This window comes from Akebia trifoliata, chromosome 1 (assembly GCF_017979445.1).
Source record: "Akebia trifoliata isolate Shusen 1 chromosome 1, ASM1797944v1, whole genome shotgun sequence".
Taxonomy (NCBI): domain Eukaryota; kingdom Viridiplantae; phylum Streptophyta; class Magnoliopsida; order Ranunculales; family Lardizabalaceae; genus Akebia; species Akebia trifoliata.
In genome coordinates, this window is record NC_141375.1 from 21,724,389 (window position 1) to 21,784,174 (window position 59,786).

General features: G+C 33.7%; 2 protein-coding genes and 1 non-coding gene across 5 annotated transcripts; 2 read left to right on the forward strand and 1 right to left on the reverse strand.

The window, feature by feature from the left end:
* The first annotated feature begins 21,831 nt into the window (after positions 1-21,831).
* Positions 21,832-32,347, forward strand: LOC147410933 (HISTIDINE TRIAD NUCLEOTIDE-BINDING 2). Of its 2 annotated transcripts, none has more exons than XM_086441715.1 (6): positions 21,832-21,984; positions 22,086-22,190; positions 28,311-28,397; positions 28,479-28,626; positions 31,459-31,576; positions 32,033-32,347. In XM_086441715.1, exons 1-6 carry the CDS (start codon positions 21,920-21,922, stop codon positions 32,098-32,100), a joined length of 591 nt encoding a protein of 196 aa, XP_086297841.1. In that variant the 5' UTR covers positions 21,832-21,919; the 3' UTR covers positions 32,101-32,347. The 2 variants fall into 2 exon arrangements, with proteins under 2 accessions (XP_086297841.1, XP_086297849.1); XM_086441723.1 differs by having other exon boundaries at positions 21,867-21,984; positions 22,097-22,190.
* Positions 32,348-34,701: 2,354 nt separating this feature from the next.
* Positions 34,702-41,809, reverse strand: LOC147410934 (putative arabinosyltransferase ARAD1). Of its 2 annotated transcripts, none has more exons than XM_086441704.1 (3): positions 40,766-41,809; positions 37,758-38,123; positions 34,702-34,731 (listed from the first exon to the last, which is right to left on the reverse strand). In XM_086441704.1, exons 1-3 carry the CDS (start codon positions 41,693-41,695, stop codon positions 34,717-34,719), a joined length of 1,311 nt encoding a protein of 436 aa, XP_086297830.1. In that variant the 5' UTR covers positions 41,696-41,809; the 3' UTR covers positions 34,702-34,716. The 2 variants fall into 2 exon arrangements, with proteins under 2 accessions (XP_086297830.1, XP_086297822.1); XM_086441696.1 differs by lacking the exon at positions 34,702-34,731 and adding an exon at positions 35,490-36,002 and having other exon boundaries at positions 40,766-41,807.
* Positions 41,810-42,692: 883 nt separating this feature from the next.
* On the forward strand, positions 42,693-42,801 carry LOC147410935 (small nucleolar RNA Z279/snoR105/snoR108). Its single transcript, XR_015182851.1, has one exon. It is a non-coding gene; the product is annotated as a small nucleolar RNA Z279/snoR105/snoR108 (small nucleolar RNA).
* The last annotated feature ends 16,985 nt before the right edge of the window (positions 42,802-59,786 follow it).

Below are 59,786 nucleotides of genomic sequence, written 5' to 3' on the forward strand. Positions count from 1 at the left end.
AAATTATCGATAAAAAACAATGAAATAAACTAAAATAAGAATCACACCAGATGAATTTTCTTTTTTCCATGCTAGATTGCTTAATTGATGAGACACAATTGATTTTTTATGAACTTTTCTTTATATAATTATGATTTTAGAACAATATCTCATAAAGTATATCAAGATTGTTAAATAGATTCTTTCATCATTATTTTTAAGTGTCTGTAAAAAGAAAATCATCCTTGTGAGCATTGAAATTTTAAAAGGGACTACAACTTTCCAAATTATCAAGAAAGTCGATAAAAAATCAAAATCGTGCTTTCATAAATTCGAAACACGAATTGAGGTAGGCCTATCATGGTTTGGGTTTGGGCTTTCACATATAAAGCTCGTGATCCAACCAAATTCAAGTGATCTGCATTAAGTATTGGGCTCATACACCCAACAAACGGGTTAGCCCATAGTTAAGTCCAAAATCCACTAAAATGGGTTAAATCAATAACCCAATACCATTTAAAATGATTATGTAAAATCCGATCAAGTTGGGGGGCATAATAGGAAAGTTAAATTATCCTTAAGTCTATAAATATCAAATCCTACCTCATCTGAATGGGGAAAATCAAGGATCACTTTCTCTCAAAAGATAAAAGTTCTCAAGCTCTTCTCCAAAGATAAAGTAAAGCTCTTCAGAGATCCGGACTCTAATTAAAGAGAAGATCAAGTATAAAGTCCTTCTCAGAAAGTCAAGAAAACATTCTTAGTTAACAAAACGTGAAGTCCGAAGAGAAGAAAATCTACATAAGCCTCTACAGAAGATCAAGCACAAACAAAGTTGTCGTCAAAATAACTTTCTCAATCAATAAAGTGCAAAGCTCGAGGAGAAAAAAAGCTACATATGTCATTATTTTGTATTTGACTATTAATCAGATGAAAATACTGAGATTTGTACTCTCGTTTTCATCAAAATAAATAAAATAATTTGCGAGACCTACCATAGGGATCTGTTACCTCGTTTTATGTTCAATAACTGCAAGCAATGACCATTGATACCATTCATGCTCAGTATGGGGGCATGCCACAATTTTTATTGGTCTATTCCAAATTCTACACTCAACGCATTGAACAAATGTATCTTTGGGCGGGATATCAACCACCAAAATTCCAATAGTTTGAAGAAAAAAAACAATCCAAAGTAGCACATTACTCACTTCATCGAAACCTATAACAATGCTGGTGCATATAGCGACTTCATGGTGAAATAGTTCGTTTGTTCCCTCCATAGTAATGTGCTCGATTGGTACACCGACTTGGAACCTAACTCGATAGACAGTTAGGACCAACTCGAAAGAAAGCTCCTCACCCGCTTCTATAGTATTAGAAGGACACTAAGCATGGTGGAATTTGCCACTATCAAACAGATAAAGGATGTGATAGTTATTGAGTACATCGAGTGTTGGAGGAGTTTATCTCTTAACTACATAAATCGTCTTTTTCAGACATCCACCATCGAGATGTGCATCTATGGGATGCATTGGGGACTTCTGTACATCTTAAAAATGATCAAGCCCCACACCTTCAAGAAATTAGTAACACGAACCCATGATATGGAGCAAAGTATCTCTACACATGAGGATCTAAAATCAAGCACAACTTAAAAATCTAAGTTAAAAAAAAAACATCATCTCAAGAAGAAGAGGTTATATTTACCTCATCCACAAAAATGTCAACAAAGAAAATGAGCAAAAAGCCCAAAGTTGATAAGTTTCAATACATGTGGACTATTTTGTTAACCTTAAAAGAGTTTGAGGTAAAGGAATACTCTTTCCTCGAGTCTAATATCCCTAGCATGTTATATGACTTGCTAAAGTTGGATCTGATTGAGTTGCCCCCTTCTAACAGACAGGAAGAAATAAAACACAATGATCATCTAAGGTATTGTCGTTACCATCGAGTGATTAGTCACCCGCTTGAAAAGTGTTGTACTCTGAAAAAAGAGACCATGAATTTAATATGTCAAGAAAAGATTGAATTCAAATCTGATAATAATCTAACTGCTACGTACATGACAAAAATTACATTCGAGTTTAAAGATCTAGCACCTTTGACAAACTCGTTTGCAGTATTGACTTCATTCTTTAAAGATAAATGAGTATTGCATCTATTAAAACAACACACATTCGATTTTGTTGACCCATGTGATCATCCACCAACACTGGGCGCATCATCAAACTGGGAGCAAATCATTCCCTCTTTACCTTTATGACAACAACACTCTTCAAATAGAAGACCATTCTCGTCAACGTTACAACCTACACATGCATAGTTATGGTCTAGGCATCAATTGTTACAGCATGGTCACATTAGAAACAAAGTTTTGATGATTAAATCATGTCAAAGAAAGGAAGATCCTCACCTTTCAATATCACTTTCTGCAAGACCAACGTCAAATAAAAAAAAGACTATACCAAAAGTTAAGTCAAAAGAAAAAGACGAATTTTTTTTTATATTAGGTTATACCAATGTGTGCAATAAAATCAAAGTCAATGCATCGCAAGAAAATGATGATGTGTCTATCAACCACTCTATTACTTTAAATCATGATGCACAACAATTTAAAGAAGGAAGTGTTGTTTCAAAAGATGTACTATTACGATTGAACATTTACAAAACATTTCAACAAGTGAAGAAAGATTTATCATTTATTGTTTTTGTTGAAAATCTCCAATTTGGTATTCGTATTTGAAGCTATCAAAAAAATGTTGAACTATGTCTCAACTTGATCCCACATTAGGTACGTAGGTGTAAACACCCCATTTTTACATCTGCCTAATTTGATAATTTTTTTATTGGTTGCGGTGAATTCCTAATGATGAATATAAAGAACTCGAAGGCTTATGAGTATTGTTCCTGGTTTTTCTCGTTTCTAATCCTTCCATCTCTCTTATTCGTTATAACTCGACATAGAAAATTACACACGCTCAGGATCGCCACACCTTACACTCGATTTAACAAATACGTACGCTTAGATTCGCTACACATTTCAATAATTTAGAGATCTCGTGATGTTAGAAAAATGTGACCTCAAGACTTAAAAATAATCACGTAGGGACTAAAAGAAATCTCACGCCAAAATTTGTAAAAATCTAAAAAATCAATAAAATGACGAAAATACCCCACATGAATTTTTGACCTTTGAAAATTCTTGAAAGGACCTTCATTACATTCAGAATATGATTTCGAGTCTAATGGGATCCAAATCGATGAAAATTGAGAAATTTATAAGAAATCACAAGAATGACTGAAATGCCCCTCAATGTCCAACTTTGACCTAGAGACCTTGATTCTTAGGAAAACAAGATAAAAAATTATCAATAGGATTACAGGCATAGAAAATCTAAATAATAAAACTTAATCAAAATTCAATTAAAATTAAAATTAAAAATTAATCGATCAATCGAATTAAAATTTATTCAATCAATCGAATTCAAATTAAAATCCAATCAACCAATCAAATCTAAAATTTAAATTTAATCAAAATCACATTAAAATTAATTGAACAATTCAAATTAAAATTTTATCGAAACCCAATTAAAAATTCAAGTTAAAAATCAATTAAATAAATTTTGAATTAAAATTCAAAATCAAATTGAAATTAAATATAAAGTTAATCAACCAACTAAAAGTCAAATTAAAATCAATTAACCCATAAAATTTCAATTAAAATCAAAACAATCATTAAAAATAAAAAGATCAACCAATTAAAGCTTAATCGATAGAGGACTATCAAGATATGAGTAACGTTGGATCATCACTCCCATTCTCTTAAAAGAAAAGAGGGAAGAAAAGAAAAAGGAAACAAAAATAAAAAGAAGAGAAAAAATAGAAATAATTTTTTATAAAAACATTCCACGTCTCTCTCAATGGGGGTTGGCTTGGACGTGTCTCTCTCTCTGGGCACACCTTTTTACTCCCTTCTCTCTCTTAGACTCTTCCTCTTTCCCACTTCTCTTCTCTCTCAGACTTTTCTCTCCCATTCTCTCTGACGATGTAACAGCAACAACCACTGCAACTTTCATCTTTCTTCTCCAACTTTCTACAATAGCAATCACCACGTCTTTTATATTTCTTCTCCAACTCTCTACAACAGTAGCCACACTAGCAACATCTTTATTTCTTTTCCAATTCTCCAGAGCAATAACAATCAGTGCAACTTCCTTATTTCTTCTCCAACTTGCCTCAATAGCAGTCACCTTAGTTCACCTCCATTAACACACAACACATCTATTTTTTTCTTTTTTCATTAGCTCTTAAATATCCCATCACAACCGTCAACCATGCTCTTTTCTCTTCTCTTAAACACCCCATCATAGCCACTGCCATTTGTATTTCTCTTCTTTTAAACATCCAATCATAACACATTTTTTTTTGTTCTTCTTCATTTCTTGAACGCCCAACAGTCATCACAGTATGTTTGTTTTTCTTTTCTTTTTTTCATTTTGAATCCCCGACACCAACCTCTTCATTTTTTTTCTTCTCTTAGATGCACCAATAGCACAATCTTTATCTATTTTTTTCTTTCTCTTAATCATTCCAACCGCAGCAACATCTTCTACCCTTCGTTTTCTCCGCAATGCACCCAACAACACTGTCGTCGTATATTTTCTCTACAACATCCCATCAGTAGCGGGGTTGCTGCTTTCTCTTCTCTTCAACACACCAACATCATCTTGAGTTGTGCCTGAAGGAACTCGAGGTAAGTTGGGTTTTTTTTTTGTTTATGTTCTTGTTTTTATTTTTCCTCATTTTCTCGTTTTAATTTTGTGTTGATGATCGTCTAATCTTTATTGACGTGTTCATAACGTTTATCACATATTCTTAATTTTTTTGATTTGATAATGTTACATGATTTTAATTTTTACTAATTTCAGTATTCATGTATGTTCATAAGTTTCTTGTTTTGATAATTCTACGTGATTTTTATTTTTTTTAATTTGGAGATTCACGTATGCTCATATTTTCCTGATTTGACAATTTTACATGATTTTTATTTTTGTTAATTTTGAGATTCATGTATATTCATATTTCATTAATTGGATGATTTTATGTGATATTGAATTTTGCCTATTTGTTACGTTGTCGTGTGTCCATAATTACCTAATTTGAAAAGTTTCATATTCATAATTTCTATTTAGAAAAATTCATTTTTTAGAACTCTCTAATTTAAAAATTCATAATTTTCTATTTTGGAAAAAATTCATATTCATAAATATCTAATTTAAAATGTTTCATGTTATTTTTTGTGATTTTTCAATTTGGGAGTTTTGCATTTTTCTTATTTACAAATTTCATATTTGTGGGGATTTATGACTTTCTAATTAAGATATTTCATGTTTTTTTGGTAATTTTTTATTTTGAAAAATTTATATTTATAAATTTCTAATTTGGAAATTCATCCTATATTTGCAAATTTCTAATTTTAGAAATTTCATATTCTTAATTTAGAAACTTTATAAATTTCTAATTTAGAAATTTCACATTCATAAATTTTTAATTTGAAGATTTTTACAAATTTCTGTTTTATCCAATTTGGAAAATATTTGCATATGTGAATTTTTAATTGAAAAATATTATCATGTGAACTCTAAAACATGAGATATGATTTGGGCTTTTTCAAAATTTTTCTTTTGTGCGAAATTCAAGAATCATATAATATTTGGAGGGATTTTGGTCGTAGGATTCATTTAACAAATTTAACATAAATTGATGATGATTGGGCCCTAGCTTGATTTTAGTTTTTATACATTGACCATAGGATAGTTTTGAATCGCAGTAGAGACCGATCATCTTGATTGGATGGGTTCGGTAGCTAACACCTTCCGAAACCTATAATCTGACCTCTTACCCATTTCTCTTATTCGTGAACTGATCTTGGTCCATTTTGGAGTTATTTTTTATTCTTAGACCTAAACTAGGTGGCGACTTTCATTTTTCAGAAAATCTTTCATTTACCAATTAGATACCTCTTCACTATTTAGTTAAAAAGGGGTCAAGGATATTTTAGTGGCGATTCCACTGGGAATTTTATGATCAAACTTGACCCAATCCAAGAGTATTTCTAGGTTGAATTTTCCCTCGAGTCAACCCAATTGACTCAAATAGACTCTTAGATTAGGCTAGATTTTGTCTTTTCTTTCATGGGTATGTGATTGATTGATTATTTCTTGTGATTGGATTTTGATGAATGTATGTGACTTTTATGGTTGGCTATTCACGAAAACTCCCTGAACGCACTTTGTCCCTTCATACATACTCACGATCATGCATATTCATATTTGCATCATGACATGTCCCTATAAACCCCGTAGTCGGATCCAAGCTAACTTGGTTCTTCAAAACACGGGGGATGACCGTGAACGCTACAACTTTAGTACAATACCTTCGAATATATTAAATTGAAGTACTATCTATTGCTTGACCAGGTAAAACTAGGATAGTATATCAGTATTTTTGGATCGAAGTGACCTAAACTTTATCCTAACCTAACTTCAATCATATAGTGAGTATAGAGACTTGAACTTAAGTGCAGTTTTATAAGGTCACTAATCGAATCGACGATTAGTGCTCCCACGTTGCTTTATTTAATCTAACCAACATGTAAGAGGGCAGACTAATCTACATCGCTTAAATTGAACTCGCAATATCGGTTTGACCCAATAAAATCAACTTAATTGGTAAACTATACCAATCCATTATGTTGAACCTAGTTCACATTGAATCAACTAGTTGGTCTAATTTAAAAATGGATTTAATTGAACCTCACCAAATCAGTTAGATTGATTGGTTCTTAGTCATAAACCACTTAGTTCCTCCTAATGGATCAAAATAGTTTGTAACTAGTCAATTGGCCCATTTAAACAAATATTTTGATCAACTCTTACAAAACCAAATGGACCAATTGATTACAAGTAAAGAAATGGCTAGTTTAGTCCATTAGATTAAATCGATCTGAATTGAACCAATAACTTGATTGGGTGTGTGGATTCATTCATGGAGCCAGTCAAGTCAACGGGTTCTCATTATCTCATTTGAACCAGTTCGATCAAATGAATTAAACCAATTAATTCACTTTGCCCATTTGATTGTGGGTCATTCTATTACTTTATCATTTTGGTAAACCCGATGATGATAAATGATGCATCCAAATTTAACGACGAATGAAATATTTTATTTGGTCGAGATTTCTTTAAGACATTCTACATTATCTCATTTTGTGTCAAATCTGTCTAATACATCTCGACCTAGGTCATTCTCTCAAGTCATCTAACTGGTTGTTTAAGACAGTCTTCATTGTTTGATCGAACCTTTTACCCTTATTTATCGTGATCTTCAATTTATTTTTCAAAGGATTATCAATCTTCAACATGGCTAATCTACGTCAAATCATGCAAGATTTTGTGAACCAGATAAATCGTGCTCACTAATGCAATCCGATTATGACATGCCCAAACAACGAGGATAGACATAGAGGAAATCCAGCAATTAAAATTGATCCTTCAAAGAAATATGAATTACTAAACATGTCAAAGTACGACATAATTTCTTATCAAAAAACTCACCTATGCACGTATGTCAAGGACATACATCTTTGAGGTTTGGGATGTCAAAAAATGGCACAATTATTTTGCATCACTCTCAAAGGACCTGTGCTTGAATGGCTCTTATTTCTAATACAGTCTCGTATTCACACCTAGGAATAAATCATGAAAGAATTTATAAAGAAGTTTAGTTCGAAGGTCACTAACTCAACTCCAACACAATCGATAATTAATGTCGTTAAATGATCCAAACCTAAAAGAAAGTTTGATGATCTCAGGATGACTTTGAGTATCACCATGAAGATATTGACAAAGAAATGATTGATCTCATTGTTTCTGCCTAGATTCGTATCTCATGGTCTTCAAAATAATCACAAAAGTGACCAATTCTGCGAGTGTCACCAACTTATAGATCATTACACTGACAAATGTATATGTCTCCGCCATGTTAAGATAACCTTTAAGTGAAATGTTGAGCCTTCTGGGCAAAACATAATCTAGTTATCTTGGTCTTTTCTCTTATTTCTCGTCTTGTCATTTTTACTTTAATAATTGAATCCTTCCATTCCAATGGAATAAAAAGATTCTTTCGATTATCATGTGCACAACAAGTCTTCAAAATTTGAAAATGAATTTGATTAAATCTCGAAACTAAAGATAATTATTGAGAAGTACAAATCAAAACTATCTAATCCCTAGAGGAACATGAGAAAATAATGAACTTACTCAAGAGGTTCATGGATGTTTTCGCATGATCTTATTAGGATATGCTAAGTGTAAGCACCAATATTTTCCAACAATGAATACTTTTTTTTCAATGCTTGTTTATGTGTAGAAATGAATATCACTTATAAGCACAACATGTATCCCTAGAATCGAAGGTTAATCTGATAGTTCAAAGACACATCGTACCTTGAAGGGGTCATGAACAAAAAATAGGAAATTCAAAACATGAATTGTTTTCAGAAGAATTAAATGTTACCAATGAGTTCAAATACTCAAAGTTAATCTAATTGGATCAAGCACTTCAAGACATGAAATTTATTATCTTAGATACAAGGCGTAATATGTATAACCTATCATCCTAAGCGTCAAGGAAAGAAACATTATAATAAGGATACCAAATATGAGAACATCAAGACAAACAAAGGAAAATGATTTTTCCTTTAAAAAATACTCTATCCAAGAGCCAGAATTGTATATTGACATTACAAGTGAAAGCCAACTCAAGTGCTCAATGTCGAAAGGAACTCGCCTAAAAATATAGAGTTCCACCAGAGAAAGTTTGAGTTCAACCAAGATAGATCAATCATCATCAAAGAAACCTTACAAGGCGAAGCGATTAACCAACTCCTACCAAATTATGGGATACCTCATTTAAGGAGGTATTTATTTGATCGATGCAGTTTCCTGATCTTACCCTTTTCAAAAAATTTCCCTGTTAGCCCCTCGTATCCTATATGGAAAGATAACCATTTTTTTCATAAACCACACCGACCAACCTAGGAAAGGGTAATTCGAACTAAGTTCAAACCAGATTCCAAACCAAATTAGGATACGTAGGCAACCTGAAAAGTTACTTCAAACCCAATCTTAAGAAAAAAAAAAGGAATATTCTCCACACAAAAATATATAGAAATCTATACTCACCAAAATGAATACAAAGAAAAAATGAATAAAGAAGGAAGTGTTTTTCAAAAAAAATCTTTCATCCAGAGTGTAGAAAAGAGAAAAAAAAAATTCCAAACTAAGGGCATTTTGAAAAGAAATTGAAAAAAAAATTAATTTGAAATAGAGAACATGTCAGACCAGGGGTATTTTTCAAGATTTTGAACTATATATTATTTCTTTTTAAACCCGTCCTAAGCCCATTTAAAAAATCCTCTTAGGTATCGTGCAAAATAGGAAAGATCGAGCCATCGCCGAGAAGAATCTCTCATAAGATAAAAGTAAAAACCTACTAGGTTTAAAATTTGAAAAGACAAGTTAGGCAAAAATCAAGGCAAATTCAAATAAATAAATAATAAAAAAAATCAAAGCTTGTTAGATTGAAAACTTGAAAGGGTAGTCTAAGCAAAAAGAAGAGCATAAAAAAATTCATTGCTTACTAGATTGGAAACTTGGAAGGGCGATCTAAACAAAAGTCAAGACATCATCAAAAAAATAATCTGAAAGGAGAATCTAATAAACTTCCTTCAATGTTCGTGCTGTAGTAAAAGGATCAGAAGAAGGATAATATCGGGGCCAAAAAAAAAAAAACTCAGAAGACATCGAAATCATCTCTAACGTTCGAAAGAATATTCATTTTATAAATGATCCAAAAGAGAGAAAGACAGATTAATTTCAAACCTCAAAAGAAAAATCCAAATTTTCAATATTCATCAAATTTTGAGTTTTTAAAAAACATTCATCTATTGTGCATATGACGCTTTTCAAAATCTAGGAATTTCAAAAGATGATCTCGCTCGAGTCAAGTGTGTTCGTCTATTATTTTTCATCCCAAAATAAGGGCATTTTTAATAAAAAGTTCATTCCATCTCAATCGTAGAAGTCCTTGTTATGTTACTAGTATGCCAAGTGTCCAAGTTGTCCAACGAGCAACTTGATCTAATAAAAATTGATCATCTCGATAAGTCTAGATAACTTGGACACTTGGCATATTAGTAACATAACAAGGACTTCTATGATTGAGATGAAATGAACTTTTTATTAAAAATGCCCTTTTTTGTTCTAGTTCTAAAAACAAATCATTAACTCATCTTTTTAGTTGAAAATTTGTAATTAAGTTGATATTTTGGTCAATAATATATATATATATATATATATATATATTTTTATTTTTTTTAAAGAAGAAACTTAATTTACAATGATTTGAAATATATTTTTTCTTATTATATTCTTGAGAAACGGAACCAATGGGTAACCAAGTTCTTGGTGGTTCTAGTTCCTCTTATTTTAGAACTAGAACCACAACTAACAATAATCAAAATCGAAAAAATATAATGTTTTTAGTTCTAAGTAACTTAAGAATCGAATCTAAATCAATCCATTGATAACCCTAATTGGAGGATACTTATTTTCCTAGAGCACAACATAGTAAATTCACATATTAACCTAATAAACATCTTGGACTTGAAATGGGTCAGACCCAGGCTAGATATGAGTATATCCAAATTCATATCCAAATTTTTTAACTTTAGAAATCATATCCAAATCATTTTGGTTTCATTTGATCGGGATCCATCTTGATTGAATTACTTGAATCAGGTCGAATCAAGTTGGTTAATTTCGGGCCGTTCAACATTTTTAATTTATGTTCGACTTCTATTCTAATTGCTATATTTCAATGGGTCGGTTTTTAAAGAATTTAAAACCATAACCATTATATTTTTTCGATTTTGGTTCTTGTCAATTCTGATTCCAACTCTAAAATAAGTTGAATCAAATTTGAAGCCACCAAAAACACACAGGCACCCATCGATTTCGGTTCTCAAAAATCAATTGAAAACATAAATATTTTAAATCATTATAAAAAATATTTCTTTTAAAAAAATCAACATGTTATGTACAAAGTATCAATTTAAATATACGTTGTTCCACTAAAGATAAAAGTTAATTTTTTTTTTCAAAAATTAAAATCCATCTTCTCTATGAGTAATAAACTTTTAGAAGAGATGATACATTTTAAGCTTTGATGCATATTTGTATGAAAATTGAAGAATAATGCATATTAATTTAAAAATATAAGAAAACCTTAAATCATGTATAGTATAAAAAATGAAAAAAAAAAAAAAAATCAATTGCGAATCTTATTAGTTCGGTTCCATTTTAGATCCAACTCTACTTAGTTCAAATAAAAAGAAAATCAGAAGGTTTTCGATTTCAGTTCTAAATAAAAGGGTACCCATTAACATCCCTATTATGTTACTCCATTTTAACATTGTAATCTCTTTAATTTTTTAAGAATTCATGTCATATTAAAGTTGTTGAAAGGGATATTTTGAAAAGAGTAGTTCTAAATTGACATCCTTTGACACTGCTCTGACTGACAATGTTCAGAACACCATATATTTTTTCTCGAGATACAAGAAAATAATCTATGGTTCTCTACACACTACCACGTGGACGCAGTGTCGAAGGAACTCTGTTAAGCATTTTCCTTTTGAAAATCCTAGAAATATAATTTTCAAAGCCATATATCATTCAGATCTAGGTGAATATAGGATTGGATTTATATCTAACATGGGCCTGACTCGGATCAAGGGACATCAAACTATATTCCACCCATGTTTTATTCGGACCTACTTCGAGGGGTCCAAACCAGCTAAATTCAGATTTCAAATAACTCAGATTTTTTTTAAAATCCAACCCATTTACAATCTTGTGAGATGTTTCAAAACATTTTGAGACAAAATGATTCGGATATGGTTTTATCTCTTCAATTAAAAATGCTCAATCACAAGTTTCCAAACTGAAACTCATACAAATCTAAATCCAACTAGAAAAAGAATCACCATTAGAAATTCAAATGCTACTATCAAGTGTGCGTTCTGATCATTGAGCAATATAACGTAGACACATCCCTTGTCTCATCCAAGTCTCATAAACGTCAATCACATGAGCAATCTATCAAAATAGTTAGATATGATGTATTGTAATAAGATGCAATGTATCACACCAAATCATTATTTACAAGGATTAATTAGGATAACAATGGATTAGATTTCCTTAAGATTCCATGTTTACTAGATAATGATTCAGTGTATCACAAAATAAGTTAATACAGAACATGATATCTGGATTATCTAATACAATCTAAACTTAGGCTACTCCTAGAGCCAAAGTTTATAACATGTCATGGTAGTCACGTTGATCTAATAATCAATGGTTAAAAATTAATTCAAATCCTTACCCCTTCCATCTTACTAATAAATAACATTCTCTCTCTCTCTCTCTCTCTCTCTCTCTCTCTCTCTCTCTCTCTCTCTCTCTCATTCTCTCATTCATGGAGTTTAATGCAAAGCGCAACAATGATCTGGCTTCCTGGCCGACATTTTCATCGGAGTATTGGATGCAGTCAGAGGATCGTATGAAATCCGACGATGGCGTGGGGCTTCATTTCGAAGGAAGTTCCTCAAAAGGATTTCCTCAAGATCTTCATCATTTTGATCAGTTTCCTTCTATTGATGAGATGTTATCGAATTCAAAACTAGGGGCCTCAACTCCATTTTGTGATCTATTCGATCATTTCACCAATGAATTTTCGACTGATATTGATAATATAAAATCCAATCTTTTTATGGAAGAATGTGAGAATAAAGCAATAAAGAAATGTCCAAATATGGACTTATTTAATTCTTTTCAGATGATTCAGAGCAAGTTGATAGGAGGGGATCAAAGTCCTTTAGTCCCCACTTTTCAAAATTCTGAATCGGGGAAATTTGGATTAACTGCAAGGATCTCTAATATGACTTCATCCACTGCGACTATGAATATGCAACTCCAAAAGATTGAGAAGAATCATAAGAAATCTTCTAGAGCAACGAGGTATTGGACCAATGGAGAAGATAGGTATAATTTTTCTTTTAATTTTTTTTTTTTGTGGGGGTGGTTAAGAGGTATTGTTTGGGTATTAGGGTTTAAAAAACCGTTCAAGGCTACCATGACTCGGAACGAGGTAGATGGACATGTAGATGAAAAAGACTAATATAGGTCATATCTATTGTACTTAAAGGGAATGGACCAATGAAGAAGACAAATTGAGATTTTTTTTTTCCGTTTTGTTAAAGAGTTATTTTTTCTCTTCTATATTAGGGTTTTAAAAATCGTTCAAGACCAAGATGACTCTATACAAGATAGATTTCAGAGATTAGATCCTTGTCTCCTCTTTTTTTTTACTTTGGTTCTTTTTTTTTTTTTTAATTCACGAATCTATGAAAAAGATCGTCTCGTTTGAGATAACCAGATGAGTCATTTGAGTCATCTTGGTATTGTTAGTAAATGAGAAACAAAAAATCCAAGATTGGAAACCATGTTTGGTATTATATCTAGTGAGTTTCAATGCTTGATTTTATTATATTTTTAAATTAGAAATATTGATCAATTGATGGATGTTTCAGAGAATTGGTTGGCCTGGTAGAGATGCTTGGTGAGAGAAAATGGACGCATATAGCTCAATTGATGAAGGAGAGAACTGGAAAGCAATGCCGAGAGAGATGGCTCAACCATCTCAGGCCAAATATTAAGGTTTTTATTTTTTATTTATCTTCATTCTTCTTGTTCATTCATTCAACAATCTATATAAGCATGATGGATATGTATATTCACATGTTCCATATTAATCATACATATATGTTTCAATAATTAGATATAGCATCAACACATAATAGTTGGGTTTCTTCTACTGTCGTGTGTCATTTAGTTTATATTTCAACATTGTATTCTCTTGCACAAGTATTGTTCTATCGAAAATGTGTACCAACTTAAACGCACACATCCATCATTGGCCTCAAAGTTTTAAAATTTCGTAAAGTTGACTCGATTGTCACCAACTTGAATCAAGTGACCAATGATTCAATCGATTCGTATGAGTCAAAAATATATATTAAATTTATAAATACTTGAAAAATACTTTTTTTTTTAATTTTAAAATAAATAATAATATTTTTCTCTAGAAAAATCTATAATAAGACATAGCCGTAGAGCCCACTTTGCTACAATTTTGTAGGGTCCATCCTTCTCACTTTATTACCTTTCCCTTTTTCACCTTTTCAACTTTATGGCCTTTCCTCTCCTCATCCCTCCCTTTTTTTTCAATAATAGCTTTCTAATTTTTTTATATTTTTTTGTACCTCATTTTCAATGATACCCATCTGACTATACTATATTTTTTCTTTTACCCTTTTTACCCACTTTATTGTCTTTTTTCTTCTCCCCATTTGTTAATAATACCTCTCAAACTTTATTTATTTTCATCTTTTAGCCCCTTCCCCTTAAAATTAAAGAGGATGACAGTGTTGCAGGCACAGGCGAATTCTAGTATTACACATACCAGCTTAACTTGGTAAAATTTTTAACCCTAAAAAATTATTTTTGGGTTGACTCAATCAAGTTAATAAGTTGGGTTGGCAATTTGTTGAGCGACTCAACAAGTTAGTCCCAACATGTGTCTTGGGATTGAATCACCTCAAAATTAAATTATCAAGCCAACATGGTTGAGTTTTGAGTTGACTCAAAGGGTTTTAAAATTATGATTGGCATCTAGTTTTTTCATGACTATGAAAAAAGGGTAGTGTTCGGAGGCCCTAAGAAAGGTCAAATATTATACCAAACATTTTTCATTGTATAGGTTAGACATTTCGGAATGGGTTATTTTTTGTGAAGATGATCTCTATGATGAAGAAATCATCCACACAAAAAATCAGCTCAGTCTAAAACTTCTAGCCCTAGTTTACAAGTTGAAGAATCGTGAACTGTCCATTATTTGTAAACTACTTTTGGTGGAGAAGTTGTAGAATGGGAAGAATTTTTGTGAGGATGATCTCCTCACCATAGAGATCATCCTCACATAAAATCAGCCCATTCTGAAACTTTTGGCTTGTAAATTGAAAAATGTTTGGCCTTCTTTAGGGCCTACGGACGCTTCCCATGAAAAAATTCATACATGAAAACATTCACATATAATGTTTGATCATCTCCCTTGCAGAAAGAGAAATGGAGTGAAGAAGATGACAATATACTGATTCAAGCCCATGCAGAAGTAGGAAATAAATGGGCAGAAATTGCAAAGAGGTTGCCAGAAAGAACTGAAAATTCGATAAAAAATCATTGGTATTCTACTAAAAGAAGGCTATTCTCAAGGTCAAGATGCAGACCCCCAAAGTGTTCAAACTCAAGTAATATTCTTATGAACTACATCAATAGTTTGAAGTCAAAACAGAGTGCTTCTGATAATTCGAAAAATACAATCATCAAGTCCGACAAACTGATTGTTCTTCCTCAACCAGAGACGACATATATCAATGAGGAACCCATTGCAAATAGTTGTTTGGACACAAATACTTTCCCTGAAACATCTAGTTCCTGGAGCTTCAAATATTGATGCCGAACGTTTGGAGAAGAAGATACCATTGTAAATGGCTTCATTGATGGATCTTTTGTATGTGAAGAAGGAGATGGATTTTGTTGAGATAATCTCTCAAAATAATGTCTAAAATACATTTTTTTTTATTACTTTTAGGGGGTTTTAGTTTACTTTAATGTGGTCTTTAGAAGGAAAACAAAAAGGGGTATATGATTTAAAAGCTTTTTTATGGTAACTTCTATAGTTAAAATTTAAGGTTGAATGATAATGTTCTTCCTAAAGAAATAAAGAATGGTTGATTTTGTCATAAATACTGTGACATAAGTGGAAATCTAGACCATAGGCCAGAGGTTGTTATGGTTCTGCTATGATTTTGAGTCTATTGATTTGTTTTGCTTTATATGAACCATGCCTACTATACTTGGCCCTTCCTATTCATGTAGACAACATACATCCATGCATGTCATATGAATTAAGTGGATGAATGGGAGATGGAGTGTGGGTGATTATATATGTGTATTACAAAATTCATATACATACGTGTATATCTTGTAATGTAATTAGCAGTGACTGATAACAAAACTAACTATATTTTTTATCATATTATTAATAATTTTCTTAATTTGGTTCAAGTGCTTTGACAAGTCTTCATTGAGTGTGGTCACATAAAACTATCCTAGCATTACTAGAAAGAGAAGTTTATATGGCACATTGTACAATGAAAAAGGGTGTCTATTGGCATTGGTCACTACCAATGATACACATTTAGAAGTGGGGGCTTATACAAAATTGCTCTAAGGCAAATTGACTATTATGATGACCAATAGACGACAAACATGCCCATTCAACTGGAATATGAATGTATTATTGGGTTTTGACAAATTTTTCTTCAGAATGCAATAAAGTTTAGTTGCCTAGAACGATACATTGTCTTGAATTTTAAGTTAATATTGAGCACAATTTGTCACATAAGTATTGTTATATACAATTTCTTAATCAATGTATCAAGAAATTAAGAATATGTTAGAATGTGTGCATGTGTGTGTGTGAGAGAGAGAGAGATGTTCGATTTTATCGTTGTACATTACTAATTGGGATTTCCTGTTATACAAATAGATGATCTCGAAAATATGTCCATTCAAATGAAAAACTCGAAGAACCTTGTAAGGTGTACCATTGGAGCAATCCTTTAGGAAAAGACTTGTTGGGGAATAGAATCGAAACTTATTAAGCATCCTTTGAAAATTAATGATTAAATATCCAAATTTTGATAGGAAGATTTTAAGGATAAACAGAATTCACCATTAAGATTAGAGGCTTCAAGAAATATAGTTTAAATTGTAAGCACACTCAACTCCAAACTCGAAGAGAAAACTTAGGAAACCTTGAAATGAAATTAGAAACTAAAAATGAGTTTTTTTTATAAAAAAGTTTTGGAACAAACATAGTACACCATTAGAATCGTCTTGAAAAATTAATACAAATATAGTATTAGATCATCAAAATTAGAGACCGATTAAACTAGTTGGGGTGACCGAAATGTTTGACTTGATAGTGCCAAACTGGGTTGACTCAATTGATCAGATCAGTGACTAGCTTATGCTGAGTCAAGATAAGTTGTGACACCTAGATTGAGATGTGTCATTTAAATAGACGTAGTAAGCCTTTTTAAAATATTTTTGCTACACATATACATCAAATTTTGATGTTAAAATATTAAAACATGAACTAAAGTTAGATAATAGATTTTTGTTATATTTCTCAGCCAAAATGGGTAGAAAATCCTATTGTCTTTCAACTACTTTCAACTTGCAACTCACCATTTTTTCAACATAGACTAAGAATTGGTAGGAGAATCAAGAAAGAAAATTATTTCTCAAGACTAGAGTTTCAAGAAAGTGTTTCGTATCCCAATTTTCAGCATACAAAGCTTAATCAGATTTTGAAGGCAAAGAGTTTGAGTTTATCAAAAGTTTTGGAGAAGAACTAGTAAAAATCATTTAAGGAAGAGAAAAAGTCAAGTAGGAATTCATCCATTCTCATATATAGTTGTAGTAATCTTGTTATAAATATTATTCAACGTTAAATGCATGTTTTATTTCACTTTATCATGGAAAAGCCATGCATTTATGTTGCTATTTTTTTTTACAGATTCTATGTTATATTTGAAGCATATAACAGCTAGATGAATATAAGTTGAAAACAAGTTAGGGTTTTAAAGTATCAAAGACTAGAGACCAGAATTTTCAATTCTAAGGATTAACAACATTTCTAAAACCACAGCCACCCCTTGGTGGCCCTAAATTCCTTTGACAAGCCCTTTTCAACTTGATCCAATCCACAAGTAGTTTCTACCATTGAACTGAAATACACTTTTTTGTGGCAAGATTTTGAGTAAGATCAATCTCTTGCATACGAGCTTGCTCAAATTGAGACGAGTTCTTCATTGGTCTTCTAATAAAATATAATTCAAATAGCCATGTTGAAATAATAGAAATAGTGGTGGCTTTAGAGGGAAGAATTCCTTCAAATATCGAGGCATTTCTTGTTAGCCAAACAATCCAAAAATGAGCTAGGGTGCAGTTTGGATTAGCAGGTTTAAATGTGAACATTTCCTAATTGTTTTTCCCCAACCACATATGTTATAAAAAGAACACATTGTATCATGGCTATCTCTATGTTAGAAGTTGAAATAATTTCGTATACCACTCAAAAAATAGCATTTGAAGAACATATGGTCAAGGGTTTCTTCCGTCTTCTCGCACAAACAACATCTCAATGTTAAACAAACATTCCAATGCTTAAGAATGGAACCCAAGAAACATCTCCATGGATAGTTTTCCACGCAAAAATCTTGATTTTTGAATGAACCAAAGATCACCATATTGCCAGCTAACAATCCCCCTTAATGCCTTCCGATCTAATGGAATTCCAAGCCTCCTTTGATGGGAACTTACCAGACAGAGTTTGGGTCCATATCAAGTTATCCTTTGTTCCCTTTGGAAGGGGAGAAGAGGTAATTTTGTAAAGTGCTCCAAAGTACTATAAATAAAAATTTAGGATTTATCTTCTCTTTTAATAAGTTCATCAAAGATAAATTGATAAGAAATTTAAATGAATAGTGGAAAACTTTAAAACCAACACAGTTCAAAAAGATTTAAGAGATTGTGTAAACTAAACAATTAAGTTTCAAATCAAATGAACTATTACTAATTGCACTTATGGGAACTTGAAGCCCGATTAATTACTTGAATGCTCTTCATGAGCTCTTTTACTTTTACGGGATCATTAGCTCTAGTATGTGTGAGCGGTTTTTGTATCTTATCGAATGGAATTTCAAGAATAACAAGACCTCCAGATTTGGGTGGACTAAAAGGAATCCCTAATACCAATGTACATAATTTACCAAAAATGGGGGCAATTAAAGAAAAATCCATCAAATTTAAATGGAAAAACCTAAAACCTAACAACTAATTATGCTAAATGGAAGTCTTAAAAGATAACAAAAACCATTGAAAATAGAGTGATAAGTTGAAGAACCCAAAACGAAAATACAGTAGAGAGATAGAAGAGAAGACATCATTAGATGTAGCCTATTATAGAGATGTTCTTGAAGTTGAATTTGGTGGGGAGAAATAGAGGAAGATTGCTCATCTCCTTCTAACAAGTACTCTCTCACTCTCAATAAGTGAAGGATCCACGAAGAATGGGATTTTTAGTGATTCGGGCTCCTAACTTGTGGAGTTCAGGCCTCATCTCTTCTAAATTGGGAGTTTAACCTCAAAAGTTGTCACATCAGCAAAAAGTAAATTTTCATACCCAAAATGCCCTTTACCCTGATTTGACGCTAAAACTACTACTACCATCAGTTGCAGGTGTAATTATTGCACTTTTTCATAATATAATATATTTCTCATCTTTCTGCCATTTTCATTGAAACTTTCATCTGAATAATTGAAGAAGATGAATGAGAAGATTTCAGACGGAGAAGAGGTTTCTAAAGAAGATTGAAAATATAGATAAAAAAAAGAAGATGTAATTGAAAAATGGAAAAATGCCTTTGTAACGAACTATATTACTTTTGTATCATAGTGCAATTTATTTGTAACGCAACGCATTGTCTAATGATATAAGACTTTATAAAGGTGGCATGTGTATACCAACGTGTAATTCTAAGTCGTCACATATCTTTTTAGATTTGAAATAGTTTTTTTTTGTAGGTGTAATTATTGTATTTTTCATAATATAATATATTTCTCTCACCCCATTATCATTTTCGTTGAAACTTTCATCGCAATAGTTGAAGAAGATTTCAAATAGAGAATATGTTTGAGAAGAAGATTGAAAACACAGATACGAAGAAGAAGAAGATATCAAACGGAGAAGAAGATACAATTGAAAAATGGAAAAACACCTTTTGTAACGAAGTGTATTACCTTTATATTATAGTGTAATTTATTTTTAACACAACACATTGTCTAATGATTTCAAACTTTATAAAGACATCATGTGTATATCGTTGTGCCATACTGAGGCGACATGTGTATTGTAATATTATTTAATTTTTTCTTTATTATTATTATGAGGAAGATGAGACAAATGAATGTAAAGTATGGAGGTTAGAGCTAATACCATAAGTTTCGTTACGTAAAAATAGAGCTTTTTTTACTTAATAATGGAGCTTTATTATTGTTAATCATGTAAAAATGGAGGGACAACTAACATACCAATAGCTTAAAGGTGTAAAAATGAAGAACATAGAAAAATACCTACAACCAAAGTTTCATGGAGAAAGAAAATGCGTGTAAAAATGACAAAGTAAGCTTCAATGAGAAGTTTTGTGTAAAATTGTCCGTACCATCTGCTATGTACTAGATTTTAGATCTAGGTACAACTCCCAAGACAAACCTAAAAATGTTAAGGGGTATTTTGATCTTTTAATAACGTGTATAGGTAAAATGCCAATTTAAAAGAGTTGGGGCTTGTAGTCCTCACTTGTGAAACTTAAGAGCCCAAATCACTAATAATCCCGTGAAGAATTGAGTTATCTTCTCCATCATCATTTATTTTACTTTATTTTTGAGAGATACTAGTGGCACCTCAACTTTACTTATCACACTCCAATTTGTTAAACCATTCATCACACCTAAATTAAAAATTAAAACACTCTTGAAAGTTCAAACATTACAAAGGTTTGGCTCAAATTATAATCTCAATATTACAAAACAGAATAACACTCAATTGAAACAATTTCAATAGTTGATTATAATTATGATTAGGCTCATTTAAATTCCTAAACCATAAAAATATAAATCTAGAAAAGAAAAAAATATTGAGAAAATTTCTATTGGCATACCAACTTTTATTTTTATTTTTAATTGAGATGTAATAAGTAAAAGTTGGGTAGATCCGATATGGAGAACACTTACCACTATTATTTAAAAGAAAAAACACTTTAAAACCACCCAAACTTCATAAAACCACCCATGTTCCTGTTTTAAAACTTAAAATTCCAAATTCTATATGTGAAAATCATGGAATTTTATGAAAAATAAATTGATGAGATACGTCCCCAATAACGTGATGAAAATTAAATGAACACACTCATGTTCAACATGTAACTAAAAAAAATTTGATTTTTTTCTTCCCAAATTTTGTCATTTTCAATCTCTTTTTTACCATATGCATTATTTCAACCTTCAAATGCTCTCATCTCTACCTACGCCTATGAATTAGGTTCATTCTGAAGTGACGAACCATGAATACATGAATCATGTAACAAAAGTTTGAACAAGTGTCATAATGTTGAGATAATAATTTTGAGCCAAAATTTGTAATGTTTGAATGGTGTATTTTAATCTTTTAATTGGGAGTGTGATAAATAATTTAAAGAAAATGAGATGTAATAAGTAAAAAGTTGGGGTGCCAATAATAACTCTTTAAAATATAAATGATTTATAAAATTACATACATTTGTTCTTTTAGAAAACTGTACATACTGTCCGATTGTAATTTTATTTATTTAGACGAAAATACCCTTTATAATATCATGATTAAAATGTAAATGAGGGTTTATTTTAGTAAAGATAAAAAAAACCAATAAAGCATTTCTATCGACAATAGCTATTTAATTTATTAATGATCCTTATTTAATCATTTTCCTTTTATTTATTTATATATATTTATATTATATTATATTTCACCATTTTGAGTTGTTCAAATCGACCCCAATTTGTTAGGGTTCATTTTTTCTGAAACAATGGTTTCGACCCCAATTTCTATTTCAAGAGCCATGGCTACAACAAATTCCTTATATTTTCTTCGGTAATCTCTCTTTCTTCAATTCGATTTCTCTCCTTTAATTATTTTGTTGTTGTTATTTGCTACTTTTTCTCTCTGATTGTTTATTGATCCTTTCTCTATAGGAATTCTGCAGCATTACGAGCCTTTACGATTACTAGAACTTCACTCGAACAGTCCAACAATCTAAGCAGGAGACCTCACATGGTTCCTCCTCTTCAAATTCGAAGGTATTTCGTTTATTTTCGAATTTCGATACCCTAATTCTGTCTTTCTGGTTGAAGAACTAATTAACATGCACTTATCTTACCCACACAACTTGAAAGGGAAAGGAGTCCCCCAAGCCTAGCCTTACTAAGTTAGTCAGGATTTCACGTTTACTAAGGGTCCTTGGGTTCACTTCTTGGCATCCAAAAACATGATCCGATGCTTCAGCATTGTAGAGGACGAAATTCTATGAATTTTGAATTTTTTTTTTTAACGTTAATTTTCACCGTTGAATTTCATTTTTAAGTTTGGGTTATGTGGAAGTTCTGTAGCCGTCCATTTTCAAAATCTTGGATCTATTTCAAAAGAAATTGTTTTTTGGAATTTTTTGTTTTTTTTTGTTTTTGTTTTTGTTTTTAGATCTGAGTTTTTCGATGAAACTTAGAGGGCTGTGGTGTTGGATTTCTGATTGATGAAGAGAGACTGTAGTTCTGTGAAGAGGATCCAATTCCAAGGTAGAGATATTATCTGATAGTATGTAGTCCTACCAAAACCAATACCTACCTCCTGCTTGATTGTGCATGTTGAATTTTGAAATTTTCTTTTAAAAAAAAGTTATTTTTCACCGTTGGGTTATGCGGAAGTTCCGTAGCCTTCCATTTTCAAAACCTTGGATCTAATTCAAAAGAAATTGTTTTCTAGATTTTTTTTTTTTTTTTTGGATATGAAACTTTAGAGGGCTGTGGTGTTGGATTTCTGATGTGGTAATCCATTTGAGCAAAACGACCTGTAGTAAGGCTCAAAATCTTATTGTGTTAGTTAGGTAAGGGTTTCACTTTTATTAATGGGTTTACTCCTTATCTAAATAAAGAATCCTAAAACAACTTACTAATTCCACTCTTACTAAAATACCTAAGAAATCAGTAGTTAATTCATACGATGGAATCCTTTTTATTTGGAGATACCAATGGAAATGGACCTAAACCTAAATAGAAATAGAAACCTAACATAAAACTCAATATTTGGTCTCCTCTTGTCTCAGATGAGATAAATGATTTAACTCGGTTTTTATAATTATTTATTAGTACAAATAATTATATACATATATATGGGAAGCGTTCGGAGGCCCTAAAGAGAGCCAAACATTGTGCCAAACATTTTATCAAAATAGGGGTTAAAAGTTTCGGAATGGGCTGATTTTTTGCGAGGATGATCTCTATGGTGAAGAGATCATCCTCACCAAAAATTAGCTCATTCCAAAACTTCTAACCCTAGTTTAACAATTGAAGAATAATGGACCATCCGATTTTTGTAAATCACTTTTGATGGGGTTAGAAGTTTCGGAATGGGCTGATTTTTGGTGAGGATGATCTCATCATAGAGATCATCCTCACAAAAAATCAGCCCATTCCGAAACTTCCAACCCATACATTGAAATAATGTTTGGCACAATGTTTGGCTCTCTTTAGGGCCTCTGAACACCACCCTATATATATATATATATTATCTTAATAAAAAAGTTACAAAAACTTGTTTGACTTGGCCGAATTTTTTAAAATATTTCCTGAGCCATCTTTGTTGTCAAATGTAACAATGCACAGGATAATTCAGAATGAATATCTTGCTCGTTCTTGAACGATACAGAGATGACTTGGGTTCTATCTCAAACAAGATTTCAAACCATGCTTTTGTTGACTCATGAGTTCCAACAATGGTTTAGTACTTGCTAAAATTCGATTTGACTTAGGTGAGTCAAAACAGACTTGGACGGCGCTGGGTTGGTTTTCCAATGTGATTTTGTAGTGATCCCCTTTGGCTTGGCCAACAACTAGTTCAAATCGGCTAATTTTTTGAAAACGTCAGTATTAGAATATTTAGCTATGTTGTGTGGACCCAATGACCGAGTTTACAAGCCTAAAGCATGGTTGGCTTGACTGTGAGATCAGAGCCAACCATGGCTCTGATACCATGATTGGATTTGTGTGAATATCTGGATGATTTTGATTTCCGATGAGATTCTATTAAGTAGAGAAAGTAGTTACATGAAGTTACATAATGTTGATAGTATGCAAGGTGTCGTGCCACGAAGTAAAGGTCCTGATGACATGGTGTCACTAATTGTCTAGGCTATGCATTGCCTTAGAAGAATAGGCTCGATGAGGAGATTCCATGCGAGAACATCTCTTTTTAACAATTTTGCGACCAATATTATGGTGCGTGTGATGAGTTAGATCGTAGTGTCAACCATTAAAGATGGGAACGGTCACATGGGAGACATGTATTACAAGTGGGAGACATGAATGACAAGTGGCGGGTTGTGGTTATTGAAAGGAGTCCAAGGGAGGATGTTGTCGACAGGAAGATCGTAGGAAGTGTATGATCACCGTGTAGGATGAAACAAGAATTCGATGATGCCACCTGGCAAATAGTGACCCCTGCTCTAGAGCTATAAAGGGAGAGTGAGCTCCAACATGTAAATGATTCCTTTATCTATCTAATATACATAACTACCTTAACTACAACATCAATTGATTTGGTGTGAAGAAGAAATGGTTTATGTAGAATTCTTGGATGATGATTACATATCTCATTGCGTTTATATAGATTCAGAATATTCATGAATGTGGAAAGATAATTAATCAATCCAATATAATATACCTAATTGATGCAAATCTAATATTTGCAAGATATGAGATGAGATACACCATAGCATTGCTATAATGTATCTCATGCATATTATTATAATGCATAGACCTTATCTCTATCACCCTCCCGTAATTGCACAATCCTTTAGAGAAAGATTGCAATTGATTGCATTAAATATCAACTCTTGATCTCATGAAGAAGTTGATGCTGGATAGCCACTGTTATTGTTTAGAAGAGAAAGAAAGATTTAGAAGAGAAGCATTGAGAGAGACTCAATAGAATAAATAAAAAATCTATAAACCTCATCTTTTATATTTATATAAGAGAATTTGGGCTACACTAAGTGGGATGTGTGGAACTGGAAAAAACTAGTTTGCCCCTAAGCGTCCTATACATACCAATAACACTCCCCCTCAAGTTGGAAAATCCAACTTGGAATAAAACTAAAGGAAATAAACAAAAGAAACTATAGAAAACAAACTACTAAAGAAAAAAATAAAAGAAACTAAAGAAAAAATAACACTCCCCCTCAAATTGGAGCATAAATATTAAGTACATCTAGCTTGGTGCGAATAAGACTGAGACGATTACAATTAAGTGTCTTAGTGAACATATTTGCCAATTGATCTTTAGATTTCATGAACGGTATACTAATTTCTCCACATAAAACCTTGTCTCTGATAAAGTGACTATCTGCCTTAATATGTTTTGTTTAATCATGAAACATTGGATTGGAAGTATTATGAATTGCAACTTGATTATCACAATATAATCGCATAGGAGTAGCTATCTTAACACTCAATTCTCTGAGAAAATTCTTAATCCATGTCAGTGCACGTGTCATAAGAGTTATTGCCCTATATTCTACCTCTGCATTAGACCTTACAACCACATTTTGTTTTTTACTTTTCCAGGAAACCAAGTTTCCTTCCAAGAAAGTGCAATACCCAGATGTAGACCTTCTATCAGATGGAGAACCTGTATAGTCAGCATCACAATACCCCTTTTAAGTCCAAATGATCTTTTGACTTATACCACAAACCACGTACTGGAGATCGTTTAAGAAATCAAAGGATCCGAATAACTTCCTAATCTGGAATCCTTGGCATTTTCATAAATTGATTTACTACACTTACTGCAAAAGAAATATCTGGACGAGTGATAGTCAAATAATTGCGTTCACCAATTAGTTTTTTGTATTTTTCTAGATCATCAAACAACTCTCCATATATTGGTTCGGCCCTCATGTGATGGTCAAATCCCCTATCTATGAGGATATGTGGTTTGGTCCCTTCACTACCCTCTCTATATTGATTCAACCTTTGGCCCATGTAGTTTGGCCTCTTGGTCCCGCCATAAGATAATAGGGGACACCCCTCATGGGTAGAAGGTTCAAGCATAGGATAAAGTCAACCCCTCTACTCTCATAGTTAGAGGTTCCAGCCCCAAGCAATGAGTCGACCCCTACCTCGATGGATAGAGAGTTTGGCCCTAAAAGCTCGATCCTATGGGTAGACTAAACACTTGACAAAAGAAGGGAGCTATTTCAACCACAAAGATTCCTCTCATGAACCTTTCTATCAAGTAGGAGAGTTCTACCCATGAGGCTCACTCAAGCCTCGCCGTGATCATAAAACTCAATCTGATTGCTCTGCTAGCATAACTCAATTGAGTTGACTTGGAAAGACAAAGTATCATTGAGTTTGATAATTACGTCATTGAGCGACTAATCATGCTAGTTACTAAATGTAGTGCGCATTAATAGCATTAACTTCGAAGCATACATGAGCTAGTGGATGAACAATTACTAATCAGAGAACAAGGTTCCTCATTCAAGGCAACCAAGTCTATAAAAGGAGACAACCTTCTTCATTTCAAAGGACCTTAGGACCCAAATTATAAACTCTTCTATCTTGTATTTTCTATTTTTTTCTACAACTGACAAGATAACTAACTTAATCATCGAAGGTTCTTAGGCCAGCACCACACTGGTATTTCTCTAGGTTAGGTTGCTAGAGAAGATGACCAGTGATACCACATCTCACTGGAGAAGTTAATCGAAAATACTACATGTTTTCGGAGAAGATGACATTAATTATAACACAAATCTCGAGGAGTGGGTAACCTGAATTTTTTTTCACGATTTGCTTGTTCTCCTTTTGGCTGGATGTTGTTGGTGGTTGAGTAGTTATATGGGCCGATTCCTAGATACTGAAGGCATTAAGAAATGGTTTTAAGTTGGGGTGGGAACATCGTAAGAAACTAGAATTTTAGCTATTATGATGGGAAGTTGGAGTACTGTTTCGGAGTGGGAACGACATGTTGAGTAGAAGATTCCTACTTCTAGGGATTTGTTTGAAGAGCACCTGCCAAGTCCTAAGGATTTTGCTTGATTTCCCTATATAGGCTTTTGTCTAAAATGTAACAACATTTTGTAAATATGAGTCAATATGATTGGACTCAATTTTGATATTTTCTTTACACAAGCCCAAAAGACTTGAATTTTCTTTTAGTAAATGAATGAGGAGAATGAGCCTCGAGTTTGGCAAGCTACCAAATAAGTTGTGTTTCAATTATGCATCGACAAATTATATTTTAACCATTTGGTTTATCAATCAATTTTTTTTAACCATTTGGTTTACTGTGTTCCCTGCCAAATACTCAATTGTTTGTTTGTGTTGCTCTGTGTGCATGCTCGTGTGCCGGGGGGCGGGGGGGGGGGGGTTTCTTTTTCTCTTTTTAATGTAAAGATTATATTATATTGAAGATGGTCGAGATGACCAGCTAAAAGCACAAAGGTGCACAATTGCTATGAACAGCTCTGGGACAAACCCAATCCTGCCCGTAACTCGGTTTGACACATCGCAAAGCAACTTTGGGGTCATGGGTTCAAGTCCAGCTTAATCATGGGTTATAACAGTCCAAAGCAGTCTTTTTGAGTCCTTAAGGATGAACCCCAGGCCGAGCAAGACTGAAACAGAGATTGAATCGATCCAGGGAAACATCCCACAATACCAAACAAGCCCAATACATGTTCCCAAACACAGTGCACAACAACACGATGAATAATTACATGATCAGCTGATTCCTCACCATCCATACACAAGGCATATATTTGGACCTCTGAAGCTACACTTGATGACTTGATCCATTGTAAGAACTTTCCCAAGTGCTGCACACCATATGAATAAGGCAAACTTAGACAGGACGTTTGGACCTCAAATTGCCAATGCAGGAAAATAAGGACTTCAGTTGGTCCTATTAAGAGTTCCATGGCACATTGTCTCATTTAAGTTTGAATTGGCAAATATGTATGGGTTTTCGCAGAGAAATACTCTTCCACCTCCTACCCCCTCTTTGTGTTGGCCAACATCTGTAAATTCTTTAAATTTATTTCTGATTCATCTGTTGCTTAAATTCAGAAACATATGTTTTGCCCCATGAACAAAATCTGAACTTCTAGTTTTTTTTCGTGGACATTTTTCTTCTTATTTCAGATCCCTTTGTCATGTTAGTGCCACAAATAATGAAGAGGCTTCTGCCAAAGTAGCTGCCGCCACTGCTGACAGTGGAGGTCCAACCATGTATTATTCCTAGTTTCTTGGCAACTTACATTCTGAACATGCTATCAGTACAAAGGTTTAAGGGCTTTTCCCCCCTTTCAGATTTGACAAGATCATAGCCAAAGAGATTCCTTCGACCATAGTATACGAGGATGAGAAGGTGTTGGCATTTCGAGATATCGACCCACAAGCCCCTGTCCATGTTTTAGTCATTCCGAAGTTGAGGGACGGACTGACACAACTTGGCAAGGTACTATTTTCTCTCTTGATTTTCTATTCTTATCATTTACTTCAGTTGAATGGTGAAAAAGGATTCATGTCAGGATAAGGCATATAAGATGATTAATTATTAGGAGGGCTGCTATTGGCACCCCAACTTTTACTTTTTGCACACCAATTAAAAATAAAAGTAAGTCCATGGTTGAGAATAAGTAGAAGTTAGGGTGCCAATTGAAGCTCTGTTAGATTTCTAATTTTTAGGATTTTATGAGCCTAGTCCTAATTGTAAACAACTACTGAAATTGTTTGAATAAGTGCTATAATGCTTTGTAATGTTGAGGTAATAACTTGAACCAAGCTTTTTTAATGTTTGAATGGTGTGTTTTAATCTTTAATTTGGGTGATAAATAATGAGAGCTGCTATTGGCACCCCAACTTTTACGGACTACACCCCAATAAAAAAAAAGCGTAAATGAATGGTTTGAATCAGTAAAAGTTGTGGTGCCATTCTTAGCTATCATCATTTGCAATCAGATCTGATTCCGTGACATCTGCAACTCTCTACAACTAAACTTAAGAGGGAGAAAAATCGCAACAGAAAATGTCAGCAACAACAACAAGATTGCAACCCCTTCATTATTGTATGATCCTGCAACAAACCTCAAGTTAACCGGGGCAAATTGAGATCAATGCTGAAACCTCATTGTCTAGTAGATTTGGGAAGCGGTGACCGTGAGACCTGGATATATGGTTCCTCCAATGATACGACCAAATGGGTACCAGCTTTAGGAATTGAACCAGTTCCAAAAATCGCAGAATCCATTCTTGGTGAGGAACAATGTGGTTTGATAGTTGAAGTCAGGATCGAATTCATGGATAATGCTTTCGTAGCGAGGAACAATGGCAGTTCAATGTTAATGTGTAACAAGGTTGGGATCATTTTTTAAGGTGGAATCATGCTTTCAGATTCCTGAAGGTTGAACTCTTGGAAGGTTTACCATTTTGGGGGAGAAGATGAGGGGTTTTTTGATCAACCATGAAGTGTGGAGAAGAGTCCTAAGCTGGGTCTAATGGATGTGTATATACCCCTAATTGGTGCGTTAACACATAATGGTGTGTAATAAGTAAAATTTGGGGTGCCGGTAGCAGCTCTCTAAATAATTCAAGAAAGTGGGGTGTCAATAGTCGCGCTCTTTATTTATCTTCGGAAATGTGCAATGCATGTTTCGATAAGAGGAGAAATATGCATTTTGATTGAGTGTAAAGATTCCATTGTAATATATAAATGGTTTTCTTCTGAAATGGTTTTGAGCATGTGAAAAAAATTTGCAATTTTTTAATGTTTGCAAATCTTGGGTGATGGTTATTTAAAGTAAATGAGATTATATTAAGAAAGAGAAGAAGGAAGGTAGTGGGTGTGGGTGAAACATTTCCAATTTTCAAAGGTTTGGAATCACCTCAAATATTTGATGTAGAGGTGGAGGAATATAGCATTGTTTGAAACAATATTACTGTGGTTGAGGGGTGCCATCTTCTGCCAAGAGGGAGAGAAGATATTTAATTGAGAAAAAACATTCAGTCAACTAGTTTTTTTAGTTATTTATTTGTCATGGAAGAAAGTAGTCATGGCACATTGGTAGGTAGCATCACGTTAGTATGGCGGAAAGGTATAATTGTGTGAGAAATTTGCATGTAGTAATTTTCTAATCTCTCTAAATAGATTACACTAATAGAAAACAAAACCCTAATTGCTAATGATGACTTCCTGCAGAGATTGCTTCTCCCTTCAAAAATCCTATTTTTCCACCCTTTCCAGAGGCCCTAATAAACAACAAAGGGAATAAGCTTCCATAAAATCCTCTCTGTAATAATTTTAGTTCAGAGCTAGGAAAACACCAAGAGGTTTGAAAAAGAGAAAGAAAATGCACCCAAACCTTACTAGCAAAATCGTAATTAATTAGAAAATCACCCAAAGTTTCATTGTTGAACTTACACATGAAACAAAATCTAGAGGTAATACCCCTGTTTCTGATATGGTTTGAAACTAAGAGTTTATCCTAAGCCATGGTCCAAATGAAGTGGAAATAAAAAGTCACTTTTAAAGTGATTTTTAGAGGCCTATTTCACAAGAGCAGAGAAACTGGGTTACACCCCTCGAGAGCAAGGTAAAGAGATTTGGTGGAAAACTTACCATCCTGATTACATGTCCAAATTCTTTGACCCTATGTTGGATGAGCACAGCGATTAGTGGATATACGATTGATGAGGTTAGGTATTTCCTGATCTCTTGAGTAAACTTCTTGTTCTTAGTTTTCTTTCACAATCAGTGGATACTCCCTGTGGTAATGGTATTTAATGTAAGTGTGACAGAATGGTTTTGAAACTCGAAATGGACTCAAAGGGCAGGCACCAAGTAAGTTTTTCCATTGCAAAAACATCACCACATTGACTAGCTTGAAAAATGGGTCGATTTGTCCAAGTTTTTGAAAAATTCGGTTGGTTTTTGAAAACTCTGCCAAGTTGAACAGCTCGAATTGTTTTTGATGTGTTATATATATTAATTATTTTTAAGATATTGAATCTTTGTGGCTAAAATAAAAGTAAGTTTTGTGTGTGGCATCTATTAATCCAGATTACAACAAAAGAACATCACTAATGTGAAATAAATACATATGTGTTCCAATTTACTTCAAAACCAGTTTTAGTTGGGTTCAAACTTGTCGAAGTCAGATCATATTAGCTTTGTCAAAACAGATTTGGTCGGTGCCGTTTCAATCCAGAAACATGTGTTTTAAAACCATGTTATGAATTATGGCATCTTGCTTGATTATTCTTCCTTGCTTTATATTTTACTCTTTGTTAGGCTGAATTGAGGCACGGTGAGATACTGGGCCATCTTCTCTATGCAGCCAAAGTAGTAGCGGAGAAGGAAGGTATTCTGGATGGGTTTCGTGTCGTCATCAATAATGGTCCGGGTGCATGTAAGCTCTGATCCCATTTCCTTAGATTGTGAATGGAAAATGATTTCCCTTGGAAAATGTGATTTTCACATCTATGATTGCACATTTTCACTAGAAATCATTTCCAGCTCAAAGCTATTTTTGCCTATGAGCAGGAAAATAACACCCCCCCCCCCCCCCCCCCACAAAATATTAAAAACATGAAAATTAATTTTTATTTTGTGTTGCCAAGTAACCAAATGAAAATGATGTTCCCACCTCATAATGATTTCCCTCACCTACAAAACCAAAACCCAACTCTTTTTGACATTTTCCTTAGGTTCAATCATGGTGCAATTCATTTTCCGAATTTCAATTTTACTGAGGAATTCACATCCATATTCCCTTGAAAACAAATTTGATGCAATCAAACAGACCCTTAAATTTAATTCTTGTTTTTTCTATTAAATTGATGCTACACTATCTCATTCATTCCAGGTCAATCTGTTTATCATCTGCACTTGCATGTACTTGGTGGGAGACAGATGAAATGGCCGCCTGGTTGAGACCAGTCATGCTAAGCTGGCCTTGGGAATTTTTATTTCTTTTCATCTTTCATGGAGGACAACCCAATTTTTAGCTCAAATGGTTTCATTCTTTCTGAAGCTAGAGATAATCACAGCACAACCAGAAGATTTACTATAAGGAGCTAATTATCTTTTACCATTAGCCTTCATGAATGTATCTGTACTTTGTTCTCTCTAGTAATAAGCTAGAATTACTGTTTAATTTTAATTTATTTTGTTGCTCCTAGTTGGAATCCATGTGATGTTTGGTAAGTTTACGGTGAAATGGATGAAGTGCATTATTATCTAGACTGAATCCTAGAATTATAAGTCAAATTAGGATAAAAAATAAATGAAAAATAATAATAATAGTTGACCTCATAACAACAATTCTCCAATTCATGTACCATTCTCCCTCAAATGTATAACATGATCAGCTTCTGTACATAATGAAAGAAGGCCGAAGATATGTTCATTTACACCAAAATTTGGAAGATAAAAAATGCGGCAACTTTCTAAAATTATTCCAAGTTAATATTTCAAATTACCACAAAAAAAAAAAGAAAAAAAGAAAAAAAAAACATTTATAATATATTAAATGATAAAAATGTGATAAAATTAGATTGTCTATCTAAATTTTTTAAAATAAGTTCTTAGCTAATGGTTAGGATACAAAGTGTCCGATTGTGTTTGGGATTTCGGGTATATTTATGTACTCCTTTCCCTTTGGATGTTATTGGATAGCAAATCCATTTTTAGCTCCTTAATTTGCAATTTCATGAGTGCATTTTCTTAGTATTTTTGTTTTTTATGTGAGGCATTTATTGAGTTAAAAGAAAATTACTTTTTGTTTAGATGGGAGCTTATGTGTTGGGGTGAAGGGTTGTTTGAACTTCATGCCTCCTCTTCTTCCTTAATGAAGGTATAATTTGTCAAAAAAATAAAAAAAAACTCATACTTGGAATAAAGCTAAATGGATGGAGGATTATAAACATTAGAAACACACTTGTCTTGAGCAAATATGAAGAGGTAAAAGAGCTAATTTGTTATACACATCCTAGAATTAATCCCTGCTATAGTTCTGACAAACTTTCAATTCTATCTTGAACCCAAGACCATGCTCTTCAACAAATGCAATTAATGAATTTTTTATATTTACAAAAAAAATTAATTGATGATGAAGATACCAGAGCTATGCAATCTAGAGTGAGTTTACCAACCAGAGGGAGAGGACAAAGGTCCCTGCACTATCATTGTGGATGGATGGATGACATTCTATTTGAGCATAGTTCAAGGTATCCATTATGATTAGAGGTTGAAGTCTTCATATCCATGACATTAGGAAGGAAAATGGCGTGTTCTTGTTCCGAGAACCTTTTATCTTTTCTTTAAATCATTTGGTTTAGACATTGCTTTGGTGATCCTTTAATTGTTTCAAAATGGCAGAACATACCTTTTGTGATTCGTTCTATCGAAAAATCATATGGATGATAGATTCTTGTGTGATACACTCTTGATCGAAAAGGTTTTCTAGGACAAAGATTAAATGTATTGAACAGATATCTTAATTTTTGGATTCATGATTTGGGGTGATGAACTAAACCTGATAGTCATATGAGTGAAACAAAACAGCTTATAAATTTATTTCCAACTCCAACCTGAGTTTATTTGTTATTATGGAACAGCTAGGGGACTTTAGTTAATCACTTATAATTGGAGTTATGGTATATTTAAATCTTGGCTATTAGTATATTATAATGGTTGAGATTAGTGACAGGTTTGATAAAATCTTAATGTACCATTAGTTTATTTTAGGGATTGATGAATAAGACAAACGTTTTGAGTTCTGTAGTGAATGGATTGTTGTGAGCCTTTGTATTTGTATGATACCAAGGTAATTTCTATTTTATTATATTTTCACTAAATATGGTTATTTGAACCTAAACTAAACCATTTCTCGAAATCCTTGAAAGCGAGACTCGAGAAATGTGATTGTTTATTGGTTAGAAACCTTGTACTAGTGGAAGTAGGTCTTCATTTGGGAACTTTTTAAGTTAATATTTTTTTGGGATCGAACATTGCTGGACTCTGATTCAGCCTTGAATTATTAGACTTTCTGAGTAAATTATGATAGATTTACCTTAATTTTCTAATTATAACTGCTCTTGTTAATTATTAGTTAGTTGGATCTCAGCTGCTTCATATGCAATGTTCCTGGCCTTCAATGTGTGTTGTAGGATTTCCCTTCCGTTTACCTTATGACTAAATGAATCAGTAACATACTAAATTTTTTTTTGTCGTTTTAGTTTACGTTGTACCAGACAAGATTATGCCAAAAGTCTGCATAGGCATTTTGAGCTTCTGCAAAAATGTAGTAATTCAAGCAGAATATGGCACGTCACCCCCAGGATACAATGGCTCAATGTCAACTATTACAAACCTTCTGTCTATTGCACCTTAGACAGGAATCAATCAACCGAAATCACACCCAAATTCTTTGCCCAGAAAGATAGATAATAATAATGAAAAGATGAAAAAAGAAAGCATGAAGTGAGAATTTTGTACTGCACATAAAATATAGTAGAAGAAGACGATATTCCTTAGAGAGACTTTTCCTTAAGTCTTCGAACCCTATAAATAGAAAATAGAAGGTCAAACGGCTAATAGATTTTTAATACCTTAATTAACATTAATGTAAACAACTAATAGATTTATTAGGAGAGCTGAGACCAAACGGTAAAAATAATTATTAGTAATCAATTATTATAAAATATAGTATTTTACTAAAAAGATAGAATCTTATCCAAGACACCTCGCTGCACTGCATCGTCTCGACTCAGCATGCGTGTGTGCTCAGAAAGCATGTGTGTATCATTGAGTTGACTTGGCGTAGAATTCCCCCCTTAGGGAAAAATTTAGGTACTCCTTGGGATCCAACCCCGATAACTCAATCCTTGTCTTTAAAAGGTGAACAACACTCTCATTTATAATATAAATAATTGATGTGGGACTAAAAATTGCAAGAAAAACATTGAGAGGCTTTCAAACTAACATGAGTTATCTCTTACCATCTTCTCTCTTTAAGAGTACACATTGTACTTTACCATTAATAATAAGTATAAAGAGAGAGAAAAGTAGTAATAATATAATATAAAACAATTTATACTTTATTTTATTAAAATATATGCAAACGTATGAAAAAGAATTCAACCCACACAAAGGGAATATAAAAATAAAAAAAAGGGTAGCAAAGCAATGCCTTATAACATTGAAAGAGAATTCAATCCACACAAAGGGAAAATAAGGGGAAAAAAATTGCAAAGCAATGCCTTAAAACATTGAACAAATGCAATCACTACAATCAACATCACCATGACCTTTTTATTTCCCTGCCATATACACAGACTAATTACAGATAAAATTAATGAACAGGTATTTCAGCTGCTAAACTTGTCCCTGACATTGCTAACTAAGCAAAATAACGGAGATCAGAATCAACGAGAAACCCTTATTTCGTGGTAAAGAATCCCGAGGAACTGCAAATCACCCTATTTTCTAGCACAGAAAGAATAGGTAACATTGTGCAATTAGGATTCATGTTTCACCTATATCGAAAATCTTCTGCTGCCAATATAAAGAGAGGATTAGCTTGGATATTTCACTTGGTATTATACAGATCCTTGAATTATCCATAATCATTGAGTGGTGGTATCATATAGGGTTGTGACGGTCCCAGTCTTGTTTGAACAGAGACAAGCACAGTCTGGTTCTGTTAAGTCCCTGCTTACAATACGTTTGTCACGGTTGATCATAAGTTTAATAAGGGGTAGCTTCAGAGAGACTTCACGCCATATCTCATTTACTGTTCCATTTGGATCCTCATACTCAAAATATCGCTTCACCTAAAATCACATAAGATAAATTCAGCAAACTTGCTTTAACCAACTGATAGGTGTCTGTGCTTATTGTGGCTCAACTCCCAAGTGGTGAAAATAGATGGTATATAGATTTTATATGATAAGAAATGATAAGAAACCTTGGGAGTACACAACTAAACTAGACGAATAATTAAACTCCCAATAACATTTTAGAAAAAATTAAATTACAATATATTGCACAGCTGTCAGTTCATAGCTATTCTTTGCATATAAAATGCACAATTACTTATTAAATGTTATCATCATCGTTGAAGCCTTATCCCAAAAAATTTAGGGTTGGCTGAACGAAACCACCTTGTTCCCCCATTCAATTCTGTCTAAAGCCGAGTGTTCAGTTATTGCAAATGTGTTCATACCCACTCTTAATACCTCAATCTACATTCTTTTCAAGTCTCTCTCATCCTTTAAGAGCCTTCAATGTGCATGTTTTGTTACTGAAATCAGCCTTAGTTGCATGTGACCAAACCATTTCAATTGATTTTCGCTTTGTTTATAACCTATCGGGCCTAAACATACATTTTCACAAATGCGTTCATTTCTAATTCTATTTTCCGTACACTAGAAACTACTGATATTTGGTTACAACTAGTGTAATAAAAATAGGAACTAATTTAAATCCTGGAACCTTGTGACATAAAATAGAAAGAAACAAAATCCTGGGTAGAACCTAAGCATTAAGAGAAATTCATCAAATAGAGACTAAATTTGTAAACAAACAGCGGGCTCAGACCTGGCCCTCGCAGACAGACTTATATAGGCTAGACTGAAATCCAGTTTGAGAGTGAGGTTTCTGGACAAATAAAAACCACTTAAAACTAACCCAAGGGCTGCTGCTTTCAAGCCCCAAATTGGTCTGAATGTTGTTGGGTATGGATCTGCTTGGCAACCTTTTTGGATTTTCTTCTTTCATGGCTTCCAAAGAGATGCTTCTTCTCTTCCATGCCAAGGCTTGGTCCTCATTAAATAATCAAGGAAACAATCATATAGTAGGGTCAAGTGGCTTATTCTTTGATCCATTCATTTCAAATTATTTACAACAGAATTCCAATATAAGTTCAGTTATCCATATATGTAAGTAAGACAGCATACGAACTTTGGGTCATACAAGCAAGTCACTAAACCTGAAGAGTTCATCTGCATAAAAAATGTGAATACTATTTTTTTTATGAAATATTATAGCTATTGCTACCTGTTAAAAGGTTTAGTTGACAACATTTCTCAATTCTTGAAACTTGTTTTTCCTAGATAGTTCTCTTTTCCATTTCTTTCTCTCATAGTAAAAAAAAAAAAAAACGCATTTAAAACATGTCATATACCTCTGGCAATTAAAAAGTAAATTTTGTATAGTTTAAAATTTTTTCACTAGTCTATTATTTTGATAAAAAAAATATGTTGATGAGTAAACTTATATATATAATTATATTTGAGCACATGTTATATTGAAAACATATAATAAATTAAAAAAAAATGTCTATTGTATTATTTTATATACACATTTTTATAATTTTTAATATATTTTTTACTTTTATTTTTCATCCTTTTTTGCCCGTTTTTTTCCCCTCTTTTTTCCGAAGTTTTCCCTTACCATTTTAAACCTGCACTCCGACTTTGTGAATATGCCTTCTCTAAATAAACATGCTATTGATTTCCATACAACAAACTATAATAGACAAAGTAAAGCTACCATGAAACTACAAGAGAGAAGTGAACAGTACATACCTCTTTAAGCTCCCGTTGGTATTCTAGAATCTTCTCTGTGCTTATTTTCCTCAGGATTTTTGCTAAATATCCTGGCTTTACAGCTGTGTTGGAATCTACAAATATAGCAATTTTTCTGTAGTTAATGGCATCTTCAAACGGCAACTCTATATGGTCACTGACTATCACTGGGATACACAAGCTCACTATTGCATCAAATAATCGGCAGGCCGATGGTGTATCTCCAGCAGGATGTAAACAGAACTTAGATGAATGCATCCCTTGTGTTGCCATACGTCGACTCTCCCTAGACTGTGTTCCATGTTTTATTATGACATCTTCTTCGTTCTCAAGCACTTGGAAAAGAAGGTTACGGACCTTTCCGCCCTACAGTACAGTGTTCATCAGATTATTTATTTTCGTCACAAAATAGGCCTTGACAAGGGCAATGTATTTATCAATTAAGAGAGGGAGAAAGCATACAATCTAGACTAATTAAGTGAATGCTCCCTTTTCAGTAAAACAACGATATTCTTCTCCTTCCAGAGCCCCAATAAACGACAAGCGTGTGTGTGGGTGCGTAGGGAGGGAGGGGGAGGGGGAGGGGGGGGGGGGGGGGGGGTTCAAACTCCATAAAATTATTTCTCTAGATCTAAAATATGAAGACTACAAACTTTGGCAAAAAGATAGTAAGGGTCGAGGGAAAATCTAGATGTTAAAAATGGACATGAAATATGACCAAATGGCATGAGCAAAGGAAGAATGTATGAGAAGGTGGTTGACAGATTCACCACTAGCTTTACATAGGGAACAAAACTCAACATCTCTCAAACCATGATATTGTCTACAGTCAAAATCCTATTTGAGATGGACACTCAAATGAAAAATGCCACCCTGGGTGGGACGTTGGTCCCCAAATCATTGCAGCTGAAAGATCAGGATGGCAAACCATGAGCTAGGGATTGATAGGACAATTTTTCTGAGAAACACTGCCTCAAATCAATTACACAACCAAGCACGGTGGTCTTCGTTTCTAGGTTGTTTTATGAGCCACTTTGTGAATAGTGGACAGCCAAGATCAAAGAATTGATAGCTTCATTGGAAAGTATAAGCCTGAAGTAGATGAAGTAATCCAAATATTAATTCGGACCTGATAATTTGTAAGAATTCAAAGATTTTCACTTGGTTGAACAGGAAAATAAATAATATAGATGGGAACAAGAAAAGCCACTAGATTACAAAGAGAGCAAAATAGAGTTTTTTTTTTTCTTGGGGAACAAGGGGAAAAAAACTTTGACTTCTATCTTAAGAGATATCATTTTGGAATTTCCAAATAATATGAATACTATTGGTTAAACATCAAACTTTGCTTTCAAGATTGAGCATTAAACTTCAACAAAAAAAAAATGCAAGAAAAAGTTCTTAGCTTTATTTTGTACAATACTTTTTTTTTGACATTTATATTAAAAAGCGCACTTACTTTTCAGAAAGAAAGAACCCTTTTCCTTTACCCTATAACCCTAATTCCTTAACTGTGATTGCAAAACATTGACCCAAACCTTTTTAGGTTTACCCTAAACCTTCACGGTAATCCTATCGTATCCCAAATTCTTAACCCAAATCCCAAACTAGATTCCGTAACCCCCATTTTTCATCTTCTTCCCTCACCGTCCTGCATCCATTTCCTTTCCCCCAATTAGCAAACAAAAGGACTAGCGCCACTAAAGCAAGGAGAAAAAAAGGCATCTACTTACAATCTTTGCTTGACAAGTGACTAGATGAGGGTGTTTCAAATATTCAATAGGAAAATGTTGAAGTGATTGTGCTAGACACTGCACTGATGTGGATGTGTGCACGGAACCATAGACGCTTTCCTTGAGATACGAGTGAGGAGCATCTATGGTTTTGTGCACACATCCACATCAGTGCAGTGTGAAATGCAGTGTCTAGCGCAATCACTCCAGCATCACTCTATTCAATAATTTATATATGTGGCACAAGATTTTGTAAAATACCAAAATACCCTAAGAGGCACGTAGAATAAAAAGGGCATGGAGATGATTTTTCCTCACTTCAAGGAGGGCTAGAAAAAATAAAACTGAAAATTCTGGATCATGCTGGCAAGAAAACTACAATACTACAAAGTTAATTATTCCCCATGAGGAACAAAATGGAGATAGACAAGCACAAATACTAATGCGATCTAGCTAGGTGTGAAGTTCAAATTACATAGAATTTCAAATATAAACAAATAGGAAGATAAATAGGTTTACATGTGGATAGTCATGTACACCATGGAAATGTTTTACCATTTTTTCGGAGGGGAAAAAATAATAATACTTGTTGAATGATTAATGTGGATGCAAATCAAGCCAATAGTCACGGGCTCCAATAAAAGTTGAATCAAACTTTCTTCTTCTTTACCAGCCTTTCCCCCAAACTTCCTAAACTAGAAGAAACCTAGAATTGATAAAATCTAGGTTGTCCTACATCACTACTGATTTAAAAATTCGCGGACTTGAAAGAAAAAAATAAAAAGGAGAGGAATGGTCACATTTTTTTATGGTTGAGAGCATTTGCCTCGGGAAAGAATCATTGCAATTCTTGGGATTTTATTTTTTAGTGTAGAATTTTTGGAGAATGTAAGGGTGTGTTTTTTGAAGATTTCTCAAGTAGACGGGATTGGCTTTGTATTATTATATTTTGAGGAGTGGGTGGGCTTCTTCTTTCTTCCTTTTTTTTGTTGTTGTTGATGTTGTTGTAATTGGCTAGTCATCTCGATCTCCTTTTTCTTTGATAATGAATTTTACTTAATAATAAAAAATAAAAAAATAAAAGCTTTTCTATGCGATATGTAGTTCTAAACCATAGTCTAAGATGTTTCTATAGATGTCCAATTCCTCAATAGAAAATACAGTTTTCTACTTGTTATGATAAATGATCCAAGAAGTGAACTTTGAAATTCTTCAGTACAACTAAAACAGATAAATCTATCTTCCTGATGCAACCACAAATTCAGAAACAATTACCTCTTTTCGATACCGATTCCCCATGAAGAACAGCAATGATTTCCTCCCTTCAACTCCAATCTCCCCATTGAACGAATTAATCCGATGTGAATATGGTAAGATCACATCCTTCACTAATGACGCCTGATCCCTCCTCAACCTCCCGAAATCCGAAACCAACAAAACCCCATTTTTAACCCGATCAATCACCTTATAAAGTGCGTTGGGATCTTGACATATAAAAACATGATCCCACCCATTGTTCCTCTTCCAATAAACCTGATCTTCCAACCACTCAATTAGACCTTCTTGCATCTCCTCATCGCTATAAACCGCTTCTCTTCCACTAACACCGACAACATTTGGCCGAATCGGATTCACAACCAAACTCAACGACGAAAAGAACGGGACATAAAACAAATCTGCATCTTCTGGATCCAAAACCCTAACAATTGACGAACTGAACCCATCCTCTCGAATCAAATCCGAGAACAACCACCACTCAGCAGAATGCTGATTTCCCGGATACTTCAGCATCGAAACATCTTCAACTGGAGTAGATTTCAGAGAATCACGAGCCATTAAATAGCTCTCAATCACTCCATAAGTGAATTTTCGCGGGAGATCATAAAGATAAACCTTGACGGGAGCTGAATTCTGCGGAGATTTGCGAGAATCAGAGGAATCACTGCTCAACAAAGAGAACGATTTTGTCGAATCGAAGGAGAAATTGGATTCAAGCTTTGAATTATTAGGGTTTATTGGGGAGAAGAAGGTGTTGAAGAAAGCGTAGAAAGCTAAGATGAGGAGAATTGTGGCAAGAGTTGGTTTCAGGAATGATCTTCGCGCCATTTTTGCAGATAGGGTTTGCAGAATTAGGGTTTCGCCATTGTTGAAAGGGGACGAAGAAGAGTGTGGTTTGGGTTTTCTGGTTTTTGTTCTCTCAGCCATGTTTGAGCCGCGCACGATGCTAACGTGCGCACGGTGGACACATCCGCCAGATGATAGTCGGACGTTGTTGTTAGCTTCAGACTCACTCTCATCATAAAGACACGAGAGATTTTATTATTTTCATTTATATGTGTTTTATTATTAAGGAGAAAATTACCAAATCAGATATCTATGTTTTATAATAAATATAATTAAGAGAGATTCTATTGTCACACTAACTTTTACTAACGCCACCTCAATTCATATGTAAATCACCGAAGAATCAAAAACATATCTTGGGGTGTTGCTAGTAAAATTTGTTATCGCAATAGCAGCTCTCATAATAAAATATTTTGTAAAATGTCAAACACCTGATCTCGTAAATATAATTTTTTTCACAAACGGTTATCTGATATGGCCATTTGGACAATTAATGAATTTTCTCCTTTATAATTAAATTGAATGGTTCAAAAGAAAAGTAAATAAGTCAATAGAATGTGATTCTAACTTTTTTGGGGAAATTTTCAAAATAATTATTAAAATTTTACTTTATTTCTAATATGTTATCTTTTACTATTAATGATAAAAATGCCCTTAAAGCATATAGAAACCATAAATATGCTATGAAAAAGTTATGAAAGGTAACAGTCTACACACATTTATCAAAAATTTAATAAACATTGAGATTGTGTTGTCAACCATCTAATTTTATTGAGATACACATTATTTTATAATCGTCCAAAAATAATATTAAAAAAAAGTAGTGAAAGAATCTAAATCAGATTTTAAGTGATATAAATCGTAGATAGATTTAAAGATGAACTTAATCGAACATTGAAACTTACAGCAACAAAAAATTCAAAATCATCAATCCTGTCAATATTATTACACACTATACATCTTCATCTTAGGTCAAATTTTGTATGGCGGGATCTTCTTAAGATATGGATTTTATAAAAATAAAATATTAATAAAAATAAAAAACACAATTTGGACCATGATTGTTCAAGCAGTTAACGGGATATGATGAGTGGTCAGGGCTCACTTTTAATTAATTGCGAGAAGGGTGTCCAGCCCAAGCCTGGTTACGACAATATGGACACTCTAATATATACCAATCTGATCCCTATAAAAATATGATAGACCTTTCTCTCCAAAGAAAATGCACAATTTGACATGGATTATTTAAAAACAAACTTGATTGAATGATTGAGACATTCGTCAAACCTATATGATAACTATATCAATACTTTGAGAAAGGTATGTCCACACTATGTTCATAGATCCTTCACAAATTAATCATTGGAGTGGAATTTACTAATCTTTTGTTATGTTTAAAAATTCATATAATTATGAAAAGATTGAACTCTTTATATGCTTATTCAACATCACGATGTAATCGACCTTTTCATCAAAATAATAACAAATATTTCACAAAAAGGTTGATAGATAGTTAGATACTTCAAAAAGTCCACAAACCATTTTCAAATGTGTTGTGAGACTTTTGGATTTGATATTTCATCAACCATATGCATGACATATTGTAAAATCATTTGAAACAATTTGTTAACACCTAGAGAAAGGTATGTCAATGCTATATGATAGATTTGTTATGCTGGCCAGCCTAACCTACTAAAGTGAGGAATTGCATCTTTTTGGAATTATATTTTCATGGATGTTCAAAGAGATGAATGCTTAAGTACTTATATGAACAACCCTTTTGTACAATAGTTTAGAAGATAAATTTTCTAAGTAGAGCTCAAATATTCGGTCATGATTTCACTTATTATTTCTTTAACACCTCGTATAATAATAATAATAATAATAATAATAATAATAATAATAATAATATTCTCTCTATTTTTCTTTAGATTTTCCTATTTTAGGCTATGATCTACTTCTAGACCTATTATTGTTATGCATTGATTTGGGCCCAAAGATAATACACAAAGTAAAACATCATTGTTCGAAGAAAATGTATTTCTCATATACTATTTATTCGTAGTCCTAAAAAATTTGGCTCTGGACCATGTAGATCTATTATTCATTATAAATCAAGATGCCATACAAGGCCTTGTAATACATCATTATTAATCAAAAAAGTATTCTCTCGTGTTAGATTATTCATTACAAAAGAGTTTGTCTCCACTATATAGATTTATCACTCACTTAGTATTATAAATCAATGATGCCACACTACTTTTTATTTATTGAGATGATGGAGTGTCCGGACCGTAGGCTATGAGGGGCAAAGTACCTAGCTTCTTAGAGGACCAAATTTCAATCAAAATTTTCGAGTATATGCAATACCCCACAAACCACACATACAAAGTAAACCGGGATAAATTCATGTGGGTGGCCAACGAGGGGGCTTAAGCTCAATGAGCAGTTTTTGAATCACTAAAATTATATTCAATTTAGACCAAATGTCCAATAAGGAATCCACCACTTCATAAAAGCAATCATATTTCATAATTCCCTAATTCAATTGGTGTAAAGTCTCATAATTTATTATTATCATTATCTTATTTTAATTGTAATTAATTTTATTTCTTTATTCTTGTTTATTTTGCTTTGCAAAGCTTAGTATTAATATTAATGTGGTTTAGTGGTTAAAAGAGTGGAAAACACACTCTAGACAAAGGTTTTGGTCTCTAAAGATTAGTTTTTATGTATATATCACACATTAAAAACTCTTCATGAAAACCTTTTTAGATAGTCTTCAAAGAACGTTACGGGATTTGTTGTTTTTCTCATTCTTTTTTTTTTTTTTTTCTTTGTTCTAAAACATTAGGGTTGTGGATTGGAGATCACCTTAGAGGTAGGGTCTGCTATTTGAAAGCTTTGGAGGAGGTTTTGAAAGTTGGAGCAAGAAGAGTAAAACTCCAATCATCTTCTCTTGTAAATGTCTTACTTTCATATTAAAAGAGACAAGTGAAATCTCTCTTCATATTTTCTTTTGATTTCTTGTGTGTTATCGGGTTCAATTCGTCCTATTATTCGTATAAAACATATTGGAATCCAATCAATTAGGGGGTTGTTTTGCCTATTAGACTCCAATCGATTAAGGGGTTGTCTTTCCTATTAGATTCTTATCGATTAGGGGTTATTTTGCACATTAGATCCCAATTGTATAAGGGTTATTTTGTATGCTAGGTTCCGGTCGATTAAGGGTCTGTTTTGCATGTATAACTACTAATAAATCAAGAATTTGTTTTGCATATACATAAATCCTTATTTTATTTTACTTATTAGGATTATGTTTATGTTATAGAACTTTAAATAGTGATTTTAGGACATTATTGTTATTTATTCTAATGATTATGAATCATGATAAGTATATGGTTTCGAGTATTATTTTATACTTATCTTAATGTGTAATTCTTTTATGTGAAACACATAAAATGCAAGGAATTTAATAGTTCATAAAACTTGAATAATGGAATGGTTAGATTAAGGGTTCGAGTTGAATTAACTCGGTGAACCGAGTATGTGTAGAGTTAACTGTATTAATGATTAACTTAGTAAGTCAAGTCTTAACTATAATTGTGAGTCATTGGGTACCTTTCTAATGGGATTGGGTTAGTCAAACCTTAGTGATAATGTGTTGTCATTAAATGATACCTTAGAGTTAGTATACTCTTACCTCTCTTTGGTTGTTGGATAGGCAAAGTCAGTTTGAATTACATTTCATACGATGTTTAAATTGACGTGATTACATTTTGTATGAGGCCACTAATATGAATGGGTTCATACTTGCTTGTTATAGTTGAATCCAGATGATCACTGTCTAAATCTAAGTGTACTTCTTGAAACCGATTATCAGATTCGATTGTCCAATTGAACCAAAGGAATCTTGTTTTGTTGTTGGCATAGTCTTTGTGTAGTTTGGGTGCGTCCATCAAACAAATAGCCAAGTGGAATATGTGTCTTCCTATGAATTGATGGCTATAAATTCTAAATAGACAACGTCAGTCATTTAGTTGTTATAGATAATCATGCGTTTGGTACGGGTCTATAATCTTGTGTATCCAGTTGTGTAGTTGAGTTACACATAAGATGTTTTAGATCAATGGTGATATATTAAACTTAATTAATGTACTCATATAAGTTATTCATTTATTGATAATTTGTATAATGACTTTGTACTGTCATGCTTTGCATCATTGGTGTAGGTTGAATAGTTAATAGCTTGCGAACTATTTGCTCACCCTTATTTTCTACATATTTTCAGGTGTACAACATGGAGATGGCGGAGGTAGCGAAATAGCTTAGTAGATTTGTTTATTTCAATAATTCTATCTACTAGTTTTGCTTTAGAGAGATAGGTAGTAAGGATATTAGACAAATTTTCTTAATTCGTTAGTATTTAGATTTTGGGTTATTTGTTATTATTGGGAAACATTTAACTAGTTTCTATTTTATTTCAATTGCATAAATTTTGCAATTATTGTAATATTCTATGCTTGAGATATGTTCTCAATGTCATCCCTCAAAATTTGTGTTCAAATCTATGATATTGAGTATTCAGATTTGGGGAAGTGACAATTGGACAAAAAAATCCAAATTAGATGATCTCTAATGAATTTTTTTTTACCAAAGATGTAAATGATATAATAATGTATCATTGAATAGAATTGTATGCAAAAATATTCTTTATTCCCTGTAGATGCGTGATTTTCTATTTTCAAAGATCACCTCCACGAAGGTTTGGAGTCGCCACCATTCCTTTTTGTAAAAAGGTATGAATGGTTACCCGGGGTGTATTTTTAGAAAAAGTGGCGTTTTTGGTGTTTAGTGACTCTCATATGGATAAAACACCAATCCACCTAAGATTTAGGAAAGTGGTTCGATTAGAGAAAAGAAAAGATGTTAAGCATCACTTTCTTTCCATCAATTGGTGGTAACATCAAAGTAACTTGGTCATTTTTGGATAAAATGAAATAAATAAAAAAGGAAAAGTGTCACATGATTGATGACTTGTACCCCAAGAAGGGATTTGTTATTGGCTTAGAGTATAGGGGTCATCTCATTGAAATAGATAGTCCTTATAGAAATTTAGCCTCAGGAACAACATGTATTTTTTTTTTAAGTGTTGGCTAATGATTGTGGGTCTATTCTTATGGGTTAAGAAAGACCCAAATACCAATTGCCTCAAAACGAGTTGAAGGTTTAAGTGTATAAATGATTTTCTTTTGAAAATGGTTGCAACCCCTATACTTTCAATTGAACTAAAGTCTGATTTGCTAGAGATAGAGGAGGGGAAATACTACATCTTAGAGGCTTTGCTAAAATAAAAATTAAAGAAATGAGAAGGGAAGTAGAAGAGGAAAGTGAAAAGGGGATAAAGAGGGGGAGTTTTGTTATCCTTAACCCTACCTTGAGACCTTGATTTATTCTTCCCTTCCTTCTTTCTTCTTCTTCTTATTAGGTTCTTACTAGAATTGTAAGAGTAGATTTTTTTTAGAGTAGATCAAGTGAGAGGAGTAGAGAAGAGTTGATAAAATTAATTTTTCTTTTTTAGACTTGGTGTTGGTACTCTTTTTTAGGAGGCGAGGGAGGGTATTTATAAGTATTGAAGCTTATTTTTTATGGTAGTAGAATGGGGTGAAAAGGTAGAAAAGTAGAAATGACATGAGGTTTGAGAGTGAAGGGTGTGAAATTTAGAGTTGAGATAAGGATATTTGTGGAATGAGAAGTAAATTGATAGTTTTTTTTATTCAAATGGATTGGATCCCCCCCCCCCCCCCCCCTCCCCTTCTTCCAACTCATTTGGGTTGAATGTTTGATGAGGTGAAATAATGTGGTATTTTGTTACAAGAATGGATTGTATAAGGAATAGGGGGTTAGGTTTTGAGAGGGTGAAGGGAATGGTGACAAGTGTCTAAAATGTGTGAAGATAGAGTGTTTAGGTGAGTTGATTAGGATAAAAGGGTGTGAGGATAGCATGTGAGAATGAGTTAAAGTGAATGATGAGATAAATGTATGAGTTGTGATATGGGTTGATAGTTTTGTTAGAGAAATGTAATGAGTTAGTTTTATAACATGGAATGTGAGTGGTGATTTTGTTAAAGAAAAATGATGGATTAGGTTTAGGTAGAATGAATTTTGGGGAGGTGGGTTGTAGGGAAGACAAATGTCCCATTAATGATCAAATGTTGATTGATTGATATGGATAATAATTCGTGAATAGTGGTTTGTGGATTATGGTTATGGATATGGATGTGGGCTTTGATATGTTAGGCTTTGACTTTTAGGTTGTTGAGATTGATTATGATTTATTTAGCATAAGGTTGTAAGGGTAAGTGAGTTTTAGGGTCTGGGTTGTATGGAGTTAGGATTAGGTTAAGTTAGGTGAGGTGAGATGATTTTTTTAGGAATTAAGGGTTGGTGGGCTTTAAACAGGCTTGGAATAGTTTTGGATTCGAGAATGGAGCGATAAACGATAGGGAAGGTGGGGGGCATGTCAAGTCTCATTGTAGGTCCATTAGACCTTTAGGGGTCATGGGAGCCTTCGATTAGATCCAAATGCCACGTTTAAGTGATTTGGGCTTTTTAGGTTAATTAGCAAATTTTATTGAAAAAATTGATATTTTTTTATCCTTTTGAGTAGGGCCCATTCAAATTGGGGTGTCTACATTCCCTATAAATCAACCTTAGACAAGTAATATAATACATTTATGAGAGATATTGTAGACAAGAGCGATGAATAAAAATAAAAAAGGTAATGTAACTCACTATACTATTATAATTTCTTGGGGAATTAGGGCCTACTTGGTATGGAGCAAATCATTTGTGAATGCAAATGATTTTCTGAAATCAATTTTATGGATGCTTGGTTACATTATGCAAATGATTTGGATTGCCAAAAATTTACATGGATCACCTAAATTCTTAAGAAATCTTAGCAAATGATTTGCAGCACAAAAAGTATTGGAAATCATTTGCAAAATTATTCGACTCCAACCTATACATATCAAAATTACTAAAATACCCTTTATCAAAGAAACTAATTAAACTGCAAAAAATACCGTCAGTATACCATACAACAATATGTAAATAAATTTATGAGAATGCCCCGGACCAAAGAGACAATAAATTGAAAATAGAAAAGAATGCCACTCACCAAATAAAATTTTAAATTATAAAAATAGCCCTCGCAACTTATTATAATAACATGCATATGAATTATCAATAACATCTCATCAAAGATACTTTTAATTTAATTGCATATAAAAAATATAAAAAAGACACCATTCGTAAATGTTATTGCAAAAGTATCCCTCATCCTAGAGGTATTTTTATAAATTCATATGCATGTTATTGTAACAAGTATTGAAGGTATTTTTTGTAATTTGAATAGTTCTTTGATAATTTTTTGTAATTCCTATGTGCAGGTTATGATACTTTGGTTATTTTATTTTTGTAAATTTATACGTATGTTAGTAGCAAGTATTGACATAATTTGAATAATTTCTTTGATGACGTCGAATAAGTTAAAACTGTTTCCATGTTTTATTTTAACAAGAAATTACTTTCAAAAAAATTTGCATTGAAAATGTCAACCAAACACAATTATTTAACTAGAGATTTCCCTTGCAAAATGCAACCAACAAAGTTTTATTAAAATTAATGTGGATAATTTTATTATGCTTATAAATTGAGACTTAACTCGAGATCCTCTCCCTCACCAAAAATCAGCCCATTCCAAAACTTCTAACCCATGTAAGACAAAAATGGTTGGGCAAATTGTTGGGTAAATGGTTGGGTGCCGAACGGGACCCTATATATATATATATATATATATATATATATATATATATATATATATATGGTTCCCGTTCAGCAACAAACATTTTGGCAAAACATTTTTCAAAACATGGGTTAGAGGTTATGGAATGAGCTGATTTTTGGTGAGGATGATCTCTACGGTGAGGAGATCATCCTCACCAAAAATCAGCCCATTCCAAAACTTCTAGCCCCAGTTTACAAGTTGAAAAATCGTGGACCGTCCATTTTTTGTAAACCATTTTTTATGGGGTTAGAAGTTTTGGAATGGGCTGATTTTTGGTAATGATGATCTCCTCACCGTAGAGATCATCCTCACCAAAAATCAGCCCATTACAAAACCTCTAACCCACGTTTTGAAAAATGTTTTGCCAAAATGTTTGTTGCTGAACATTTCCCTATATATATATATGGGTCCCTTTCAGCAACAAACATTTTGGCAAAACATTTTTCAAAACATGGTTTAGAGGTTTTGGAATGGGCTGATTTTTGGTGAGGATGATCTCTATGATAAGAAGATCATCCTCATAAAAAATCAGCCCATTCCAAAACTTCTAGCCCCAGTTTACAAGTTGAAAAATCGTGGACCGTCCACTTTTTGTAAACCATTTTTGATGGGTTAGAGGTTTTGGAATGGGCTGATTTTTGGTGATGATGATCTCCTCACCGTAGAGATCATCCTCACCAAAAATCAGCCCATTCCAAAACCTCTAACCCATATTTTGAAAAATGTTTTGCCAAAATGTTTGTCAAAATATTTGTTGCTGAACATTTCCCTATATATATATGGGTCCCTTTCAGCAACAAACATTTTGGCAAAACATTTTTCAAAACATGGGTTAGAGGTTTTGGAATGGGCTGATTTTTGGTGAGAATGATCTCTACGGTGAGGAGATCATCCTCATCAAAAATCAGCCCATTCCAAAACTTCTAGCCCCATGTTAATAGGTTGAAAAATTGTGGACCGTCCATTTTTTGTAAACCATTTTTGATGGGTTAGAAGTTTTGGAATGGGCTGATTTTTGGTGATGATGATCTATTCCCTGTAGAGATCATCCTCACCAAAAATCAGCCCATTCCAAAACCTGTAACCCATATTTTCAAAAATGTTTTGCCAAAATGTTTGTCAAAATGTTTGTTGCTGAACATTTCCCATATATATATATATAGGGTCCCGTTCGCCACCCTTAGTTTTACCACACACTTTAACAAACGCGTTTTGTCTTACATGAGTTAGAAGTTTCGGAATGAGCTGATTTTTGGTGAGGATGATCTCTATGGTGAGGACATCATCCTCACCAAAAATCAGCTCATTCCAAAACTTCTAACCCCATCAAAAATGGTTTACAAAAAATGGACGGTCCACGATTTTTCAACGTGTAAACATGGGGCTAAACATTTCGGAATGGGCTGATTTTTGGGGAGGATGATCTTCTAATCATAGAGATCATCCTCACCAAAAATCAGCCCATTCCAAAACTTCTAACCCATGTAGGACAAAAAACGTTTGTTAAAGTGTGTGGTAAAACTTAGGGTGCTGAACATTTCCCATATATATATATATGGGAAATGTTCAGCACCCTAAGTTTTACCACACACTTTAACAAACGTTTTTTGTCCTACATGGGTTAGAAGTTTTGGAATGGGCTGATTTTTGGTGAGGATGATCTCTATGATTAGAAGATCATCCTCCCCAAAAATCAGCCCATTCCGAAATGTTTAGCCCCATGTTTACACGTTGAAAAATCGTGGACCGTCCATTTTTTGTAAACCATTTTTGATGTGGTTAGAAGTTTTGGAATGAGCTGATTTTTGGTGAGGATGATCTCCTCACCATAGAGATCATCCTCACCAAAAATCAGCTCATTCTGAAACTTCTAACCCATGTAAGACAAAACGCGTTTGTTAAAGTGTGTGGTAAAACTTAGGGTGCCGAACGGGACCCTATATATATATATATATATATATATATATGTATAGGGTCCCGTTCGGCACCCTAAGTTTTACCACACACTTTAACAAACGCGTTTTGTCTTACATGGGTTAGAAGTTTTGAAATGGGCTGATTTTTGGTGAGGATGATCTCTATGGTGAGGAGATCATCTTGACCAAAAATCAGTTCATTCCAAAACTTCTAACCCCATCAAAAATGGTTTACAAAAAGTGGACGGTCCACGATTTTTCAACGTGTAAACATGGGGCTAAACATTTCGGAATGGGCTGATTTTTGGGGAGGATGATCTTCTAATCATAGAGATCATCCTCACCAAAAATCAGCCCATTCCAAAACTTCTAACCCATGTAGGACAAAAAACGTTTGTTAAAATGTGTGGTAAAACTTAGGGTGCTGAACATTTCCCATATATATATAGGGTCCCGTTCAGCACCCTAAGTTTTACCACGCACTTTAATAAACGTGTTTTGTCTTACATGGGTTAGAAGTTTTGGAATGGGTTGATTTTTGGTGAGGATGATCTCTATGGTGAGGAGATCATCCTCACCAAAAATCAGCTCATTCCAAAACTTCTAACCCCATCAAAAATGGTTTACAAAAATTGGACGGTCCACAATTTTGCAACGTGTAAACATGGGGCTAAACATTTTGGAATGGGCTGATTTTTGGGGAGGATGATCTTCTAATCATAGAGATCATCCTCACCAAAAATCAGCCCATTCCAAAACTTATAACCCATGTAGGACAAAAAACGTTTGTTAAAGTGTGTGGTAAAACTTAGGGTGCTGAACATTTCCCATATATATATATATATATATATGGGAAATGTTCAGCACCCTAAGTTTTACCACACACTTTAACAAACGTTTTTTGTCCTACATGGGTTATAAGTTTTGGAATGGGCTGATTTTTGGTGAGGATGATCTCTATGATTAGAAGATCATCCTTACCAAAAATCAGCCCATTCCAAAAATTTTAGCCCCATGTTTACAAGTTGAAAAATCGTGGACCGTCCATTTTTTGCAAACCATTTTTGATGGGGTTAGAAATTTTGGAATGAGCTGATTTTTGGTGAGGAAGATCTCCTCACCATAGAGATCATCCTCACCAAAAATCAGCCTAATCCAAAACTTCTAACCCATGTAGGACAAAACACGTTTGTTAAAGTGTAGGGTAAAGCTTAGGGTGGGGAACGGGTATATAGGGAAATGTTTGGCACCAAACATTTTGGCAAAATATTTTTCAAAACATGGGTTAGAAGTTTTGGAATTGGCTAATTTTTGGCGAGGATGATCTCTACGGTGAATAAATTATCATCACCAAAAATCAGCCCATTCCAAAGCTTCTAACCCCATAAAAAATGGTTTACATAAAATGGACGGTCCACGATTTTTCAACTTGTACACATGGGGCTAGAAGTTTTGGAATGGGCTGATTTTTGGTGAGGATGATCTCTACAGTGAGGAGATCATCCTCACCAAAAATCAGCCCATTCCAAAACTTCTAACCCATGTAGGACAAAAATGGTTGGCTAAAATGTTGGCCAAAATGTTTGGTGCTGAACGGGACCCTAATATATATATATTAGGGTCAGGTTCAAGGGCCATATGAGAAAACTTTCGTTTTTCAAAAAATTTTAAAATATGGGTTAGAAATTTTGGATTGAGCTGATTTTTTGTTAGGATGATCTCTATGATGGGAAGATCATCCAAAAAAAAAAAAAAAATCAGCCCAATCTGAAACTTCTAACCCCATTAAAAGTGATTTAGGATGTGGACCGTCGATTTTTTACCAATTTTTATCACTAATTTGTAAATCACTTGTGATGGATTTAGAAGTTTCTGATTGAGCTGATTTTTTGTGAGGATGATCTTCTCATCATAGTGACCATCCCTGCAAAAAATCAGCTCAATCCAAAACCTCTAACCCTTATTTTGAAAAACAAAAGTTTTCTCATATGTTTTCTCATATGGCCCTTGAACCTGACCCATATATATATATATATATATGGGAAATGTTCAGCACCCTAAGTTTTACCACACACTTTAACAAACGTTTTTTGTCCTACATGGGTTAGAAGTTTTGGAATGGGCTGATTTTTGGTGAGAATGATCTCTATGATTAGAAGATCATCCTCCCCAAAAATCAGCCCATTCCGAAATGTTTAGCCCCATGTTTACAAGTTGAAAAATCGTGGACCGTCCATTTTTTGTAAATCATTTTTGATGGGGTTAGAAGTTTTGGAATGAGCTGATTTTTGGTGAGGATGATCTCCTCACCATAGAGATCATCCTCACCAAAAATCAGCCCATTTCAAAACTTCTAACCCATGTAGGACAAAACGCGTTTGTTAAAATGTGTGGTAAAACTTAGGGTGCCGAACGGGACCCTATATATATATATATATAGGGGCCGGTTCGACGGACGTCTCAAAAAATGTCTGAGAAACTGATGTTTCTCGGCTGTCAGATTTCAGTCAATCAACGGGGCGCATACTTCCGCACGTCATTTCATTTATTAAAAACGAAATTTTCGAAATTTGCAAACACATCCCTCTGTTTTTACAAATTTCGAACGAACTCTCCTTCTCCCTTTCTACTCGACAGAACGAGAGAGTTCAGTCGTTCTCTCTCTCTGTCTCCATCGAAATCTTGAGAGCCACCGAGAGTTCGCTCACACACTCTCTCTCTCTCAATCGATCGAGTCTCGATAGAAAACCAACCAAATCCCGAAAACCCTGTTTTCATCTTCGTCTCCACTGAACTCCCTCTCTCTCTCTCTCTCTCTCGCTCAGTCTCTCTCGACTCGACAGAAAACCAATATTGTTATCTGAAATTTGATGTCCACAGTTGGTGGTTGCTTCGCCTTTGTTATGTACTCTTCCACCACCTTTCCGTCAATTGGACTAATGGCCACAAAGGGCATAGAGAATTTTTCTGGTTCCAAGAACCGAGCCAAGTAAGTTGCAAAGATTGCTCTCGTAGCACCTGTTCTCTTTACTTCATCAAATTGTTGTGATGTATCCGATTTTTTGCTTGATTTGCAAAAGACAATCTTTTTTGAAACATCTTTGGGATTTAAAGAATGAAAATCACATTTCTCCTTGCTTTTGTTACCATGTCCATAATAGAGGGGAACACCGGATACTAACAAGTTCTCAGGAAATATTGATCTTCCTTTAATGGTTGCAACACCTTCACCAAGAGTCACATAAGCAAAAAAATCTCTATCAATAGTGCCAGCACCGACGGTTGTGATCCAAGGAGCACCATTATTGATAGTATAAGCATCAGGGCCACTATTTCCAGCAGAACACGCCACAAAGATCCCTTTCTCCATGGCTGCAAATGCTCCCATTGCAATTGGGTTCTTGTAAAATGGTGTTTCGGTCAATGCCAATGACAACGACATGAGATCCACACCGTCTTCTATGGCCTGATCCATTCCGGCTAATGTGTCAGTTGCTCTCAAGAGAGAGAGAGATAGAGAGAGAGAGAGAGAGTGAGCGAGCTCTCGGTGGCTCTCAAGATTTCGATGGAGACAGAGAGAGAGAACGACTGAACTCTCTCGTTCTGTCGAGTAGAAAGGGAGAAGGAGAGTTCGTTCGAAATTTGTAAAAACAGAGGGATGTGTTTGCAAACTTCGAAAATTTCGTTTTTAATAAATGAAATGACGTGCGGAAGTATGTGCGCCGTTGATTGACTGAAATCTGACGGCCGAGAAACATCAGTTTCTCAGACGTTTTTTGAGACGTCCGTCGAACCGGCCCCATATATATATATATATATATATATATATATAGGGAAATGTTCAGCAACAAACATTTTGACAAACATTTTGGCAAAACATTTTTCAAAATATGGGTTAGAGGTTTTGGAATGGGCTGATTTTTGGTGAGGATGATCTCTACGGTGAGGAGATCATCATCACCAAAAATCAGCCCATTCCAAAACCTCTTACCCATCAAAAATGGCTTACAAAAAATGGACGGTCCACGATTTCCCAACTTGTAAACATGGGGTTAGAAGTTTTGGAATGGGCTGATTTTTGATGAGGATGATCTCCTCACCATAGAGATCATGCTCATCAAAAATCAGCCCATTCCAAAACCTCTAACCCATGTTTTGAAAAATGTTTTGCCAAAATGTTTGTTGCTGAAAGGGACCCATATATATATATATATATATATATATATATATATGGGAAATGTTCAGCACCCTAAGTTTTACCACACACTTTAACAAACGTTTTTTGTCCTACATGGGTTAGAAGTTTTGGAATGAGTTGATTTTTGGTGAGGATGATCTCTATGATTAGAAGATCATCCTCCCCAAAAATCAGCCCATTCCGAAATGTTTAGCCCCATGTTTACACGTTGAAAAATCGTGGACCGTCCATTTTTTGTAAATCAATTTTGATGGGGTTAGAAGTTTTGGAATGAGCTGATTTTTGGTGAGGATGATCTCCTCACCATAGAGATCATCCTCACCAAAAATCAGCTCATTCCGAAACTTCTAACCCATGTAAGACAAAACGCGTTTGTTAAAGTGTGTGGTAAAACTAAGGGTGGCGAACGGGACCCTATATATATATATATAGGGAAATGTTCAGCACCCTAAGTTTTACCACACACTTTAACAAACGTTTTTTGTCCTACATGGGTTAGAAGTTTTGGAATGAGTTGATTTTTGGTGAGGATGATCTCTATGATTAGAAGATCATCCTCCCCAAAAATCAGCCCATTCCGAAATGTTTAGCCCCATGTTTACACGTTGAAAAATTGTGGACCGTCCATTTTTTGTAAATCAATTTTGATGGGTTAGAAGTTTTGGAATGAGCTGATTTTTTGTGAGGATGATCTCCTCACCATAGAGATCATCCTCACCAAAAATCAGCTTATTCCGAAACTTCTAACCCATGTAAGACAAAACGCGTTTGTTAAAGTGTGTGGTAAAACTAAGGGTGGCGAACGGGACCCATATATATATATATATATGTGGGTCAGGTTCAAGGGCCATATGAGAAAACATATGTAAAAACTTTTGTTTTTAATAAAATTTTAAAATATGGGTTAGAAATTTTGGATTGAGCTGATTTTTTGTGAGGATGATCTCTATGATGGGAAGATCATCCAAAAAAAAAAAAATCAGCCCAATCTGAAACTTCTAACCCCATTAAAAGAGATTTAGAATGTAGACCGTCGATTTTTTACCAATTTTTATCTCTAATTTGTAAATCACTTTTGATGGATTTAGAAGTTTCTGATTGAGCTGATTTTTTGTGAGGATGATCTTTTCATCATAGTGACCATCCTTGCAAAAAATCAGCTCAATCCAAAACCTCTAACTCTTATTTTGAAAAACGAAAGTTTTTTCATGTGTTTTCTCATATGGCCCTTGAACCGTCCCCTATATATATATATATATATATATATATATGTATATTTAATCTAAAAATGTGAGATTAGGCCTCTACATATGAGCCATGATGAATTTGATCAAGAATTCAGAGGCTCAAAATATGAGAAAATGAACTTGATCGATAAAATATTCAGATGTTCAAAATAGGTAGGGAGCTTGATCACTATGAATTTAGAAGCTCTTTGAGCCAACAAGAGAGATGCTTTGGACTATAAGTACCCTAAGCAATTTTTTTTAATACACCATACACATACAAATGGCAGGAGAAAATCAGGTTTTGGGCTTGGGGAAGAGAATTGGTATTTATGGGTGGACAAATAATTTGGATAGGCTATTAACGGACTTGGTATTAGAAATTAAGATCCCCATTTTTTTGTTGGAGTCAAGTCCCAATATTTGAAGCTCAGACAGAAGGTTGTCTGCAACAATGAATCAACCACAAGCTTCAAGGCATTAGGACGCCACATTTAGCACGACCACAAGATCTTTGGTGATGGAAAACCAACACATAATGGATTGCAACTCTGTAGCAATGATTTGGTTTTGTTATAGTGGAGAACATTGTGGAGAAAGACAGAATCCAAATTTTTGGAACTCCGCTTCTCAAATGTAAAAACACACTAGCCCAAGACTCACAACCAAGAAGAAGAAGAACAATTAAAAGGATGAAAAGGAAAATATTAATTTAATTCAAAAAGAAACTTTACAAGTTAAAATGAGACCTCCACTTGTACAAGATATGGAATTTGAAATATAGATGGTATCTTACTCACTTTCTCTCTTCTCATGGGCTATTTCAAGGACTTAGTTGTGAATATATATAAGTGGTGGAGGAAATTTTTAGCACATGACATTGGAGGAAATTTTTAGCACATGACATTGCTTGTTCAAGAAGTTTCAAGAGGGTTTCTAGAGAGTTCAAGATGGAAAACGAAATTGCATTGGGACTTAAGGTTGGTTGCATGGGAAAATGAAGATAATTGATAGTAATAGTGTTCATCAATGAAGGTGGAGATTCTAGAAAAGTACATGGGAAAAGCAATAATGGGTACATGGGAAATGCAAAAGAGATGTGGTAGAGAAGAGATAGAAAGTGACATGTGTCAACCACACATGTGAAGTAGGGCCATTAACATTGATTGAGCCTTCTCCATGCTTAGAGAGGGCTATGGAGCCATAATTCGAGACCGTGAGGGCACTAGTCATGCTGCTATTGTTGGTTGTGTCCTTCCGATATCAATTATTCATCATGAGCTTCAAGGAATGCTTGAGGGGCTTTGGTTGGTTGCAGCGAAAAATTGTAGAAGAGTGCAAGTCCAATCCAATTCATTGGCTGGTGTTAACATCCTTAATGAGAGTTGGGATCCTCCTTGGCATATCTTTCACCTTATTTCCACAATTAGAAGCCTTCTTAGAAGCTTCCAAGAAGTTTCGTTCTCTCACATTTTTAGAGAAGCTAACAGGGCCTCTGACTTCGTTACTTCTCTCCTTATTAATGTGGGTTGTCTAGAGTTTTATTATCATTCCTTTTCTTTTGATATGTTGTCTATCCTTGATTAGGATAGTAGGGGTTTGCCTTACCTGAGATTGTAAGTGTTTGCTTACTGGTTTGGGTCTACCTTAACCTAGATAATCATTCAAAAACAAAATTAGACAACAGTATTCCTATAGACATAATGTGCAACTTGTGATTCTATTCTTCATGCAAATGTTGTGGTTTGTGGAGCCTAATAGTACTGGTCAACAAGAAGGTACAGTAAATCAAGCCACGCATTATGTAAAATTGTAGTTAGGTTTCTTGTGTATTATATATATCTTGTTTTTTGGTGAAGGGTGTAATATGTAACTACGAGTTTTATCTTCATAGTGGAATTGGTATGATCCGTGAACGTACCTCAATCTAAAGGGAATCACGTAAAATCTCTGTGTTTCTTTGTATAATCGCATCTTGTGTTTGTTTTTTCGATTCGTTTTCTTGTTTCAATTGCACATGTTTTCTTAACAGCAAAGCATCTTTAGCTCCTCTTAGCTCAAAGTAAAACTACAAATATGATGTATCAAATGATGATTCTTTTCTTCATCTCAGGTCATCCATTTTTTTATTAATAAACTAAGTTTGAAGAAACCCCTCCCTTTTTATTAATAAGAATATTACCCATGAAAATAGTTATATGTTACGCAGTCAAGTAATACTTTCTTCCTAGCACTTGAGGAATAGCATTACTATCCTCTACAACGTAAAACTCACTTCCATAAGTATTAAACTCGGACTAATCAAATCAGTAACATGATTTGTCTCTCTCCAAAAGAATTCAAAATGACGAGATGTAAATCGTAATGTCATTCCTTGAATTTCTTTGATTATTTCCACCTAATTCCAAGATGTTCATCACATCTCTCCTTTTATGGCTTTTATTGAGTAAAGTGAATCCTAGCAAAGAATGATATGTCAATATCCTTTTATCCATGCATACTTCAAGACTCTTCATTTTCTATCTTACAGTAGTTCACTAATCAAGGCTTTGGATTCCTTATCTACTTGCTTACTGCAACAATGATTATTTTCTTCATGCAAGGCCTTTTGGATAGGGATATACAAATGGACCTCAAATTTGAACCTATTTTGTTCAAACCGAAGTGTTTTTATCCAAATCAAACCTAGATCAATTTATTTCGATTCGTTTTAGATTTCATTCATTTTGGAAACCATATCAAACCTGAATTAATACCCAAAACGATACCTAAAAAATAATCTCCCCCAAAGTATTTGGTTATCACAAATATAAACTCATACTCTCACTATATATATTAAAAAAAAAATCAATTTATTTTGCAGTCCATAAATTGTTTCATCCCTAAGTCTCTTAAGTTTCCCTTCGTAATCCCATAGTCTTCATCCTTTGATTTTTTTTTTTTGGCAAAGTCAAGAATACAAATATATATTATTTCA

Excerpts from the sequence above, each read along its gene's own strand:
- LOC147410933 (XM_086441715.1), top strand. The coding sequence starts at position 21,920 with ATGGTTTCGACCCCAATTTCTATTTCAAGAGCCATGGCTACAACAAAT. Across the intron at positions 21,985-22,085 it reads AATTCCTTATATTTTCTTCG|GAATTCTGCAGCATTACGAG; the intron begins GTAATCTCTCTT and ends CTTTCTCTATAG. Across the intron at positions 22,191-28,310 it reads CCTCCTCTTCAAATTCGAAG|ATCCCTTTGTCATGTTAGTG; the intron begins GTATTTCGTTTA and ends TTCTTATTTCAG.
- LOC147410934 (XM_086441696.1), bottom strand. The coding sequence starts at position 41,695 with ATGGCTGAGAGAACAAAAACCAGAAAACCCAAACCACACTCTTCTTCG. Across the intron at positions 38,124-40,765 it reads GGAATCGGTATCGAAAAGAG|GGCGGAAAGGTCCGTAACCT; the intron begins GTAATTGTTTCT and ends ACTGTACTGTAG. Across the intron at positions 36,003-37,757 it reads ACCAACGGGAGCTTAAAGAG|GTGAAGCGATATTTTGAGTA; the intron begins GTATGTACTGTT and ends ATGTGATTTTAG.